The sequence below is a fragment of the Coffea arabica genome, chromosome 3c, assembly GCF_036785885.1.
Source record: "Coffea arabica cultivar ET-39 chromosome 3c, Coffea Arabica ET-39 HiFi, whole genome shotgun sequence".
NCBI classification, from domain to species: domain Eukaryota; kingdom Viridiplantae; phylum Streptophyta; class Magnoliopsida; order Gentianales; family Rubiaceae; genus Coffea; species Coffea arabica.
This window is the reverse complement of record NC_092314.1, coordinates 12,654,628-12,720,736: the sequence shown is the minus strand read 5'-3', so window position 1 is coordinate 12,720,736 and position 66,109 is coordinate 12,654,628. Positions and strand designations below refer to the sequence as shown.

The following is a 66,109-nucleotide window of genomic DNA, read 5'->3' as shown; positions in this document are numbered from 1 at the left end:
ACAAAGTAGGCAAGATCCGTTGACAAAGCAGCGCCACCTGCGACAGTAGCTGCGCAATTTTGCCCCTCTGTGCAAGGTATTGGACTTGTGGATGAACTGGAGTAAAGTGACAGGAGCACCTTCCAGTCCATAGTCCCATCTTCGTCGTCCCTGCGTTTTACGGTTGCACCGCCGGACAACATCCATGAGATGCAAGCCGCAATTGGGAAAATATGCTCTAACGAACACAACGCCTCCACATCCACAAACATTTGCTTCCCCTACACAGCAAACCCCAGAAGAACGACCGTACCAAACAATATATGCAGGGGTCTGGTTTATGGGTTGCCTGCTAAGTTAGTGATGTGGCTTGAAAACAGTTTTGCTGCTCTAACTGTTGCTTTCGAACCCATATATTATATGCACATACATATATATATATATATACGTGTGTCTATGGCTTTATATATACATTTATATGTCCTACTTTTGTCGTCGCCTGTGCACAATCCAAAATTTTGTTGTTCAATACCTATCCGGACCAATAAACAAATAACAAAGTTTTCGTGGCCCGCGACTGGCCCTGTGCTACCAACAAACGATAAAGTAGTTGCCGCATGGTACTGTTAACCATTTCCAACTTTAGCGTGTCCGTTTCTCACATACAAAACTTTAGGCATGAAAGAAGGCGCGGTTTACCTACATGATTACTGCATGTCTTTATTGTGGTTAAGCCGGACAACTGTGGTGGCTGTAAATTCCCCCTCATTTATGGTGATCACCATTGATTTGTGTATCAGCATTTACTACAACTATTTACAGCGCTTATGGTAAGCATGTGCACATGCGTGAAAAGTGAAAATCAAAATATGCAAGCAACTATTGTAAAAACTTCAAATACTTACATGCTTACTGGTCTTCCAACAAAGCAAAGAACGGTGCACAACAAGAGGACCTCTGCAACAACAATTGCACTGTTTTGTGTCCGGTTGGAGGGATGAAGTCAAAGACGGTGTAATTGGACTGCACACTCCTTACGTCAATGCTTCTTTTAGAAGAAACCTGACCCCCACCACCCGTTTTTGGCCAGCACGGTGTGGGACCGTGCCAGCTGTCATCGCTTTTCCCGCCAGTTGCATACCGTCTTTTAATTTTCCCTCCATTTACTGCAAAGGTTTCCTGCCTGTTTCCCGTCCGGGTCTTTCCTTTGTTCCAATTATATGGTACCCGGTTCTTGGCAATGGCGTCGGCAGTTCGCTTCAAATATGGCATTGCATTATTCAACTCCGGCTTCCAATAACGACCGGGTATTCGGATCACAAAGTGTTACATTTACTTTTAAATTACATATGCATGTCATTCTTTTTACTGCTTGCACCTTACATTCCTGCCACTATCTGCCCACCAACATAACATTTCACACTATAGTAAATTTGTTATACCAAATGTGTTATTCATATTATTGTATTAGTTGTTACAGCACTTGTCTCATTTTTTTAACGTATACATTAATGCAAGTTTAAATGTTATTACGTGTCCTTTACCATAAAATAGATTTCATCGTATTCACGTTGATACTAAATTCAAAATAAATAAATTGTTCAACAAAATACTACCTCTTTATGACTTTCCTCCATTACAACAACACAGTACCTTTTTTTGCATACATAATTTTTTCCCCATAAAATAAACATAAACCAATTTCAACACCAATAAAACAGTAGCTCTTAAAAGGCTTTCCAGCATCGATACAATAGAGTACCCATTTGTCAAAAACAAATATATTTATTGGCTAAAACTAATCCATTATTCAATAAACCACCAGCTAATTGTGCCTTCCCTTCATAATTTATCTATTTTCATAACTTATTTTATTAGTAGGACAAAATGACAATAACATTAGGTTTAACAGCATATTACCGTTTACGCCGAAATTGACGTACACGAATGTAACCTATAACAAGAATTTACTCTGAAAACCAATGAAAATTTTTAATTGGAAACCACAACTGTGAAGATGATCGGTCTAAAAGGGAAAACAATACCATATATGTACAGTACTCGCATCGCACGTTCCAAATGCTACAGTGCTACTTTTGCAAAACGCCCTCAAAAACATATAATTCAAACGGATCCAATCATTTTCATTTAAAGCAAAAATCGTTCAAAATGTTCAGCGCAATTTGGAGGATGAATTTTTTCGTCCGCCAGTTCGCTTGCGTGTATTTTTCCCTCGCTTACAAATTTACACTAACCAACACTTCAATTACTTTCGTTGTGATTGTGTTAAAATTTAAAAGTGCCCATCACTCATTTGTTTTTGTCACGCTTTGCTTTTGTTTACTTTTTCTAACCAAATTTAATTCGATATAAACACTCGCTAATATTTTGGATTCAAAATCTTCTTTATATTCAAATTTTTAGTCAAACAAAAGGAATATAAGTGAAAAACTATCAATTTTTTTTAACTGATGTATACATCTATTTCATTTCACTCACACAATACGAACACTGTGTGCTATATGTGTATTTCATTTCACATGGTATTCCACTATTCAAGTGAAATTAAATTCATATATACACTGATTTAAAAAATAAAACTAATGACACACATGATCAATAAATTTTAAGAAATGTCAGCAATTATGAATCCAATTATATCAAATTTGCTTTGACCAATTTTATATAAAACATGACCACGTGCGTTGCGCGGGTTCAATTCCGATCAAAAAAACTACTCCGAAAATTTAGTACGTACCAAATTTGACCGATGTAATTTTGTAAGCGATTTAAAATTACATTTTTAAGAGCGAGGGACGAAAAAAGTTAATTTGCAAAATATGACTAACGTTTTCCACAATTTTCCTTTATTTAAAATATCAAATCTATGAATGTGTTGTAATTGTTATCCATCGATATCGTACAGTATCATTTTTCCATCAAATACCAGCTCTTTAACAACCATTTCTTCATAAAAAAATTATCTTTATCGGATACAAACAAAATTATACCCCTTTTCCAATAAATAGATATTTCAAATAAATAACTGCTGTTTTATTCAAAAATGGGTTAATTTTGTTTCTTCCAATAAATACATTTATTTATGGAAATATGGGTACTCTGTTGTTATAATACATAAAACCCATAAACAGCTGCCGTTTTAGGGGAAAATGGGTACTCTGTTTTTGTAATAGAGGAAACCCATAAAGAGCTCCTGTTTTATTGGACAACGGATTTAATTTTTTTATCCGATTCATTCATTTATTTATGGAAAATAGCTGTTCAAGTATTTCATGAAATTTGATATTTTACTATACCAATGGATAACAATTACAATATATTCCCAAATTTCGTATTTTAAATAATCAAGACTATGATTAAACATACCAAATCTGTGAATGTGTTTTAACTGTTATCCATCAGTATTGTAAAGTATCATTTTTCCATCAAATACAAGCTATTTAACAACCATTTCTTCATACATAAATTATCTTTATCGCATACAAACAAAATTATATCCGTTATCCAATAAATAGGTATTTCAAATAAATAACTGCTGTTTTATTCCAAAATGGGTTTTTTTTATTTCATCCATTAAATAACTTTTTTTATGTAAAAAAAAAGTACTCTGTTCTTGTAATACATAAAAGCCATAAAAAGCTGCTGTTTTATGGGAAAATGGGTACTCTGTTCTTGTAATAGATAAAAGCCATAAAAAGCTGCTGTTTTATGAGAAAATGGGTACTCTGTTCTTGTAATAGATAAAAGCCACAAAGAGCTGGTGTTTTATTGGATGACGGATTTTTTTATTCCGATAAATTATTTTGTTTATGGCAAAAGAGCTGTTCAAGAACTGCTATTTCACCAAAAATAATATTTTACGAAACCAATGGATAACAGTTCAAATACTTTCCCAAATTTGGTATTTTAAATAATGAATACTGTGATTTCAAATACCAAGTCTGTGAATGTGTTTCAACTGTTATTCATTGATATCGTAAAGTATCATTTTTTCATCAAATTTCATCTCTTTAAAACCCATTATTCCGAATACAACTTCTTTAACCCGATTAAATTTTAATGTACTTGTTTTCGAATAAAACACCACCTCTTTATGGCTTTATCTATTACAACAACATACTATCCATTTTCCCATAAACAAATTTATTTATTGGATAAAATAGAAATAAAACCGTTTTCCAATAATACAATGGGTATTTCTTTGAAATACCCATTTATTGGAAAATGGGTACCCATTTATTGGAAAATGGGTATAGTTTTATTTTATGTCATCAATAAATTTGTTTATGGAAAAAATGGGTGTTAAGGTGTTGGTATTTCGTGGGATAACGATGTTTTAGCATATCAATGGATATCAGTTAAAACACATTCACATATTAGGTATTTTAAATAATCAAAATTGGTTCCATTTTAATTACATGTTTTTTACGGTGTTTTTCACAAACATCACTGCAGTATTTTGAACGTGAAATACAGGTACATTACATATCTGCTATTCTTTCCCTTAACACACCAATCAAATTGACTTTTGTGCTTTGTCTTACACATTTTTCATTTGTTTTTTGTCGAAATTCAAAAAGAATTTTAAAACTTATATAAACCGAATAAATTACCACATTAATTATTGCCACTTTCCTCATACATCGGACGCCTGATAACAAAGCGGTGAAGAGCTGGCATTTTTATTAATGAAAACTTTCGCCTTCAAATTTATGACTTTGCTTCATTATATGATTAAAGTACCCTGTTTTTTGGTATTGCCCACCAATTCATGTTTTGTGACGGTGAATTCAAAATTTTTGAACATCGTATTTTCATTAATCAGTCTTTTTTCCGTACTGTCTTCAAATTTAATGAAAAATTTAGTTCCACGGTGTTTGGGAGCAAATTCTAAACTACATGTGCATAATCATAAATATTTTTGTAATTGCTTAGTATATTTATGTCATGGGTATTTGTTGTTGGTATGTTATTATTAATTTTATTACAAAACTATAGTTTCACAATTTTTAAAAATGTATTAAAGCAGTGGGGAAACACTGCACATTAAACGCAGCAATTGGAGGGGAAAAAGGGCTGCATCCGCATACGTCTTGTTTTGTTTATCTGCACGGGTGTTACCACTGCAAGATAACAGACCGTCAACTCCTCATTTTACAAATACACCTGTTACAGGTCTGCCTACGTTACGATTGCTCAAAGGTTTCCTACCATAAAAGATAAGTGTTTGGAGCCGTTGTCTCGAAACTACACCCTCCGTCCCACATTGACTGTTCAAATTTGTTTTTCGCACGGTCTAAGAAAAAGCAGTTAATTTTGTTCGAACAATCAATTTAAGTAACTTTTTTCCTAAAATACCATCACATTAATTACATTACAACTTTATGGAAACTTCAATTAATGGTAAAAAAATAATCAACTCTCATTATATAAAGTGGGTATATAGTAACAACAACTTACATTTAATAAGGCTATTTTACGAAAATTAAAATACAACTAAATTTTTCAATTCAATTGAAAAATGTACTAGAATTTGGGATAGACGCAAGAGCAAAATTGGACTATCAAAGTACGATGGAGGGAGTAGTACGGATACCTCTCCTCTACTTTTCCTTCTTCCAAGTTATTATCCCGCTCGCATGCGCGGTTTACATTAATTATTTGTTCAAACTTCGGTTCGTTCTTTATAATTTGTTGCCCAGGGCCTTGGCAGCATTTTCCCCTTGCTAACGGGTAGATTTGCAAATGTATAAATGAGCAGTGGTTCTGAGTTGCAATTACACTGCCCCGGCCCACCAAACTGCGCTGGAAAACGCAAACGGCTGTACGAACCTCTGCTTTTAACTTGCAGCAGGGGACAACATGTTAACGTTGCATCTCCACGCGCGATTCCACGGCTAAACGTCTCCGTCTGTAATCCATCCACCTGCAACACGTGTCGGCCTCTGGAGGCCTTCCTACCATAGGCACGGTCAACCTGTTCCCACCATAAAGGTATCCCAATGGAAAGGAACAAAGTAGAGAAACCTTTCTCGCATGTTTTGTGAGGCTAGCCGCCATTGTTGACCCTTTGTCTTTGTACTTTTCTTCTTAATTCCGATACTTCATCACGCTCTTGGGGGAGAATGGCTACGGCAATAAACTCCAATATTTCGCGCATGGCTTTTTTCATGAAGATGAACTAAGCTTTCCTAGTCAAGGGGACAACTGAAAATTTGGTTCAATAATTATTGTGAGATCTGATTTATTTTAATTGCTTCCTCTATTTATTGGTATTCATATGTTTCCTGCTTTTAACCGTTATAGCTCGTGTGGATGATTGATTAATGCCCAATAATTAATTATTCATATAGGCTATTTTGCTAATTAGGGGTAATTGAATCCGTAATTGTTTGTTATCCCTATCTCAGTGGCAACTGGCGTAATTGGGTTTATGTCAGGGGAACATATGATCTAATTTAAACAAACCCTCGTAGCGTGTTTGTTAGTTAGGATTGGGCCTTTCTAATTATTAAGGCAATCTAGGAATTAAATCTTACGGTCGTACCTAGGGTTATTTCCGAGTTAGAAAAATAGTTAACGGTCGTACCTTAACTATCGAGAAATTAAGGAAAGGTTGGTTGTTTATTGCGTGCATGACAGCTATAACTAATCTATTAATAAATGATGGAATTATCTGTGAATCGATGATCAGTGCATGAACCATTTCTGAAGTGTACCTTTGGCTAGAGTTTCTCTTAATTATTTCTCTTAATCAATTATTTTCTGCAGTTAATTTATTTAGTTAGCATTTAATCCAAAAAGCCCCCATACTTTGGACTCTAGAAGAAACGAATTATCCCCAGTCCCTGTGGATTCGACCCTACTCACCGCTATATACAAAATTTGTATTTTTTTCGAGTAGGTATTTATTATTGTACAGGTTCGACACCTGTCAATTTAAAAGGCTCAAAACAAGGATCAGAGAGTTTTGGTGACTAGACAAGCAAAAAGGATACAAACCAGTTAGTGGAGAAGTGGTCAGACCTCGATTTGAAAGGGGACTGGCCTTGAGAGTTAGAGGAATAGCATAATGCTAACTTTACTTAAAGAACTATAGGGGATTTCTAATTAGGATGGGGACCATACAAACTCTCTCAGGCTCTCTCTGTCTCGGAGACACACACACACAAATGATGGTTTCAAAATCCATCGTAAAGCTACTCCTTAGATCCTCCATGAGTCGATTCATTTAGTGTCTATGTGTGTGTGTGTGTATCTGTAAGACAGTCAAGGTTAGATCCTGGGATTCTTGATCATGGCTCAATTATAAGTCTGGTTTCTTCTCTTTGAAAAATACCTAGTCTTACATCCTCAATTTTCTTAAATATTGTTCTATTGTTCATATTATATTTATGTGAGTTGGGACTAGAATAATTGATGAATACAAGACTTTTTTTAGTGATTGTCTCTTTTGTTCTAGTTTTTTTTCCAAGGATTAAGTAAAGTAATTTTCTCTTTTGCAAGAGAAAAAAAGGAAGAAAAAGAAATAAAATGTGTGTTTCAATAAAGAACATTCTTATAAAAGTACTTAGTCACCAGCGATTGTCATCTATTAATGTCGACTTTGATATAAAATAGTAAAATTGAAGGTATGTAAAGCAACTAGAGTTTTGTAATTTGATTGGGTAATTGAGGGCATTTATCCACTAATGTTTACTTTCACGTCAAAATACAAGTTCATTACTTAAGTACGATTTAACAAGAAAAGAAAAGAAAGGATGGAAAGTGAAAAAAGCAGGAATTTTCTCCAAGTTTTCTAACCTTGTTTGTATTAGTTATAAGGTGTGGTTTCAAATTAAGTTTTTACATTTGTTGATTATAATAGTTACATGAGAAGCATAATTAGATTAAAGATAATATATGATATAGATTTGATCAAATATTAATATGATAAACTTTTCTTTATTTGATATTATAAAGTACTAAAATTAGAATTTAAAGTTTGAATGATGATTATCTTTGATGTAGAACGAGGACCTCGTGGGCTTAGGCAGCCAAACAACTCTCGCAGGTTGGTAAGAAGTTACTCTTCTTTGGTAGGGCAAGATTCAACAAAGAAAAGAGAGTGCTCGACTAGAATAACAGCTTTAGAGACCGTAACTGCATAGATAACAGCTTCCCCCCTTCTCCATATTTAAGCTGAACCGTATGGCTGCTAGAAAGAAAGACAACCACGCCTTCTTGTAAATGGTGTCAACAAGAGGCATTTTAGTAACCCCCCCCCCCCCCCCACCAAAAATTGACCTTTTCTATTAATTGCAGTTTTTATATTATCAATATTTCTCTGAATAAATTCACTAGTTGGGTTTTATTGTATATGTAATCCAAAAAACTTAATTAATTAGACATAATATTAAAAGCCTAGTAAAATCTCCATTAACCTCTCCAAATCAATTTTATTTGTAATCCAACTACTCCAATTAAAACTAAGCATGAATACCAATGTATAACAGTCTTAAGAAGATAAATAAACCTCCGGTCTACGAAAACTAATGCAATCAACGTCTAGAAATTCTAAATTGAGAGAAATCTTGAAAATACAGAAAAATGTTGTGAAATAGCAACTTGTTGTCTCTGACATTCAATTGCAGACATATCTAGTGACCAAAAACTGAGAAGTGAGGAGGTGATTCTTCTTAGTAGCAGCGGGCCTACTGGGTTGCCCTTGTAGGGTTGCCATCCCACATCGGTTCTTGGGGGGGTTTGGGGTTAGGTTTATAAGATCCTAGGAGGATCTCAAAAATTGCCGGCTTTTGAGGTTTCTTCTGGGATTAGATTTATCAATTTAATTCTTGTCAGAAAAAAAGAGGAGTTGATTCTTCGAGTCATGGAAAAGAAGGTTTAAAGGCACACGCACAGTATTGAAGCTCCAGTAAATACGGATTGAGCCTCTGATTTTTTATCCTTTGAAGAGAAAAAAATGGAAGCAAAAAACATAAAATGTGGAGCAAACAAATGAGGAGGGGGAGTGTGTTTTTGCCCAAAAAAGGGAGAAAAAAATTTGATCTGTTTACCATTAAGTCCCTCAATTTCTAGCTTATTAGATAATATAACCCAACTAATAGATTATTATAATTTTTTTTTTTTTTGAGTATAGACAGATGCACCACCATATCACAAACATGTGGGCCCGCATACCCATATGTGGGCCTACATATTTGTGAGATGCTGCATATGTGCAATGGGTTCATAACAGAAGGTCCCATTGATTAAGGACCAAATTACAGTAAAACTTTGGCTAGGAATTATGTTTTGCCCTCCAAATAAAAAGTTTCATCCTCGAAAGTCAGACAACACAATTCCTCAAAACCATAAAGCCATTGTTCAAGTTCCGAACACACGATTAACAATTGAGTATTAATTACACTGAGCTACACGTTGTTTTAAGTTTTACCATTCTCAAAGCCTCCCTTGTGCCTAAAACATCATTTGAAGAATAGTGGTTTAATTCAATGATTTGTCAATGAAACCACTACTTTATAAGGGTCTAATTCCAGTAATGAAACAAATCATCTCCTCTACCCTTTTGCACTGCTATGAATATTTCAAAAGATTTCTTCATGTTTTTAGTGACAGGTGCTTTGCCAAAATATCATAACAAACTCTATGCAAATTACATACTGTGATTTATGCAAGAGTAAGCAATTCTAAGGAAATGTGCTAGTTTGATAGCTTGTTCAATGTTGCAAATGAACTTTATGGTTGGACTTCCAATTTTCACAATTTATGTATGGACTAGAAATGAGAATTCACCCCCTTTTCTAATTTCTGGGCATGAATGTTGACAAATGGCAGCTTTCGAGTTTCAAACATCTCACTAGCTAATTTGTTGATAGATTGAAAGCAGTTCCACTGTAACTTGACTATAGATTCCTCCTTAAATTAGTTTTATACCCCATCCTCATCTACCAAATCTTTGTGACTCCTTAATTACAAATCATCTTCTATTGGGCTTCACTAGTAGAGAAGATTGTGGTTCACTAAGTGGACACTCTACAAGATAGAACAACAACTAGCATCAATCGCTTGTATTCGCAAATCAAGGTTTTGACCTTGTAATGGATTACTCAGTTCCGAAGTGTAAGATGAAAAGAATAAAAATACATGTAAAAAGGAAGAATAAAAACAGAATTCACTCCTAATTTGAAAATCCAAATCCTCTATTTATAGGAACACAAGAATAGAGATGCATGTACTATCATTATTACAAGTACATGAATTTAGAAGTGATATGAAAGAACTAGTAAATTCCAAGAGGGACGTGAGAGGTACATGAATCTACGAATGAATCTAAAATGGAATGAATCCAAGAGGTACATGAATCTAAAAGGGAATGAATGTATTAATGCAGCTTAGGAAAAATGCATGAAGAACACTTAAATTTAAGGCAAAATTTCCAACACAAATATGTTATAAATCAATATGCTTGTTCACATTATACACTTCTATCTAATTTGAATGTCTAACTTCTATTGCTATTTCTTCCATAAGAATATTAATTCTATTTAAACAAAGACTTTAAACTAGAAATATTCGTTTGTACATTTTATACACCAAAAAATGATGGTCATATGTTGTAAAATCTTTTTTGAGTTCACTGGGCTAATGTAGCAAAGTAAGTTCCTCATTTTCTCTAAAAGCGAAATATGTTTTCAGCTTTCTCTTAATATCTACATTCAAATATCTACAATTGAGTTTATTAAGATACTCGATAATTACTAGTATGAAACAAAATGAAAGTTAAAGCTTTACTTCAATAAACGAGTTGAGATATATACAAATCATGTATCATGATAGGGTGTTAATTGTTAGTAATTTTATTGTTAATTTCCCCTTTTATTCTTGCCAAATATTGTTTTAATTATTAATATTTACTTATATTTGGTATTGGGACTTAATTTCAGGAACAAAGCAGGAAATTACCAAAAAGGAGGGACTTTTATGGGAAAATGGAGACTTCTAAGGACCTTGGACTCTTGAATTGGTGGGGACCACAAGCTAGTGAAAGGCATTTAGTCATTTGGGCCTTTCAAAGAAAGCAACGTAGAGAGACTTGGACCAAGAAGTAATTTGGAGGCTTTGTCCACATGTGTGGGGACCACAGGAAATAGCTTTTAGGCTTCTTTCTTTTGGCTTTTTAAGGGAAGACGGACAGAAGCAAAAGGAGATCCCTAGTTTTAGTGTAGTTTTTAGTTTAGTTTTAGTTTCCTTTCTTTCTTTCTTTTGACTGGCCTCTGACACAGGCCAGGTGTTCGACAATATTCCCCAACGGGAAAAACATCTTTTATTCCTTGCTTTCTAGTAAAAACCGTCAGGCCTTTGCAATCCATTACTTCGTGTGGTGATTTAATTATGCGGCGTGGCTAAGCCTTCCTTCTAGTCAAGGGGACAACTGGCGATTTGGTTCGACAATTACTGTGAGATCGAATCTGTTTTAATTATTTTCTTCATTTATTGGTATTTGTATGTTCCTTGATTTTAATTGTTGTGGCCTTGTGTATGATTGATTAGTGCGCAATAATTAATTATTCATATAGGCTATTTTTGCTAAATAGGGGTAATTGAATCCGTAATTGTTCGTTATCTCTATCTCAGTAGCAACTGGCGTAATTGGGTTTATGTCAGGGGAATATACGATCTAGCTTAAACAAACCCTCGTAGCGTGTTTGTTAGTTAGGATTGGGCCTTTCTAATTATTAATGCAATCTAGAAATTAAATCCTACGGTCGTACCTAGGGTTGTTTTTGGGTTAGAGAAATAACTAACGGTCGTACCTTAGCTATCGATAAATTAAGGAAAGGTTGGTTGTTTATCGCGTGCATGACAACTATAACCAATCTATTAATAAAAGTTGGAATTATCTGCGAATCAATGATCAGTGCATGAAACATTTCTGAAGTGTACCCTTGGCTAGAGTTTTCCCTTAATTATTTCTCTTAATCAATTATTTCTGCAGTTAATTTATTTAGTTAGTATTTGATCCAAAAACCCCCCATACTTTGGACTCTAGAAGAAACGAATTATCCCCAGTCCCTGTGGATTCGACCCTGCTCACCGCTATATACAAAATCTGTATTTTTCTCGAGTAGGCATTTATTATTGTACAGGTTCGGCACCTGTCATATCAACTATCAAGCTTTATTCTAAGTGCAAAGGGTAAAGCACATATTGATGGATAGAGTACGAGTAAAAATTTTGGGGGCATTTTTGAAAAATTTTGTTGTAGCAGAGTTTTTAGATTATATTTTGAGATATTTTCAAAAAATATTTTGGGATATTTAAGAGTAGAAGAGTTTCTAGAATATATTTTGAGATGTTTTTTAAAATTTTTAAAAAATTTAAACTAATTTTTAGATTACCTTTTAGAGTACTTTTTAAAAATTTTTATTGTATTTGAAAAACACTCCCATCCAAACAGAGTTGCAGTTTTTAGTCCTATGTATGCTTGGCTAGTCTTACTATAGCCTAGTATGTTTCACTTTAGATAATATTTTCTTCCTTACGAATTGGATACTTCTCATTTAGATCTTCAATTCTTAATTTTTCTTGACATATTTGATCCCTCTTATTTCTAACATTATACTCTTGAAAAGCATGTTGGATGCTGGAGGAGTGGACTTGAAGTGCAAATTTCATAAAGATAAGAGACCGAATTTAAAATTTTAAAAGGTAAAGGACTAAAGTTAAATTATTTATACCTTAAAGAATCATGTATGGTAAAGATGCAGTATGGGGAACTAATAATGAAATTATTTTGTCATACGAGGAACCAAGACTGGTTCTTCCTACATTTTCTTTAATTTGTACTTTGCCCCATATGTGGTAGACATATCACATCATAGTTTTCTGCCTCTAGAGAATTTGAAATGTATCATAACGTGGCTTGTTATATAATGAGAATTTTAGCGTACCAATTACTCTAGAAGTTTAGTGTATCAAATGCTCTTGAAAGAATTGTAATATACGAGATAGTTATGTTCGGATTTCTATTTTTTTGGTGTTTTTTCTTGAAAAATATATTATAGCAATTTAATGTATGCATCAAAAAAATATATTTACAAAAAACGTAAAAATATTTTCTTAGAAAACTGCAATCCAAACAAGGTAGTTTAGCACCAGGACACATGATGAGCTTGGTTTCGCACCAGGGGACATGATCTGCAAATTTTGTTAGCCTCCTCTACTCAGGTGCTCCCAGATTCATGCCCACCTTTCCCTTCAAATTCAGGTCAAGGAGAGTTTCTCAGCAGAAGATCCTGAATCTATTTTCAATGCTTCAGTCCCCTTTCTCTCCAGAAGCAATTGAGTCAGGCCTCTCAAAATAATATCAGCCTCATCCTTCTTTGATTGCTTCAAGGCTGATTACGTTTGCCTCTCCCTAAGTGTTTGGATTGTTTTCTATTTCACTTTATTTACACCTTATTTACACACACTGATTTGTTTGCATCATCAACACATTTTTCAATCACTTTTTTATGTCACATACATCACATCAAAAAAGTGCTACAGTACTTTTTCACAAAATTATCTCAAATAATTTACAACCCAAACAGAAAAAAAGACTAGAATAGAATAGATTATACAATAATTATTGTCTCCGAACAAAGAAAGACTAGGTTAGAGTAAAAATGTTGAAGAAGGATGTCATGAATATACTTTTGGTCGCATATGTAACAAAACACCGTTGAAAAGCCTATAAAAATTATATTACATGGTGTTTTTAAACTTCAAATGAAAATTGTGAAGTTTATAACTAAAATTTATAAGATCTATTTTGATGAAATTAGCATAGGAGCATAAGCGTTGCACATAGTGGGCATTTGTTTTAGGAATACGTTCTAAGATAATTTTTAAAATTAATTAAAAAGAATAGAAATTTAACTATTTAAATTTCTTATTGCTATCAATTTTCTCCTCCAACAAAACATATAAATCATTTGTTTAACAAAACATTATCGATAGTACGTCTTGGTAGCAAAGTATAGAAAATGGTTAGCTATATTGTCAAAACAATTATATTCTTGCCAGAGCAATTTCACTCTAAATAATAGTAATACCTTCACGGACCAAAAGTAATCATATTTTGTATTGTAAAGATCCACGGAATACAAAAGCGCCAAAATTGAAAACCAAGCGAAAGTGGGACTTGGTTCATCTCTAATTGATTCTCTCTCCATTTTCCACAGTATTCATCTAGATGTATGACATGTATTTTCATTTATTAATAAGAGTTAGAATTAGTCAAATTTAAAATGACCATGATGTGTGATGAAAGTGAGCCAGCATGTGTGATGAAAGTGGGGCATGACTTGAAAAGATTATTTACTGACAGTTAATATCCCTAACCTATAAAAGACTAATTGAGACATGATTTGCTGTAAAAAATCATAATCTCAACCTTTGGAAGTTCTGTAAAAAGATAACATACTCATTTATAATCTTGATATACTAAGCACAAAGTGTTATCAAGTAGTAGTAAAGAGAAATTTTCCATTGATTTGCAATAAATAGAGAAGCGAAAATAGATTGCGAGTTGAAGTCCATTCTCATCAATTCATCACAGGTATTCAGAACAAATCATTAGTTGAGATTAGGAACTCGAGAAATGCATGCGTGAAACAGTTGCTAAAATTTGGGCCTTACAAGATCAATACAATGTGGGTTGAGGTGAGAGAGAGTCCAAAATGTCCCGTAAACATTAAATGAGTCTATTTTTCAGCTTGAAAGGAGCATATGGGCTTACGCATCGTCCCTGAGAGCCCAGTTTTTTAGGGCGCCGTAGAACCCTATTTCCTGTTTGTTTTGGAAGTTTCAACGTTTAATCGTTTATGTGTTTCCTTTGTTTTAGGCCCGATGTTGGCAAAATGTGATTCCTATTTTATCCAATTAAATTTCATTCATGTATTTAGAAAGAGTGAGATTACTTTTTTGGTTCTTTTACGCATCACGAAGAATTTAGTTGGCTGCTCTTTTTTTTTATTTTTTTACACTATGAAAATCTCCAAATCTCATTTTTTTTTCTTTTGATTATATGTTAATTAGCCCAAAATTCATTGCACTCACTTGACATAGCGTATAAATAAAGGCATTGACCCATTGTACAATTGTGAAATTTATACTCGTTTTCTCTCCAATTTGGGTATATATCATCTAAAACATTTGGTGTGGAATTCAAAAATGGAAAATTAAATATTCATACAAACATATCACATTCAAAGCTCTTTGAAGAATCAATTATTTTACTAATGCCCTTTCGAGCAATTAGCTCAAGCAGCAGAAAAACCAAGTTGCAGACATCCTTCTTAAAGGAACTTAAGTCCCATACTTCATTCTTTGCAAAAATTCTCTAACTTGAAGAAGTAAAATGTGTGATTCTGAAAAGTTAGCAAATCTTCAACCAATTCTATTGCAATCCCCATTGCAATTTTTACCGTAAACCTGTTGTGAGCAGAAAAGAAATGATCATAGAGGTTTCCAAATTGGGCTATCATATTCTTCCAAGAATCATGAATTGTTAATCAATTCTATCAAAATGATGGAGTTTGAACCTCAAATAGAAAAAAAAAAAAAAAAAAAAGATAACAAAGTTCCTTGACGGCAAATTGACACATGTTTGGAAAGAAATAGCACAAAACCATCATTAAATTCAGCAAAACGAAATTACACAAAATAGGCCAACAGCAAAATATCTGAATAATCTCATTGATTGTTTCCACCATATCTTGACAAGAAAAGAGCCATCGATCCTTTCCAACTTTTACCTCAATCTTCCACAAAAGCACCAAAGAAAGCCAGACCAATTACAATCTCAAGAGCTTCCTGATGATAACATCAAGAGAAAAAATAGTGCAATAATTAGTTGTTTGTTCATCAATTTCAATGTGCTCCTGCATGCATTACAGGCAACTGAAGTACAAAAAAGCTACCAAATGGTAAATATAAATTAAACTTGTTTAAAAATAAAAAGCATGATTATTTCTACCAGCCAATTGATGGTGATGACAAAAAAAAAAAAAAAATACCAGATATTGCCTATGCTGATGATCTTCAAATTCTCATTTCCATTATTATATTCCTGTGCTGCTTCAATTTTCCGTACTAAAGATTCGACGCCATCTCTGCAAGATCTCACATTAATTGTTTCAAGAGTAGATATACTCCCTAAACAAGCAGGCATCGTTTCCAAATAAAAAATTCTTTTAAGATTTAATTGCTGAAGGCACGGGAAGTAATCACCACTGTCAGGGTCTGCCTCTGTCCACTCCACAACCTCTACTTCTTCCAAAGTCAAGACCCTGAGTTTAGGGAATCCTCCTTCCATCAGCTCCCATCTTTGGCCGACCATTGCCCGGCCTCTTAATTTGAGGACTTCAAGATTGGGTAGTTCTTCAATCAATGACATTTTACTTCAAGGAAGACCCAGAGCTTTAAGACTCAACTTCTTCAAATTCTTGGGAAAGGAAAGCTTAACATGTTCCCATGAACCTGAGGAGCAATAGCCCAACCAGGTGAGTGACTCTAGGCATTCTAGTCGACTCATGTTAAACACTTCATTTCCAGTCTGACGATCGGAAATTGTAAGTCGGCGAACGTTGGGAATCCTTCTCAATAAGTTCTCTCCCTCTTTATAAAGACACAAACAAGAGAGTGTGTCTAAATTGGGTAAAGTGGAGAGGTTTTCATCAACGTTGTCGTTGGAAGATACACAAATAACAACGCCAGTCCACAAACATACATGCCTCAACTTCTTCATGTTCCAGATGCTATCTGGCAATGAAACCTCCTCATTAGAATATAGACAAAAGGTTTCCAAATGTGAGAGCTTGGCTATAGATGGTGGAATGAATTCCATTTCCGAAGCTCTAAGGGCTAAGTACCTCAAACAAAGAAGTGATTCAACTTCAGCTGGAAGCTCCTTCAACATTAGGTTAATGCCCTCTAAATTCAAAACTTTAAGATGTTTGTAGATGCAAAAAAGGAAGGAGATATTAAGCAACTTCAACTTATTATATCCTGGAGTAGCATCAAAGAATAGCAGAGTACTTAAACATGGACAAAATAGCTTTGACTTCATAAAATCTTTGCCACTGGAGCAAATGGACAACCGAGGTAGGTTGGGAGGCTCATTAAAGGTAGAAAGCTCATCATATCCTCGCAGGACCTGAAGAAAATTCTTTTCTTTCGCCTCGTCCTTACAGAACTCAAATATCAAATCGTGAATGTAACAAGTTTTGACTCCACCAATGGATCTGTTCTTACCTACCATAACTAGGTTTCGGCCAATTAGGTCCATCAGATATTCTTCTGCAATATCCTCTGATCTCTTTCCTTCAATTTTTTCCACAAACCCTTCTGCAATCCAGAGACGCATCAACTTCTTGGCACCAATTTTTTCATCTTCTCGAAATGCAGCAAAATACAGCAGGCATGCCTTCAAGTGATATGGTAAATGCTCATAACTGAGCTCCAATGACTTCTTCCACTGGTCTGTACCAGACACCATGGTTGAAGTAAAACTTTCAGCAAACTTTTTCCAAACCAAAATATCATGCTCTATAGTTGCTAGGACTCCAGCTACAACAACAACTGCAAATGGCAATCCCCAGCACTTTTTGACAATCTCCATTCCCAATTCATGCAATGCTTGAGGACATTTTTCTTCTTCTCCAAACACCTTCTTCTGCAGCAATTTGAAACTTTCTTTCTCACTGAGTGGGTGAAGATAGTGAGGTTTTCCACCATCTTGAAACTCTGAAGCTACATTAGAAAATCGACTCGTAAAGATGATTCTACTTCCATTCTTGTCATTGGGGAATGCAGTTCTCAGCTCATTCCATACCTCAATGTCCCAGACATCATCAAAAACAACAAGATACCGATTCTTCAATAGCCTTTGATGGAGCTTTTCAAGCAACGCATGTTACATAGAATTATTTGCAATTATTGTATTCCATTCCCGCACAGTTTAATATGTTAAACTTTATGATTAGGAAGAACAGAAAATAAAGAAGCATCAAAATATAAATGATCAAAATATAATGAACCTTCAAGCTAGCTCTCTAATTTTCTTTCATTGTTTTCATTCTTGAGCAAACCACTAAATTTGATCACTTTCTCTTCTAATTATCTCGTATTAATAATCATAACCATTGATCTTGGAGATAAATAACCATGACCAACAAAGTAAAAAGTATGAGAAAAAATAATTGAGGGCTTCTTCAACCCTTGAAATTGTGGAAGCAGAGAATTTGGGATTTCTACAATTACTAGTGTCAATTATATCATAAAATATATGCATTACAATAATAAATGTAAACTCTAAGATAATAAATATAAACAGTAAAACGAGAACTTGCAAAATTAATGTTACCAATATACAATGGTCAAAGAAAATGATTGGATTAAAGAAGTGAAAATTGCTACTAATTAGTAGTAATACTTCTTTTCAAGAATCAGGACTTAAATGCACGCTAATTTTTGTACAAAATTATCTACTTATTTCATAAATATATTTTTCAATCACTTTTTTATTTCATATATATCACGTCAAAAAAAATGATACAATACTTTTTAAAGAAATTATTCCAAATAATCTCATATTCAAACACAAGTATATACCCATTTCAGTCTTACTTGGGCCATTGGAAATTAATTCTAGTCTTCTCATTACTCATTAGTCTTCCTTCCACATTCTGGGGGACCATTTGGAAAATGGGAGAGATGGGAGCAGGCTGTTCTTCGGGTCAGGCACGGCTAGGGAACCATCCCTTTCCTTGCTTTTTAATACAGGGGTCATGGGTATGACACCACAGACCTATTTTTAAATGTTTGATATCAATTCTTAGTATTTAAGCGGAATACTTCCACGAGTCGACTAAGAATTAGTGGTATTAGTGGTAATACTCTGAAGAGTTAGAACCGAAATGCAAGCTAATACAAGCATATACTATTTACTGGGCTATTTGAAATCAAGTCGACTCTAAACATTTTTAATATTCTTTCTTCCATATTCAGGGGGTCCATGTGGAGAATTCGATAGATTGGTGAAGACCGGATAGTGATCTGGTCAAGCATGGCTAGCGGACGATCCCTTTTCTTGTTCTTTAATTCAAGTTTCGGCCTTTAATTAAGGGACAATGTTTTAGATGGGAGAAGATATCATTCACAATGTGTAACCGATATCTAGCCTTGTGATTCTTACTTGCTCCATTTTTTATATGTGAGCAACTCTACTCAGGTTTTTGGAGACTCAAATGATACAGTGGGAGAGGATTTGAATTCAAAATTTCGTATTTATACTTTTTTCTCTGAACCAGCCAATCCATCTATTTCCTCTTGGCCAATTGATATATGTCCCATGAATATTTTCATATTCTCTTTTGATTAAATTTAAGGAATAATTTCAAAAACCTTGCCTGAGATTTCTAACAATTTCAATGAGATCCCTTGAGATTTTCAAAATTACACTTACCTCCTTGTCCATTTAAAATGACAATATTAGTCTTACCATTTTAATAAAACTCCCTTTGTTGGGTATGCATATAGAAAGAATGATATTTATAATTATTTTTTCTTTTTCTTTTCTCTTCTTATTCCTCTTTTTTTTTTCATATTTTACAAGTAAAACCACAGAACTATAAACTATAAATATTGCTTCTAGTTGTTATCATTACCAAATGTTGAATTAGTGACCTTTTTTTTGACAACTTTGAATTTGATCTAATTTTTTGTTGATCTTTTTTTCCTTTGCACCAAAAACAACAATGATTTAAAAAGAAACTGTCCAAAACTACAACTAAATTATTGATACCTCTAACATTTCAAAAATCTACAAACTCTAAAACAATTATGATACTACTTTCTTCTCCAACCTTCAGGGAATATGTATCCCTAGTAAAGCACTATGTACAATAGCCTGTCATAGTGATAAAACTATTGTAATAATTGTTTATTAAATAATAAATATAGGTATTGAAAATTTGATGCTTTTTTTTAATATTTGATGCTATATATTTTACAATTGTTTTGGAAAGCAATATAAACTATATAAACCAAGGACATTTTAGGATGTTCATTTAAATTTTGACCAGTTCTAAGGTTTGATTACCAAATGTATCAAATCAAGGGCGGTAAGTACAATTTTTAATAATTCAAGGTAGCTCAGTGAAATTATTTATAACCTTAGAGGACGTTTATGAAATTATCCCTACTTATAATCAACTTTGAAGTGCTACAATCAACATGGTGGGCAACGAGAATAAACTCCTAACTATGAAAGTACATGACTTGGAATATAATGCCTATTACACGCATAACAGTCACTACATGCATAATTGAAGCAAAAAAAGCTGAAAGAGTGGGTCTAATTTGTCCAATCATTCAAAGCTTTGCAACAGTTTCATTTTATCCAATTATTCAAAACTTTTGCAGTGGTCCCTTGAATCCAATTTTCAACATGTTTGCAATGGTAAAATAATGGTAGCATTGTTTCAATTTCATCAGTTTGCAACAGTGTTTTTTTTTCACTTTCAATTCTCAAAATTTTGTGTATAAATATTGTTAACGTTTCCTCAATTTCTTACTCTCCCACTCCATCATTTCTTCTACTGTATCATTTGTTTTCTTTAACCTCTTATCTAATTTTTTAAAGTGTTGGGTATTTGTTTAATAATTATCTAATTATTTTTAGAAAATAACAATGTATTATTTTTGAAATACATAGAAATATATACTATTAGTTTTCAAAAATTAATAATATTATTTTTTTAGAAAAAAAAATTTTAGAATGCAAAAATTTCAACAAAAGTTAATAAATTTGTTTTCCAAAAATAAATGAAATTACTTTTCAAAAAATAGATTTATTTATTTATGAAATATGTGTTGAAAACTATTAAGATAAATACTTGATTTGATTATAGGTCCATGCTATTATACTATGTAGAGTATAATTTACAGTGAGTGATAATATAATGAAAGAGGGGATAATAAAGTGATGATATAGCATATGAATTGCACTCTTTAACTCTAAAGAGTGCAATCCATTGTAAATGCTTTAGGACACCTTCAAGACTCTTTCTTGTTTTCATATATTTTTTTTTCAGGTTAAGCATCTAGATTTATCTTACGCTACTCCTACATTGTGGGAAGGAGAGTGCCCAAGTGAGTTGTGTGAAGGCACAAGAATATACACGTACCATCATTATTACAAGTACATGAATTTAGAAGTTATATGAAAGAACGAGTAAATTCGAAGAGATTCATGAATCTACTAATGAATCTAAAAGGGAATGAATGTATTAATGAAGCTTAGGAAAAATGGATGAAAAACACTTAAATTTAAGGCACAATTTTCAACACAAACATGTTATAATCAATATGTTTGTTCACATTATACTTCTATCTAATTTGAATGTCTAACTTCTCTAGCTATTTCTTCCATAAGAATATTAATTCTATTTAAACGAAGACTTTAAACTAGAAATATTCGTTTGTACATTTTATACACCAAAAAATGATAGTCATATGTTGTAAAATCTTTTTTGAGTTCACTAGGCTAATGTAGCAAGGTAAATTCCTTATTTTCTCTAAAAGAGAAATATGTTTTCAACTTTCTCTTAATATCTACATTCAAATACTTACAATTGAGTTAATTAAGGTACTCGACAATTACTAGTATGAAACAAGATGAAAGTTAATGCTTTATGTCAATAAACGAGTTGAAATATATAAAAATCATGTATCAACTCTTAAGCTTTATTCTTAGCGCAAAGGGTAAAGAGCACATTGATGGATAGAGCACGAGTAAAAATTGCAGTTTTTAGTCCTATGAATGCTTGGCTAGTCTTACTATAGCCTAGTATGTTTGACTTTAGATAATATTTTCTTCCTTAAGAATTGCATACTTCTCATTTAGATCTTCAATTCTTAATTTTTCTTGACATATTTGATCCCTCTTATTTCTAACATTATACTCTTGAAAAGCATGTTGGATGCTGGAGGAGTGGACTTGAAGTACAAATTTCATAAAGATAAGAGACCGAATTTAAAATTTTAAAAGGTAAAGGACTAAAGTTAAATTATTTATACCTTAAAGAATCATGTATGGTAAAGATGCAATATGGGGAACTAATAATGAAATTATTTTGTCATACGAGGAACCAAGACTGGTTCTTCCTACATTTTCTTTAATTTGTACTTTGCCCCATATGTGGTAGACATATCACATCATAGTTTTCTGCCTCTAGAGAATTTGAAATGTATCATAACGTGGCTTGTTATATAATGAGAATTTTAGCGTACCAAGTACCCTAGAAGTTTAGTGTATCAAATACTCTTGAAAGAGTTGTAATATACGAAGTAGTTATGTTCGGATTTTTATTTTTTTTTGGAGTTTTTTCTTGAAAAATATATTATAGCAATTTGATGTATATATCAAAAAAGTAATCGAAAATGTATCCGCGAAAAACGTGAAAATATTGTTTTAGAAAACTGCAATCCAAACAAAGGTAGTTTAGCACTAGGAGACATGATGTGCTTGGTTTCGCACCAGGGGACATGATCTGCGAATTTTGTTATCCTCCTCTGCTCCGGTGCTCCCGCATTTATGCCCACCTTTCCCTTCAAATTCAGGTCAGGGAGAGTTTCTCAGCAGAAGATCCTGAGTCTATTTTCAGTTCTTGAGTCTCCTTTTTCTCCGGAAGCAATTGAATCAAGCCTCTCAAAATAATATCAGCCTCATCCTTCTTGATCACTTGAACTTCATCAGGAGACACTTTATTCATCTTTACCAGGTCTTTGATTGCTTCAAGGCTGATTACGTTTGTCTCTCCCTCATTTCCACCTTCTTCCTCAAGCTCAAGGGGAACTGCAGCTTCGGGTGCTTGTTGATTACTTTTATGATTTTCAAATTCGACATTTTTCTTTTTTTCCTCAAGGAACTCAATCAGGCCTTCTAGTGCAGTTTCAGGCTCACCATTCTTCAATAACTGCTCCCCTACCTCTGCAGGAGTCACCTTTGTAACTTTCATCAGCTGCTCAACAACCAAGAAGAGTGGATGATCTGTGATTCCAAGGTAATTGGAAGCAAGCAATTTGAAACCGCACGGGGTGCAATACGACATGTAAATGTGCACATCCATACGACCAGGGCGCAATAAAGCTGGATCTAGCTTATCTTTATGATTAGTTGTAAACACTATGATGCGCTCATCCCCACAGCTCGACCATAGTCCATCAATGAAGTTCAGCAATCCAGACAAGGTAACCTGGAAAGATGGTGAGTTACAAAAGATTTTGCTGAGTGCTGACAATCTAATTTCTCCATGGCTGTAATAAATATATGCATCTCAGGGAGAGATGACTGCAATTACTGGATTCATAGTGAAAATGGAACCTACACTGTCAAATCAGGCTACAAGGAACTGTGCAAAGGGTTAACTGATCAAGAGGAGAGAAGAGGAGCTGAGGGAGAAACCAGCTCAGCTAAATCTGGCAGGAAAACCTGGAAGGTACTGTGGAAGCTGGACGTCAAGTGCAAGCTAAAACACTTTATTTGGAGGTGTATCAATGGAGCATTACCAGTCAATGGACTAATACATTGAAGAACTCAGACTGGTGATCCAATCTGCAAAGGATGCGGAGAGCAAGAGGAATCTATTGATTCCATTGCAGAAAAGCTCAAGAGGTATGGAAAATGTCATCAATACAATGGGATGGAGTAGTAGAGCATACAGGGAACTTTTTAGCTTGGTGGAATGCTGTTATGGGAGCAACAAGCAGGATAAATGGCGGCATGGCCCATATAGAGTTGACAGCCAATATACTCTGGCAAATCTGGAAAAATAGAAATGATTGGAATTTTAATGCCAAACAAAGACATCCAATGAAAGCTGTTCAAAAGGCACAACAGGAATGGCAGGAGCAGGTAACAGTCAGAAGAAAGAATGAGAGAATGAGCTCCGCTGATATCAGTGGAGCCAGGGAAGAGCCAGTGGCAGTAGAAGAGGGGAGTGCAGATATTCAAATCCGAGTAACAACTCAAGTGCAGAAAGATTCAAGCAGAGTTGGGATGGGGATCATTGCAACTAACAGCAATAAACAGGTGGTAATAGCTTGGGCACTTAATGATAGAAGCTCAGGAGGTCAACTACAGGTTACTGCTAAAGCTGTTAAGCTGGCCATCATCAAGGCCAAAAAACAGCAGTGGCAGGAAATTAAAGTACGTATCCCCATCATCCAAGTGCTGAAGGAGATAACATCAAGGAAAACCAGGGACATCAGAATGGCAACATCAATCGATGATATCAACAATCTGAGGTCCTTATTCCAGAAATGCTCCTTTTGTTTGGATAGGATTATAGATCATAGATGTAAATTGATTAATGATTATGCTTTAGGCATCTTTCAAGATGAGGAATGGATTAATCCTCAGTGTACTTTGCACTTTTGTATAGCATCACTTGAGTCTTTGCTCATATAAGTGTACATCTTTTGCCCATCAATACAAATTATATCGTCGCTGAAAAAAAAAGTAATAAATATATGCAAGTATCTAGGTCAGAGCCCAAGAGACTGACAAGGAATTCTGTGAATCTCCAGCCCTTGGTACTTCACTAACGAGAAATGGCAACTGGCATTTGGGTACCTGGCTAGGAGTCTAAGACATACCGTTGTAGATGGAACTTGTTTAGACATTCAATTTAATCGCCTTAAACCGTGATTATCACTTTCTGCCAACTTGTATGATAACATATATGCTTGATAAAGTCTTCTGGTATATGGTATTTGCAAAGCACTCTAGTTTGTCTTTGTGTCAAGAGTTCATCAAGCAATTTCAGCTCACGCAAAGGAGAGAGTCATGCAATGGGCAAAACTGAAACAATATGTATACCCTCGTAATAAAGCACACTGCAAGATTTAATGCTATGTTACTCCAAAGCAGCACAAATCACGTTGGAAACTTACCCTGTTTTCTTGACCATATTGGTGAGGGTGCATAGGTGCCCTTGATGCTTTTGGCCGGTTGTTCGTGAGCTCAATCGAGCAATCAATGTCCTCCACGACGAGTATCGACTGATTAGCTGTTGAAATCAGATACCTTCTCAGATCAGAGTTGGTCCTGATATCAGTGAGCTCCAAGTCATAGATATCAAATTTTAAATAATTGGCAATGGCTGCAATCAAACTTGATTTCCCTGTTCCTGGTGGCCCAAACAGCAAATACCCTCTTTTCCATGCCTTCCCAACTTTCCTATAAAGCTCTTTCCTTCGGACAAAGTTCTCAAGATCATTGATAACCATCTTTTTATCATCTGTATCCATCGCCAACGTGTCAATTGTGGCTGGATGATCAAGATTAACTGATTGCCACGGATTACCACTATGTCCCATCATCCGATCATTTCCCAACATAAACAATTTCAGTGTCTTCTTTTCAACTTCAACAGCCTTGGATCTTTCCAAAACATAAGGCAAGTACTCACCAATAACCATTTCCTTATGCTTCTTGTGAAAGATTAATTCATAATACCGGTGTTCAGATATCATAGTTGAATTGTAGTCACCAGGCATCGTAACGTATCTCGGTTGAATCTGCTCACGAACCATCCTCCATTTTAGCTGGATGCCGTTAAATTGTTGGGTGAGTTCTTCATTGCTTTCCATGCAAACGTTGATTTTCTTTTCTTTTTGAGGCAACGTGGCTCGAAGCCTTTTGGTGGACGGACTTAGAATGGATCCCAAGTAAACTTCTACAGCCTTGAAGAGTTGATTTTGGCCGAGGCCATCGAATTCATCGATGGCTAAGATGACTTCATTGGAGAATGCTGTGAAAAGCTGGTGAACTTTGGTGAAGAAGAAGTGTCTGAACTCCTGGGGGATGATATCATTGGCGAAGGACCTAATAAGCATGGCTGTGGCAGTTACAGAGGCAGCAGCAGAGATGATTGCTTTAGTTGATGGTATTTGGATGTTTGAAGGCATGGCTGACTGTTGAAAAGTTTATGCCCTTGGGGGAATTGTTTTCAGGAAGTCAGATCAATGGGGTTTGATGTAGCTGAAGAGGGTTCCAGGTACTTCAAAATATAAACAAAGAATCAAGAGGAATGACGCTGAGATTCAGTGGAATTCTTCTTGGAATTTTTTTGTTTCCAATCTGTGAAGCTGGAATGACGAGGAAATTAAGCAGAAATAGAAAAAGTCTCGAATAGTACCATTATTGGACAGTAAAGATCGAAGACTTTTGGTAAGTCTTTATGGAAATTGTATGGGAATTTGGGGAAAGACTGGAGAAAAGGTGACTGATCCCTCAATCAGCAAAGACTTGGTAAAGTCTCCCAAAGTTTTCTTCCCTTTGTAGATGACGTTTCTGAACAGCAACGCTGCCAATTAATGACTCCAAACTTCAATTGAGAGAAAAAAAAGAGAGAACAGCAACCCCTTGATAAATATAATATCCGCCAATAAATGAAAAAATAGAGAAATGAACAGACCGTTTAAGGCAAATAAATTGAAACCATTTTACACATCTTAAAATTTCGATCATCTGGAGCAACAAGAATATAAGCCTTGTGTCTGCTTTGTACCGTCACTCCCATCGTTGACAAGGCTAACCCGATTGACAGATAATTCTGATACACGTGAACGGGGTTACGTAAGTTTAGGGGCTGCATGTGCGTGCATGGGGTTTGCATGGAGGGCCACAGCTGGGTTTTGTTGCAGTTAGTTACTGAAAGTTGTTACAGTTAGTTAGTACTGATTTGTAAGATTCTTATGACATCAGCAGATGTCATAAGTTTGTTAGCCGGTTATAAGCTCACCGTCTTAGCACTTATAAAAGGCGAAGATGGGCACCAGTAGAAGACAGACAAAATCTGGGAAATTTGTTATATCGGCACTTTCCATTTCTTCTGTAATCTTTCCTTCTTTATTCAAGTCAATAAAGTTCTCTTGGCTTTCGGATTACTTCTCCGCCAGTTTTTGTAATTCCTAAGTCAGAGATTGAGGACCTCTACTGTCCTTTGCATCAGTGGTATCAGAGCTGGGTTACGCCAGCTCCAATCATCGATGGCAGAGGGCACTAGGTCTCAGGATGTCAGGAAAATGGAGGAACAAGTCAGAGCTTTGCTGAAGGAGCAGCAGGAGCAATTTGAGAGGGAAATGGCGGCTCTGCGGAATTTGGTGATCGAGCTTCACACACAGAAGGCTCAGGGCGAGGGGAACAGCTCTCCTCACCATTCGGATACTCCAACAAGTAGCAGGGGAGGATATCAAGTTCCTTCGCGACTGTCACGTATTGACTTCCCGAAATTCAACGGGGAGGACTTCCGAGGATGGTTGTACAAGAGCGAGCAGTTTTTTGAAGTGGATGGCACTCCTGGCTCAGTCAAGGTCAAAATAGCGGCCATGAATTTGGAAGGTAAGGCTCTTCAATGGCACCAAATTTTCATGAAATCTAGGCTTACTCGTGAACCCCCTGTGTGGGAAGAATACGTAAGGGAGCTGTCCTCAAGGTTTGGCGATTCCCTGTACGACGATCCAATGGGCGAATTGAAGAGCTTGAAGCAGTCTGGGACAGTACAAGACTACCACGATCTGTTTGAAGAACTACTCAACAGAGTGGACCTCCCAGAAGATTACGCTACAAGTTGTTTTCTGAGCGGGTTGAAGCCCGAAATCCAGTTGACTGTACGGATGTTCATGCCTAAAAGTGTGCAACATGCCAGAATTCTGGCCAAGATCGAAGAAGCAAAGATATCAGTACAATCGAATGGAAAGGTGACACCCAAACCTTTCACGAATTATTATGATCGCACTGGTACCACACCAATCCATGTGAATGCTCTTAAGCCTAAATGGAAGACGGACTCTAAGGCAGTGCTGCCCCTGCCTACGTTTCCAGCACTCCCTAGCAATGAAAGACAAAAGGAGCTAGTTGTTAGGAGGCCTTTCAGGAAATTGAGTAGGGCAGAAATGGATGAAAAAAGGGCACGAGGACTTTGTTTCTGGTGCGATGAGAGGTTTACTGCTGGGCATAGGTGCGGGAGTAAGCAATTCCACCGACTGGAGGTTTGGGATGATGAATCAGATAAGGATGAGACGGAAACAGATGAGGAAGGGGGTACGGTCGATGAGGGACAGTTAGCTCATATTTCCCTCAATGCCATGACTAACATGACTGTTCCTAATTTCAGGACAATGAGGGTCACTGGGCATGTGGGAAGGCAGTCTGTGAACATTTTCATAGACTGTGGTAGCTCACATAATTTTATCCACCCCAAGGTTGCACAAAAGCTGGGATTAAGTACACGGCAGGTTGACCCCCTAATTGTAGAAGTAGCAGACGGAAACAAGTTGACTACTCGTGAACTCTGTTCAGGCTTCACCTGGAAAATGCAGGGGCAAGAGTTTAAGGCCGACTTGTTGGTACTACCTGTGGGTGGATGCGAAGTAGTATTGGGAATGCAGTGGTTAACCACCATTGGGGACGTGAAATGGAACTTTAGGGATCTCAGGATGGAGTTCTTGTCGGATGGCCACAAGGTGGTCTTGAGGGGAATGAAGCAACATGGGCTACAGTTGGTGAAACAGAGAAAAATGCAGAGGCTACTCCAAAAGCCTGAACAAATTGCAGGAGCTCAAATCTGCCTAATCAGGATGATCCAAGAGCCGGAGCTAGAACCATTACCTCTTTCTAGTATTGCTGTAGGAACCAGTGGTGAGCAGGTTAGTCAATCGTTGGGTCTGGATTCTTTGTTAAATGAATATGATGATTTGTTTCAAGAACCAAATGGCTTACCTCCTGAAAGATTGCATGATCATAGAATTGTTTTAAAAGAAGGTACGGAACCTATCAATGTAAGACCTTATAGGTATCCGGCCTTCCAGAAGGGAGAAATTGAAAAATTGATCGCTGAAATGCTTGTGTGTGGGCTCATCAGAGCTAGCTCTAGTCCATTCTCTTCACCAGTAGTTTTGGTGAAAAAGAAGGATGGGTCCTGGCGAATGTGTGTTGACTATAGGCAGCTAAACAATGCCACAATAAAGAATAAATTTCCCATTCCTTTAATAGAAGAGTTGTTGGATGAACTTTTTGGAGCTAAGTTCTTCACCAAATTAGATTTGAGGTCTGGTTATCACCAGATTAGAATGAAAACTGAAGATGTGGAGAAGACAGCCTTTAGAACTCACGATGGCCACTATGAGTTTCTAGTTATGCCCTTTGGGCTAACTAATGCTCCTTCAACATTTCAAGGTCTAATGAATGACATTTTTAGGCCATTCTTGCGGAAGTTTATTTTGGTTTTCTTTGATGACATTTTGGTATACAGTGGCGGTTGGGAGGAGCACCTGCAGCATCTGAGTGTGGTGTTTGAACTACTGAGAAGTCATGAACTGAAGGTAAAAAGAAGTAAATGTGCTTTTGCTCAGCAGCAAATTGACTATTTGGGGCATATTATCAATGCAGAAGGCGTCCAAGCTGATCCCAAGAAAACTGATGCCATTCGGAGTTGGCCACTGCCGCAGACAGTCAAGGAATTGAGAGGATTTCTGGGTCTCACTGGGTATTATAGGAGGTTCATACGAGATTATGGTAAAATTACAAAGCCTTTAACTGACTTGCTTAAAAAGAATCAGTTTCAGTGGCACGATGGAGCTACTCAAGCTTTTAAGAAGTTGCAGGAAGTTATGAGTAGCCCCCCTGTCCTAGCTCTGCCAGATTTTAGCCAGGAATTCATCGTGGAGACAGATGCATCTGGGAATGGGATTGGGGCGGTGTTAATGCAAAAAAGGAAACCGCTAGCTTTCTTCAGCAAGTCATTGGGGTCCAAGCATCAAGCTCTATCAGTATACGAAAAGGAAATGTTAGCCATAGTCACTGCCATTTTGAAGTGGAGAGCTTACTTGGTGGGAAGGCATTTCGTCATTAAAACGGACCATCAGAGCTTGAAGTACATTATTGAACAAAGGGTACATACACCACTGCAACAGAAATGGATAGCCAAGCTGATGGGGTATGACTATGAAATACAATATAAGAAGGGGAGTGACAACGTTGTGGCAGATGCATTATCCAGGCAACCTCAGGAGGGCAGTTCTCTATGTACCATGGTCACTATCACAACGTCCTTGATCAGGGACATACAGCAGAGTTGGCAACAGGATGCAGTAGTTCAGGACTTGATCCAGAGGTTAGCCAATAATGGTCCGTGCTCGAGCAACTACTCGTGGCACCAGGGAGTGTTAAAGAGGAAGGGAAAACTGGTGGTTGGCAATGACCCGTCTTTAAGGGGCAGATTGATTACCTTGTGGCATTCGAGCTCACAAGGGGGGCATTCTGGAATTGAGGTAACGTACAGGAGGCTTAAGCAGATCTTGTACTGGCCATTCATGTTCAAGGATGTGGCTCATTTTGTAGCAGCATGCGACATCTGCCAAAGAAATAAACCAGATAATGTAGCTTATCCGGGCTTATTACAACCTCTACCCATACCTCAGAGGATCTGGTCTGACATCTCTATGGATTTTATCGAAGGCTTACCTCTCTCACATGGCAAGAAGGTGATTTTCGTGGTGGTCGATAGGCTCAGTAAATATGCCCACTTCATGGCCGTAGCTCATCCTTACACAGCCATCTCCATTGCACAGCTCTTCATGGACCAGGTTTACAGGTTGCATGGTCTTCCCCAGACCATTGTTAGTGATCGAGACCCCATCTTTCTAAGCTCCTTCTGGCGAGAAATTTTCAGGTTGCAGCAGGTTCAGTTGAACATGTCTTCTTCTTATCACCCTCAGAGCGACGGTCAGACAGAGGTAGTCAACAGATGTCTGGAGAACTATTTAAGATGTATGACGGGTGACCATCCCAGAGAATGGAGTTCGTGGTTGCCAATGGCAGAGTACTGGTATAACACAAATTTCCATTCTTCTGCTAAGTTCACTCCATATGAAATTGTCTATGGGCAGCCGGCCCCTCTTCACATTCCATACCTACCTGAGGCCACAGCATGTGCTTCCGTGGATAGGAGCTTACAAGCTAGGGAGAAGGTCATTCACTCCTTGAGACATAATCTGTCCAAGGCTCAACATCGAATGAAGCAGTTAGCTGATAAGCATAGGTCGGAGAGGGAACTTGCGGTTGGTGACTGGGTTTATGTGAAACTTCAGCCTTACAGACAGCATTCCCTACGTTCTCACCACTGTCAGAAGCTGTCACCTCGCTACTTTGGTCCATTTCAGGTGTTGGCAAGGATAGGAGCAGTGGCCTACAAGTTAGCTTTACCTTCGCATGCCCGTATCCATGACACATTCCATATCTCCTTGCTCAAAAAGAAGGTTGGCACAGGGGGCACTCAAGCTCAGATTCCCGCAGGAATTACACACCAAGGACAGATGTTGGCAGAGCCCATAGCTGTTCTTGACAGACGTCTGGTCAAGCGTGGGCGAGTTGCGGCTACACAGGTGCTGGTTCAATGGAGTAACAGCTTTCCCGAAGATGCAACTTGGGAGTACTTGCAGGACTTGCGGCTACAGTTCCCTCATTTCAATCCTTGAGGACAAGGATTGTTTTGAGAGGCGGGTATTGATACACGTGAACGGGGTTACGTAAGTTTAGGGGCTGCATGTGCGTGCATGGGGTTTGCATGGAGGGCCACAGCTGGGTTTTGTTGCAGTTAGTTACTGAAAGTTGTTACAGTTAGTTAGTACTGATTTGTAAGATTCTTATGACATCAGCAGATGTCATAAGTTTGTTAGCCGGTTATAAGCTCACCGTCTTAGCACTTATAAAAGGCGAAGATGGGCACCAGTAGAAGACAGACAAAATCTGGGAAATTTGTTATATCGGCACTTTCCATTTCTTCTGTAATCTTTCCTTCTTTATTCAAGTCAATAAAGTTCTCTTGGCTTTCGGATTACTTCTCCGCCAGTTTTTGTAATTCCTAAGTCAGAGATTGAGGACCTCTACTGTCCTTTGCATCAAATTCCGCTTTGTAAGAATCAGAGTTCAGTACCTTCCTGCTAACGTTATTTTCTCCATTCATAAAAGTCTTGGGGTTGTTCTTGATTCATTATTGCAACAGATTATAGATTATGATGTTGAAAAATTAGTTTTTGTGACGTTTTTTATTGCTTATAGATTTGGTAGCTAAAATCTATAATACCCAAATAGTAGTTTTTACTGATACTAATTATTCTTTATAATCAATTTCTATAATCAAATTTTATAAAATCTAAAGCAATCGAAAAAACAAGACCTTAACAGGTATCGACTTCATTGTCACTTGGCTCAACAACAATGAGTGAATCATTATATGTTTTCGTCAAAGAGACGTTTACCAGAAAATGAGCATCTTTTGAAGCAGGTACTGGCTCTTTGATGCACTGCCATAACCATGGGACCTAATCTGCTAAAGAATCTCCACTGCAAAAACAATTGGTATATGATGGCAACATTAACAGAAAAGTTACAATTTCAAAGGAAGTGACTGGCGAAGGGTCTTACTAAACAAAGAGGAATATGAAATTATAATCAGAACATTTTGAAGTTGCAGACATCCTTCTTAAAGGAACTTAAAGTCCCATACTTCATTCTTTGCAAAAATTCTCCAGCTTGAAGAAGTAAAATATGATTCTGAAAATTTAGCAAATCTCGAAGTTGGATATCCTAAATCCAAACCCAAGAATATGGAGCAAGCCACGTAATGCCTTTTGCAATCCCCATTGCAATTTTTACCGTAAACCTGTTGTGAGTAAAAAAGAGATGATCATAGAGGTTTCCAAATTGGGCTATCATATTCTTCCAAGAATCATGAGCTCAAACATAAATTGTCAATCAATTCTATCAAAATGATGGAGTTTGAACCTCAAATAGAAAAAAAAAAAAAAAAAAAAAAAAAAAAAAAAAGATAACAAAGTTCCTTGATGGCAAATTGACACATGTTTGAAAACAAAGAGCACAAAACCATCATTAAATTCAGCAAAACGAAATTACACAAAATAGGCCAACGGCAAAATATCTGAATAATCTCGTTGATTGTTTCCACCATATCTTGACAAGAAAAGAGCCATCGATCCTTTCCAATTTTTACCTTAATCTTCCACAAAAGCACCAAAGAAAGTCAGACCACGCAGATGATCAATTACAATTTGAAGAGGAAAACCGCCGCAGCACTCCCTGATGATATCATCAAGAAAAAAACAGAGCAATAATTAGTTGTTTGTCATCAATTTCAATGTGCTCGTGCATGCATTACAGGCAATTGAAGTCCAAATAAGCTACCAAAAGGTAAATATAAATTAACTGAAAAAAGCATGATTATTTCTACAAGCAATTAATGGTAATGACAAAAAAAATTACCAGATATTGCACCAGCTGATGCCCTTCAATATTTTACATAATGATCTTCAGATTCTCATTTCCAAAATCTTTCTGTGCTTCTTCAATTTCCCGTACTAAAGATTTGACACCATCTCCACAAACCTTCAACTGAATTGTTTCAAGAGTTGGAATAAACCCTAAACAAGCAAGCATCATTTTCAATTTAGAAATTCCGTCCAGTTTTAATTGCTGAAGACACGGGAAGTAATAACCATCACTGTTAGGGTCTGCCTCTATCCACTCCGCAACTTTTACATATTCCAAAGTCAAGACCCTGAGTTTAGGGAATCCTCCTTCCATCAGCTCCCATCTTTGGCCGTCCATTGACAGCCATCTTAACTTGAGGACTTCAAGGTTGGGTAGTTGTTGACAGCCATCTTAACTTGAGGACTTCAAGGTTGGGTAGTTGTTCAATCAATGACATTTTACCACAGGGAAGACCCAGAGCTTCAAGACTCAACTTCTTCAAATTCTTGGGAAAGGAAAGCTCAACATGTTCCCGTGAATCTGAGGAGTAATTGCCCCGCCAGGTGAGTGATTCTAGGCATTCTAGTTGCCTCATGTTCAACACTCCATTTCCAGTCTGACGATCGGAAATTTTAAGTCTGCGAACGTTGGGAATCCTTCTCAATAAGTTCTCTCCCTCTTCATAAAGATACAAACAAGGAGCGTGTCTAAATTGGGTAAAGTGGAGAGGTTTTCAACACCGTTGTCGTTGGAAGAAAGACCAATAACAACGCCACCCCTCAAACAGACATGCCTCAACTTCTTCATGTTCCAGATGCTATCTGGCAATGAAACAACCGAGGTGGAATATAGACAAAAGGTTTCCAAATGTGAGAGCTTGGCTACAGATGGTGGAATGAATTTCATGTGCCGAGCTGTAAGGGCTACGTACCTCAAACCAAGAAGTGATTCGACTTCAGTTGGAAGCTCCTTCAGCCTTAGGTTAATGCCCTCTAAATTCAAAACGTTAAGATGTTTGTAGATGCAAAAAAGGAAGGAGATATTAAGCAAGTCAAACTCACATCCTGGAGTAGCACCAAAGAATAGCAGAGTACCTAAATATGGACAAAATAGCTTTGACTTTATAAAATCTTCTCCACTGGAGCAAATGGACAACCGAGGTAGGTTGGGAGGCTCATTAAAGGTAGAAAGCTCATCATATATTCATATCCTCGCAGGACCTGAAGGAAATTCTTTTCTTTCGCCTCGCCCTTACAGAACTCAATTATCAAATCGTGAATGTAACAAGTTTTGACTCCACCAATGGATCTGTTCTTACCTACCATAACTAGGTTTCGGCCAATTAGGTCCATCAGATATTCTTCTGCAATATCCTCTAATCTCTTTCCTTCAATTATTTCCACAAACCCTTCTGCAATCCAGAGACACATCAACTTCTTGGCACCAATTTTTTCATCTTCTCGAAATGCAGCAAAATACAGCAAGCATGCCTTCAAGTGATATGGGAGATGCTCATAACTAAGCTCCATCGACCTTTTGCATTGTTCTGCATCAGACACGGTGGTTGAAGTTAAACTTTCAGCAAATTCTTCCCAAACACAAATATCATGCTCTATAGTTGCTTGGACTCCAGCTACAACAACAAGTGCAAGTGGCAATCCCCAGCACTTTTTGACAATCTCCATGCCCCATCCATGCAATGCTTGAGAACATTCTTCTTCTTCTCCAAACACCTTCTTCTGCAGCAATTCGAAACTCTCTTCGACAGTAAGGCGGCGAATCTTGTGAGGTTCTCCACCATATTGAACCTGTGAAGCTACATTAGAAGATCGACTAGTGAAGATGATTCTACTTTGGTTTTTGCCATCTGGGAATGAAATTCTCAGCTCATTCCATACCTTAATGTCCCAGACATCATCAAAAACAACAAGATACCTCTTCCGCTTCAGCTTTTGTAGAGCTTGTCAAGTAATTCATGTTCATCCAAGTTTTTAAGCTCTTCATCCATCCCAGACTGCTCTTCATCGGAGCACAAAATTTGTATTAACAAGCTTTTCTTGTTAAATTCTTGAGAAACAGTGCACCAAAGACGAATGGGGAAGTGACAGGTTACTGAACTATTATTGTAAACTTTTTTGGCTAAAGTCGACTTACCAAGCCCAGCCATTCCCACAATGGGAACAATTTCCACCTGTTTTGATCCCCTTACAAGTCGTTCAATTACTTTTGCTGCCTCATCATCAAGACCAACCATGATTTCACGAGCTATTGGCATTTTACCTTGTGATAGCATGCGGCTAGAAGTCTGGCTAACTTCTGGTGCTCTTAAGCTATGAGAGGAATTAGGAAGACTCTGTATGGTACTTGAGACACTGAGCCGATCCTCAAAATCCTTGATAAGTGTTTCAATTACTTTTTCATTCTCATCATCGGGACCAACCATGACTTCATGGTCTATTGGCATTTTACCTTTTGATAGCATGCGGCTGGAAGTCTGGCTAATTTCTGGTGCTCTTAAGCTATGAGAGGAATTAGGAACTCTCTATAGTACTTGAGACACTGATCTGATCCTTAAAATGCTTGATATGGATGTTGGTATTGGCCAGCATATCACAAAAATCAAGAACCTGGGTGGATCCTGAGAAGCTAACTTCTCCTTCTATCACTCTGCTCAGAGTGGGCGAGAATATTAAAATGCCTGCCTCACCAAGGAGAGCTGTATGGTACTTGAGACACTGAGCCGATCCTCAAAATCCTTGATAAGTGTTTCAATTACTTTTTCATTCTCATCATCGGGACCAACCATGACTTCATGGTCTATTGGCATTTTACCTTTTGATAGCATGCGGCTGGAAGTCTGGCTAACTTCTGGTGCCCTTAAGCTATGAGAGGAATTAGGAAGACTCTCTATAGTACTTGAGACACTGATCTGATCCTTAAAATGCTTGATATGGATGTTGGTATTGGCCAGCATATCACAAAAATCAAGAACCTGGGTGGATCCTGAGAAGCTAACTTCTCCTTCTATCACTCTGCTCAGAGTGGGCGAGAATATTAAAATGCCTGCCTCACCAAGGAGAGCTCCAATTTTTTCATTTTGTTCATCCATCATCTCATGATGCTCCCTTAAAATGCTTCTCAAAAACCTCAGTCCTGCATAGAGTATTCGCATTTCATCTTTCATAGAATCCACAAAGCTAGAGCTGCAGCATAACAACTCCCAGAGACGACTTATCAGAGAATCATTGAAGTTGTTCAATATCTGCTCATCCATCACTGCTGTATGTAATGATGCTGAGGAGTACTTCATTATAAATCTCGTAGACATGAAAATCAACCGCTCTGATGCTGAGGAGTTCGAAGCTGCAAGTACTTCTGTAGTATAACCCAGGATTGTGAATTGCCTCAAAATCATCCCAAAAGGACCACATGTAAGAGAGGCGTGCTGCGGTCAAAGCCACCACTTCAAACTGAGCCAATAGTAAGGCAGGAATATCTGCGGTTCCTCGCATTTTGGCAAAGGGAATGAAGCTTTTCAAGAATGTCAGCTTTGCTTCAAGATCTTGGACTTGAGCACTCAAAGGACCATAATCACTAATATGCCAATCCATATCGTCATTTGTCAAATCTGCTAGATTTTGGAGGATGAGGTCTATGAATTCCAACAGTTCATCATCTGTCATACAAGAATTTGATTGAAATGACCTGCTGCTTGCCAAAGCAAAGTAAATTTGGATGATTTCTTGCTTCAGTGATTTGATCTGTTTCTCAAGTTCCCTGAACATGCTATCATAACTACCAATAGTATAGTTCTCAATTTCTGATCTAAGGGAAAGAGAGTGAATATCCTCCTCATATTTGTGAAAGGTATCTTCGATGCAAGATAAGAAAGATGGAAGACTCGCCTTCTTCACAACATTGTCAGATTCCAAGTAAAAATCATTGCTTTGGCTCCACTTTCTAGCACACATAAGAAATGTTTTGAGAAATTTCATGTCTTTGATTGCATCACGAACATCGCAAAGAACATAACTGTCTCGGGAGGTTTTCAGAATTAACTCTAGACCAGGTAAGACACGATCGATGCTGCAAGTGGAGGCCATCTCCATCTCTTTTGGAGGGATTTTCGTCAGTTTCATTCCCATATTTTAAGAGAGAAACAAATCTCACTAACTGCAGAGCTAGCAAGTATTTCTTTCCTGAAAATTGCTTATTTGTTTCTGGTGAGAAGGTGAAGAAAAGTATTGAGACAATCAACCGTTCAACTAGGTGGAATTGGCATCAAGGTGGCCCCCAGGCAATGATAATCAATTATTCAACTAGGTGGAATTGGAGCCAGGCACCCAAAATCCAAATTTATCTTAAACTAATTATAAATGAAAATTGATAAAAATTAGTTGACTCTGTCATCAACATTTTATTAGGGAAATTTGATATTAGGGATCACATAAAAGCCTATGTTTTAAGACAATAACAGCAGTGGCTAGGGTGATTTTTGATGATTTTATTGTCCAAAGCAAGAGTTGTCCAGAGGAACAGCCCCTTCTCTATTATACATTTATATTATTGCCTCAATAAAGCAAAAAAGAAAAAACCACTTGCAGACACATTCAAGTAGTGGGTCCGATTTCATAGATTGTAGGGTAAATTACATTTTACCCCCCTGTGGTTTACTCTTTTTTTACATAACCCTTCTATGGTTTCAAAAGCTATACATAACCCCCTCATGGTTTGGATTAAAGTGTCAAAGTAACGGAAATAGTCACTCGTAACGGAACTTCTAAAAATGTCGAAATTACCCTTATAAATACATGACACATTAACCCCCTATGATTTTTATATTTTACCATATAACCCCCTTATGGTTTAATACTTTACCATATAACCCCCTTATGATTTTTAAAATATACACATAACCCCCCTTGGTTAATACATAAATTTCAACCTTACATAAGGGTATTTTTGACATTTTAGGTGATGCCGTTAAGAGTGACTATTTCCGTTACTTTGACACTTTAATCCAAACCATAAGGGGGTTATGTATAGCTTTTGAAACCATATGGGGGTTATGTGAAAAAATGCTAAACCACAGGGGGGTAAAGTGAAATTTGCCCTAGATTGTATTCCATTCCCACACAATGGGGTCCGGTTTTAATATGTTTAATTCCACCTTCTTATCACGAGGCAATCAGTTTAATATATATATATATATTTTTTTTTCTTGCTCCACAGTTTAATACGTTAAACTTTATAATTAGGAAGAACAGAAAACAAAGAAACATCAAAATATAAATGATCCAAGAGACGTCACAATATAAATGATCAAAATATAATGAACCTTCAAGCTACTAGCTCTCTAATTTTCTTCCATTATTGTTTTCTTTCTTGAGCAAACCACTAGATTTGATCACTTTCGCTTCTAATTATTAATAATCATGACCATTGATCTTGGAGATTAATAACCATGACCAACAAAGTAAAAAGTATGAGAAAAAATAATTGAGGGCTTCTTCAACCCTTGAAATTGTGGAAGCAGAGAATTTGGGATTTCTGCAATGAATAGTGTCAATTATATCATAAAATATATGCATTACAATAATAAATGTAAACTCTAAGATAATAAATATAAACAGTAATACGATAACTTGCAAAATTAATGTTACCAATATACAATGATCAAAGAAAATGATTGGATTAAAGAAGTGAAAATTGCTACTAATTCATAGTAGTACTTCTTTTCAAGAGGTCAGGACTTAAATGCACACTCATTATTTGTACAAAATTATCTACGTATTTCATAAACATATTTTTCAATCACTTTTTTATTTCATATATATCACATCAAAAAAATAATATAATACTTTTTAAAAAAATTATTCCAAATAATCTCATATTCAAACACAAGTTATATGCCCATTTCAGTGTTACTTGGGCCATGGGAAATTAATTCTAGTCTTCTCATTACTCATTAGTCTTCCTTCCACATCTGGGGGACCATTTGGAAAGTGATAGGGTGCAATTTTTCTTTTTATTTTATTACTAATTTCCCCTATTACCTGATTTGATGTGGATTAATTACTGGATTCTACTCATTTTTCTTAATTTACACTTACCTCAGGGAGTAGATCAAAAATTACCACAACCACTGCTATTTTGACAGTCATCAGGCAGGAAGTAAAAGAGGAGGCTTGCAAGGGCATTTTTGGGAAAAGGGACACAAGTCCTTTTCGGTCATTTGACCAACGTCTTGTTTTACCTACCTGGGAGCGCCGCACAGTGGAGCGAGAGGGATCCATCAGATAAAAAAGGAAAAAAAGAGGATCAGAGGGGGGAGCTTTTTTCTGATTCGGAGCTTCCTCGGCTGCAGCTTAGCAGAAATGATAGCTTGACTTTTTCCCTTGTTTTCTATTTTTAGCTTCAGATACTCACGGATGATAGGAAAAAGCATTGCTTAGCTTGAGATTGTTGACTTTTCCCCTAGAAATGCTTTTTGCTTGTCATACGCATGGCAGGCATTAGAAATTGGTAGCTTTTGACTTTTCTTCATGTTAAATGTTTAGAGTTTTTCTACCTTTCCTCGTAAGCCATCCGTAGTGAGGCAGAGGATCATTTCATGTAACTTTGCTATTTCCCCCTGGTTGGAGCGGATTGAGTTCTCAAAAATCAATGACAATGGCCGCAGCTTTATCTTCAATTTCTGGTGGGTTTAGTTCATCAATTATGAACTAATTTTCCAATTCTAGTCAAGGAGCAACGAAGGCTCTGGTTCGCCTAAAAATTGTGAGATTGTTTTAATCTAAACTTTTCCTTTTATTTATGGATATCCGCATATTTCGTGATTGCTACGCTTATGGTTATTTAATTAATTGATTGTCTTGGATTCGGATAATTAATTGATTTGGTAACCTATAGTCAATTGGGGCATTAAATCCGTAATTGTTTAATTGTCCTGAAACAATGACAACTGGCACGATTAGATTCGTGTCAGGGGGATACGCGGGCTAATCTAAAATAACCCTGGTAGTGTGTTGTTTGGTTAGAATAGGGCTCCTCTAATACGTAAGGCAATTGGGGAATTAAATGCTACGGGCGTACCTAGGATTATTTCTCAATTAGAGCAGTGATTAACGGGCGTACCTTGATCACCGACACAGTAAGGAGGGGTTGACTGCCATCGCTTGTTTGGTAGTTATAACCTATTTATTGGTAAATAATTGGGATTGTCTTGCATCAATGATCAATTAGATGAACCATTGCTGAAGTTACTTCTTGGCTAGATCTTTAATTAATATTATCTTGATTTTAGTGAAGTGCCATTTGGTTTTTGGTTGTCTACTTTATTGCATTTTTAATTGTTCCCTTGTTTTAATAGATTTAGGACTTTAATTATTGTCATTCTAAGTTCAGTGAATCGTGATTTAATTTATAATTAGTCATTTATTTTTATTTTCTTATTTGAATTCATTTGGTTGTCGTTGTTCCTACAAAATCACCCCCTGTGTTATTTTGAATTTCTTAAGAAACAAATATACCCAATCCCTGTGGATACGACCCTACTTGCCCTGTCTTCAAATTCATAATTATTTGTGAAAATAAATAACCATTCCATTCGGGTATATCGGATCAAGCAAACTCTTCGGGAACAGGGTGAATCAAGTAACCCATTGCACACCTAGAGTCCCTGCTCCAGTACTTGGAATCGGGTTTGGTCATTTTAACTGGCAAATAGGTTTTATTTTATTATTGCACAGGCTTCGACAACCTGTCAATTTTTGGCGCCGCTGCCGGGGACTGGCGTTATTATTTGTTTCTTTTTTTAAATTCAATTTTTGTCCTAATTTTCTGGTTTTCTTCTAGTGTATGCCTCGATCTTCTCGCACAGGTGATTTGATTTTTGACCCTGAGGTAGAGAAGATCGCGCGTAGAACGAGAAAGGAAACCAGACAGCTCCGAGAAGAGCACTCCAGTGCTACATCTCAAAGACCCGAGTCAGAAGTTGAACCAACAGATTCGTTTGGTAACACTTCGAGTGACTCTGACCAGGAGGAGGGCACCATGGCTAATGCACAAACATTAAGGGAGTTGGCTGCTCCTGATTTAACTCAGCAGCCTTTATGCATTACTTTCCCCGCTTTAAATGACAACATTCCATTTGAACTAAAATCTGGTCTGATTCAGCTTTTACCCTCTTTTCATGGTTTACCAGGTGAAGAGCCGTATAAGCATCTGCAGGAGTTTGATGTCGTGTGCAATAGTATGAAACCCCCGGGAATCACAGAAGAGCAGATAAAAATGAGGGCATTCCCCTTCTCCTTGAAAGATTCTGCGAAGGACTGGCTGTACTACCTGTCACCAGATAGCATCACCACGTGGGGCCAATTGAAGAAAAAATTTTTGGATAAATATTTTCCTGCGTCCAGGGCTGCAAGTCTAAGGAAAGAAATTTGTGGGATCAAGCAGCATCCAGGGGAGTCACTTTACGAATATTGGGAACGGTATAAGAACTTGTTGCGCAGGTGCCCCCAACACCAAATAAGTGAGCAGTTGATCATACAATATTTTTATGAGGGGCTCCTTTTTAGAGACAGGAGCATCATTGATGCTGCAAGTGGAGGGACACTGGTGAACAAAACCCCTCAGGAACCACGGGAGTTAATAGAGGGGATGGCAGAGAATTCACAGCAATTCAGTACAAGAGAGGATGTTCCAATACGTAGGGTGAATGAGATAGAGACACCATCTATGCAGCAGCAGCTAAATGAGTTGACTGCGTTTGTTAGGCAACAGGCTGTGAGAAATGCATCACAAGCCAGGGTATGCGGGATTTGCACTGGTATAGGTCACTCTGCAGACATGTGCCCAATGATTCAGGAAGAAACTGCAGAACAGGTGAACATGGCTGACCACGCGCCCGCGCCAAGGAAGCAGTACGACCCTTACTCAAGCACCTACAACCCCGGGTGGAGAGATCATCCCAACCTCAGTTATGGAGGGAATAGGCAACCCAACTTCACGCCGAACAGGCAGTCTAACTTTGTGCCAAATAAGTCACTAGGGTACCAGCAGCAATACCAACCCCGACCACCTCCGCCCCCTCAATCTGGTTCATCTATGGAGGAGATGCTGAAATAAATGATGACAACCATGGCGCAAAATCAGCAAAGGACGGAGGCAGCTATTATGCAAAATCAGCAAAGGACGGACTCCGAAATGCAGGACATAAGGAATCAGATAAGTCAAATGGCCACCAAAACTAACCGTTTGGAGTCCCAGAACCAAGGGAAGCTGCCATCTCAACCGGAGTTGAATCCGAAGAACGTGAGCGCAATGACCCTAAGGAGTGGGAAAGAAATTCAGAGGCCTGAACCTGTGATTCATAAGGACAAGGATGAAGAGAAGATCGAAAATGAGTTTGAAAGGGAGGACAGCAATGGTGCAGATCCAAAGGTACTTCCTGACCCAATAAATACAGTTAAAACTAACCCGCCTCCTTTTCCTAGCAGGTTGGAAAAATCGAAGAAACAGGATAAGGAGAAGGAGATCTTGGAGGTTTTTCGCAAGGTTGAGATAAATATCCCCCTCTTAGACGCCATCAAACAAATACCAAAATATGCCAAGTTCCTAAGGGACTTGTGTGTCAACCGAAGGCGATTGAGGGGGGATGAAAGGATTATTGTTGGGGAAAACGTGTCTGCGGTCCTACAGAGAAAGCTCCCACCAAAGTGCGGGGACCCAGGTATGTTTACTATTCCCTGTAGGATAGGTAATACTGTGATCAGAAGGGCCATGTTGGATCTGGGAGCATCAATTAATGTCATGCCTAAATCTATCTATGCTTCTTTGAAACTAGGTCCATTAAAAGAAATTGGAATAATTATTCAATTAGCTGACCGAACTAATGCATATCTTGATGGGTTGATTGAAGATGTGTTGGTAAAGGTTAATGATTTGGTGTTTCCAGCTGATTTTTATGTACTTGATATGGATGATGATCACTCCCCTGATCCCTCACCTTTGTTATTGGGTAGACCTTTTATGAGCACAGCACAGACGAAAATTGATGTTAATAAGGGTACCTTGTCCATGGAATTTGATGGGGAAATTGTGCATTTTAATATTTTTGATACTATGAAGTACCCCTCGAACTCCAACTTTTGCTCAATTTTCTCTGTGAGTACTATTGACCCTGTAGTGCAGGAAGTGTTTGAAACTGATGGCAGGGATGAGCTGGAGGTGGTTTTAACCAAGCACCTCGAGTTGGAGACAACTCCTCAGGTGGAGTGGAGTGAGGATTTAAAATGCACAATAGGTGCATTACACTCATTGCAGACCACCACGAAAAGGTATGAAGTCTTACCTATTTTTACTCCCGAGCCTCACCAGAGGGTATTGCCATCTGTGGTGCAGGCACCTGTACTGGAGTTGAAACCTCTACCAGAGCACCTGAAATATGCATATCTGGGTGATAATGAGACACTTCCAGTGATTATCTCATCAGCACTGTCAAAAATTCAGGAGGAAAAATTGATCCGGGTCCTTCGGGAGCATAAAGAGGCGATAGGCTGGACGATCGCAGACATTAAGGGGATCAGTCCGGCCATCTGTATGCACCGGATTAGGCTAAAAGAGGATGCCAAACCTGTTAGGCAGGCTCAAAGAAGGCTCAATCCCCTCATGATGGAAGTTGTAAAGAAAGAGATTTTAAAATTGTTAGATGTGGGGATTATTTTTGCAATATCAGATAGCCCTTGGGTGAGCCCGGTCCAGGTAGTCCCAAAGAAGGCAGGAGTGACGGTAGAGGCCAACCAAACGGGTGAGCTCGTGCCAGTGCGCAAACCCACTGGATGGAGGCAATGTATAGACTACCGTAGGCTAAACACCGTCACCAAAAAGAACCATTTCTCTCTCCCTTTCATTGACCAAATGGTTGAACATTTAGCTGGTAGAGCTTATTATTGCTTTTTGGATGGATTTTCAGGATACTTTCAGATAGCAATTGTCCCAGAGGATCAAGAGAAGACAACTTTCACGTGCCCGTTCGGGACCTTTGCCTACAGACGAATGCCATTCGGGTTATGCAATGCACCTGCAACATTTCAGAGGTGTATGGTAAGTATTTTTTCTGAATATGTGAAGAAAATTATTGAAGTTTTCATGGACGATTTCAGTGTATATGGTGATAGTTTTGATACGTGTTTAGATAACCTGAAATTGATCCTGATAAGGTGTATAGAGACTAATCTTGTGCTTAATTGGGAAAAATGTCATTTTATGGTTGAGCACGGGATAGTCCTGGGTCATATTGTATCGTCTAAGGGCATAGAAGTTGACAAGGCTAAAATAAACATTATTTCTGCATTACCTTATCCCGCGAGTGTGCGGGAGGTGCGTTCTTTTCTTGGACATGCAGGTTTTTATCGAAGGTTCATCAGGGACTTTTCAAAAATTGGAGCCCCGTTGTTCCAACTCCTACAAAAGGATGTGACCTTCGAATTCAATGACAAATGTGAGAAGGCCTTCGACAAGTTGAAAGAATTGTTGACTTCACCCCCAATCATCCAACCCCCTGACTGGAGTATACCATTTGAGATTATGTGCGATGCCAGTGATCATGCCGTAGGGGCTGTATTGGGGCAAAGAGTAGGGAAGGCAGCTCACGTCATCTATTATGCATCCCGAGCATTGAATGGAGCCCAGTTGAATTACTCCACCACTGAGAAGGAACTTCTTGCAGTTATTTTTGCTTTAGAAAAATTCAGGTCATATTTGCTAGGTGCTAAAGTAATTGTATTTTCTGACCATGCAGCATTAAGGTACCTAATGACCAAGAAAGATGCAAAGCCGAGACTCATCAGGTGGATATTGCTACTACAGGAATTTGACCTGGAGATAAGAGACAAAAAAGGCTCAGAAAATCTAGTAGCAGACCATTTAAGTCGCATACCAATTGGAGAGGATAATGAGCCGTTGAGGGATGCATTCCCTGAAGAGCATTTATTTTCCTTAAATTCTCAATTGCCTTGGTATGCTGATTTGGTCAATTATCTAGTAACGGGTGATTTTCCTGCAGGTTGGCCAAAATCGAAAAAGGATAAATTGAAGAGTGACGCCAAGTATTTCATCTGGGACGACCCGTACCTGTGGAAGAGATGTGCCGACCAAATAATGAGGAGATGTGTAAGTGAAGTGGAGTTTCAATCAATTTTAGCTTTTTGTCATACTTTTGCCTGTGGAGGTCATTTTGAACCTAAGAGAACTGCTCATAAAGTTTTAGAAAGTGGATTTTATTGGCCTTCATTGTTTAAAGATGCCTATGTGTTTTGTAAGTCCTGTGATCGCTGTCAAAGGGTAGGTAATATAGCCCGTAGGGATCAAATGCCCCAGGTTCCGTTGATTTTTGTTGAAATTTTTGATGTCTGGGGTATAGATTTCATGGGGCCTTTTCCTACTTCATTTGGTTTTTTATATATTTTGCTGGCAGTTGATTATGTGTCTAAATGGGTGAAGGCTAAGGCCACTCGAACTAATGACTCGAAAGTAGTTGCAGATTTTATCAGGTCTAATATTTTTGTGCGATTTGGAATGCCTAAAGCTATTGTCAGTGATAGGGGAACGCACTTTTGCAACAAAACCATAGCTGCGTTGTTTCGCAAGTATGGTGTACTCCACAGGGTCTCAACGTCATACCACCCTCAGACCAACGGTCAAGCGGAGGTGTCGAATCGGGAGATTAAGTCCATTTTAGAGAAAATGGTGCGCCCTGATAGGAAAGATTGGAGCCAAAGGTTGGAGGACGCACTCTGGGCCTATCGGACGGCGTACAAGACTCCTATAGGGATGTCACCGTACAGGTTGGTATTTGGGAAGCCGTGTCACCTTCCAGTGGAGTTCGAGCACAAGCCTTTTTGGGCGATAAAGCAATGTAATATGAATCTAGAAGAGGCCGGTGTTCAACGGAAGCTGGATTTGCAAGAATTGGAGGAGATCCGGAACGAAGCATACGAAAACGCCTTGATTTATAAGGAGAAAAGCCGGGCATTTCATGACCAACAAATTTCAAGAAGAACATTTGAAGTTGGTCAGAAGGTCCTCCTATACCAATCAAGGCTCAAGCTATTCCCAGGTAAGCTACGTTCCCGTTGGATTGGACCTTTTATTGTAACTCATGTTTTTCCCTATGGTGCAGTTGAAATCCAGAGTGCTAAGACAGACAACAAATTTGTGGTGAATGGACACCGTTTCAAATATTATTACGAAGGATTTTCAGGTAGGGAGGTGGAGACAATAAGGCTGACGCACCACCGTGTCCTAATTAGTGACACTTTACCATGTCTAGCCAAAGACATTAAAGAAAGGCGCTCATTGGGAGGCAACCCAACTGTTCCTTTTAATTGTTTGTTCAATTTCGTGTGGTAGTTTAGAGGTGTTCTCCTTGAATTCGACTGATTTTGGGTTTCAGTTTTCGTTTTTGCTGATTTATAGGTGCCCTTTAGTCATGACGCGCCCGCGTGGTGATGTGCAGGAGGCTCACGAACAGAAACTTCTGAAACTTCTGGGAGCTCTCTTGCTCTCTTGACTTGCCCGCGTCACGTTCGAGGGAAAGGTAAGGATTCAAAAAAAAAAAAAATTTTATTTAAAAAAAAAGTCGAAATCAATTTCAAGAAAAGAAAAAAAAAGAGAAAGGAAAATTATTTCCGTGGCTCAAAGAGCCTCATAATTGGAAGAAAAAAAAGAAAAGAAACATTTTTGGGGAAAAACAAAACAAACAGCAATTTCTCTCTTTTTCTTTTTCTTCTTTTCTTTCTTTCTTTCTTCTTCTTTCTTTCTCTTTTCTTTCTTTCTTCTCCCCTGTTTCCTCTTCTTCTCTGTTGTCCGATTCCCTTTGCCCGCCGCCGAACTCACGCACGCTGCCACACACCCACGGCCCCGCTGCCCCCCCACATCCGTTCGCCACCCACGGACGTCAACCCTCCGCCAGATCTGCTTCGCTGCTGAAGCTCCATCGACGCCGCCGCTGCTACATCTCCACCGTCGCCCACGCGACTTCCTCCGCACGTGGCCACGAGCCCACGGGTACGCGCAGCAGCCTCTATCCAGCAGCCGTGCTCCGCACACGGACACCGCCATCTACTTCCAGCCCGTCAGCTGCCTTCCACTCCTGCCCGCAACTTCTCGACAAGGCCCGCGACTCCAGTGGCCGGCGCAGCCGCCACTTCCCTCACGCTCCAGCCGCGGCCACACTGCGAGCCACCGCCGCTCTCTCGCGGCTGCCCAGCTCTGCTCCTCCACCCATTGCGCGCCGCCGCGGGCTGCCTCTGATAGGTTGCATTTTAGTGGGTATTTTGGGCATTATTGCACAATTAATTGACTAAATATTTTCGTTAATTGGATGGATTCTACTGATATTTTGTTTTGGTGCTAATTGCAGGAATGGTTGCTGAAAAGCGCTTAAATTTAACTTTTAGAAGATTCATCGGACGTGGGGCCCGTTTGAGAAGCTGAAGAAACCTAATTGTAATAGATTTTATTTTAATATATTTCTAGAGAGTCTGGCTGCAATTTTAAGAAGTAACAATTTGTAATTTATCTCTGGTGCGGCTTAGGTTGAGGGGGTGGTTGTTTTTCCTTTGTTTTAGTTTTTCTTCTCTGGCTCCGGAAAAGGGGAGAGACGGCCGCAGTTTGGTAGAGGGAAAAGGATTGAGAGCCGCATTCTGCACTTTGTATCATTTTTTCCATCTTTCGTTGAATGTGGAGCTCCTGGAGTTTTTAACTATCTTTGACCAAGAAATCAAGCAATTGAAATTGTTTTCTCGTATGCTTGCCTAGCACAAAACACAAAAGGAAGAAAGCAAGGCAGCCGCAATTGTTGACTTGCATCCTTGCTTTTCTAGCTTAAGCAAATTGATTGAAAACAAGGCCAATAAAAGCATTCCCTTTGGTACGCCTGGTGAGAACAAGGCAGGAGAAAAAGGTAAATCTCGCATGACCGCGTAGGCCACTCTGGAAAAAGGCAACAAAAGATCCGATCTGGCAACTTTTTCCAATTCTCCACGCGCCGCTTGCCCTTCATTAATGGAGGGCTAATTCTCCAATTCTAGTCAAGGGGGCAACTGACGAATTGGTTCATCGATTACTGTGAGATCTAAATCATTCTTTATTATTTTCTTCATTTATTGGTATTTATATATTTCCTGTTCCTAATTGTTATAGCCTTATGTATGATTGATTAGTGCGCAATAATTAATTGTTTATATAGGCTATTTTGCTATATAGGGGTAATTGAATCCGTAATTGTTCGTTATCCCTATTCCAGTAGCAACTGGCATAATTGGATTTGTGCCAGGAGAATATTTGATCTGGCTTGAATAAACCCTCGTAGCGTGTTTGTTAGTTAGGATTGGGCCTTTCTAATTATTAATGCAAACCAGAAATTAAATCCTACGGTCGTACCTATGGTTGTTTTTGGGTTAGGGAAATAGTTAACGGTCGTACCTTGACTATCGATAAATTAAGGAAGGGTTGGTTGTTTATCGCGTGTATAACAACTATAACTGATCTATTAATAAATGTTGGAATTATTTCTGTATCAATGATCAGTGCATGAACCATTTCTGAAGTGTACCCTTGGTTAGACTCTCCTAATTATTTCTTTTAATTAATTACTTTTCTGCAGTTAAATTGTTTAGTTAGAATTTAATCCTAAAACCCCCCATACCTTGGACTCTAGAAGAAACGAATTATCCCAAGTCCCTGTGGATTCGATCCTACTCACCGCTATATACAAAATCTGTATTTTTCTCGAGTAGGTATTTATTATTGAACAGGTTCGGCACCTGTCAGCCTCCCCAATTCCAGCTCTTCGCGCACCACCCAGCTGCTCTGCACGCGAAGCTCTCCTCTCTTCGATTCGCCACCAGCCGCGCGCCTCCCTCGGCCCTTCCCCGCTACTATCCCATTTCGTTTGGCTACCCTCTACGGTGAAAGTATTTGGAACCTGTTCCTCAAATTCTTAATATTGCTTGGTATTGTTGGGGTTGCTTAATAGTGGTGTCGTTGCTTATTGGGGGTTATTTCTTCAATTGTGTGATTTCCGCCAGTGGTACTGGATGGTCTATTTTTGCTTGGAACTGCTATTTCTCTTGGGTTGTGTTAAATTATGCAATTAATTGGCCAACTGGAGCCATTTGTTGGGACTTTGGGTGAGCTGAATTGCTGTGATTGTTTGTTGACTTTGGGGGACACTTTGAACCTCACGTTGCTTGTGGACATTGGTTGACTCCTTATGCATTACTGGGCACTATTTTGCTTGAATTGCTGGATAATTTGCTGAGGTTTCTTTTGGGATTTTAGTCGAGTTATTTCTGCAATTTCTTGATGCTTTAGAGAGACTGGCCGCGTGCATTACTTGTTGAGATTGGTAATATTCAGTTTAATTACTTGTTAAATTGCTGATTTGGTGAAGGAGCCTTACTGCATCGGGCTACTTATTGACTGCGGTGGACTGGCATACTTGCTGGGGTTACTTTCATTGCTATAGTCACTGAGCTCATACCAGTTGGTTCGCCATCTGTGGGGCATTGGGCAGTTTTACTTGCTAAAATTCTTTCGTTTGTTATTAATTGGGTTACTACTGGGAGATTTTTGCTTTGTTGTTTGCTGAGTTTCTTTTGCTAGTTGCTTCTGCTGGTTTCTATACTTGTTGGATCTTCTGTTGCTTTGAGTTAACTGGTGGGAGACATGGTGAGACCAAAATCCTCCTCTAGGTCTAGGGCCTCTCAGTCTCAACCCCCTCCACAAGCCTCTATTCCTGTCAACTCACCTACCAACCTACCCTCCTCTTCTAGTGTTCGAACCCGTTTGGGTAGGGGTAGGGGTGCGCAGGTAGATACCCCAACTCACTTTGGGGGGCACCTAACCTTCACTAGACCCGCCGATCAGCAGAGATATGCTAAGGTCTGCGAGCGGCGTATTACACCAAGCAAGACTTGGGAAAAATTAACCGTCATGGGTCTAGGCATACGAGAGGAGGTCGAGCAGATGTTTACAGCCATCGGGTGGCGCTCATATCTCGATATCTTATGCCCCGCCTTTGTCGAGTTGACTCGGGAGTTTTACTCCACCTTTGAGTTCGAGTTACCTACGAGATACACCGTTGACACACCACAGGTCATTCATTTCCGGCTCATGGGTCGAGAGTTCAATTTCTCCATTACCCAATTCAATCGGGCATTTGGGTTTATCACTAGAGAGTATGCTGGGACTAGGGAGTATGCAGAGAGTGCCTGTGACTACATAGAGCCGTTCCTCTCCCACTACCATGATGTGTGGGAAGACATGTCCGTCGATCAGCAGCGCTACGATCCTTCCCGGTCTAGGAGCTCCTTTCTTAAGGACCCTAGTGCCCGCTATGTTCAGCGTTTCTTAGCCTACAGCTACTCGGGGCGCAAGGACAGCTCTGGCATACTCTCTCGCTCTGAGTTCTTCTTCCTCTGGAGTATGAAGAACAATATCAAGGTTAACTTGGGTGTTGGTTGGCCGCACAGTTCAAGACCGTCTTGGCCAAAAAGAACAAACCCCTTATCCTTGGGTCCTATATCACTCACTTGGCGATACAGTTGGGGGTTCTTAACCTGGAGGACCACGACCTACATTTGGCGTGCGAGATGGAGCTCTTGGACGTAGACTGCTTGGAGAGGATGGGAGTCATCGAGCGCCTGCCTGATGGTTCCTACCAGTTCACCCCCCCGGGACCACTTAGAGCTCCGGGTGCGCATCATTTGTCCCGGGCAGGGCCCTCCTCCTTTCCTGGATCAGCCGAGGACACAGCTGGACCATCTTCTTCTGCGCCACCTCCACCGCATGGGACTACTGAATGGCAGCAACTCCGGGGCCAAGTTCAGGCTTTGGAGGCTCGGATGGTCAACGTTGACGCCAATGTTGCTGGCATGGCACAGAATTTGGCGCAGTTTCTGATGCATACAGGCTTTGCACCTCCGTTTCCACCTCGCCCTCCGCTATGACCCGTTTCAGGGAAGTTTGGTTACTTTCACCCTCACTTTTGCTGTTTTATTTGACACATTGAGGACAATGTGTCCTATAGGTGTGGGGGGGCTATAGTCTTTCTAGTTTTTAGTTTTTAGTAGTTTTTAGTTTCATTTCGAGTTGCGTATTTTCTTTCTTTTCTTAGTGCTTATTCCTCATGTGAAAAAAAAAAAAGAGGGAAAGAAAAGGGGGATGTTGGTTTATTGCCTCTAAATCTACTTTTGCCAAGTTTTTAAAATAAAGTGCATCGGGTTAATGTGGTTGGGTCCTGAATATCTCCTTAGTGAATATTGAACTGCTTGACTCTTTCGATTTCTTTGTTAACTTTTCTAGGCATAGGGAATGACTATGGCCTTTTAATGTGAACTGGTCCAATATTGACTCCAATTCTCCATGTTTGGCAATAATGAGGCGAGCTGCTCCTATGTTTGATTGTTAGTGCTGTTATTTTGCGTTTGTGCATTGTTTGGCTGTGAATAAGCTTGCTGTACTCCGCTATTAAGTTACTACTGAGTAATCGGGGATCGGCACCTAAAAGTGTCGATTCTCGCGTCAAAAGGTGGTACTTTATATGAGTACATGGTCGTATAGCAGTAGGAGCTGAGTAACCGGGCTCCGTCATCTAAAAATGTTGGAGTTCGCGTCAAAAGGCCCCAACGGCTGACGACTAAGTCTTTTTGTGTTAATTATTATTTCTGCGATAAAAAAAAAAAGAGAAAAACAAAAACGAAAAAAAGAGAGAATAAATAATGGGAAGGCTTGCCGGTTTATGGACTTAATATGGAGACTTGTGTGAATATTCGGACCATTAGCTGATAAATGTTGCGTGTCATTCCCTTTTCTTAGAGTAGTTAACCTGGAATTGAAGGAATTTGCAGTTTAGGGGCTAACTGGGGGGATGCTTCTTGGATTTTAATCCCCAATGCTCGATATATGTTTTCCTCTTGAATATCTTGGCAATATAGGAGATTGGGCAATGGCCATCATCGAATTTTGGTGTTCGTTTACTATTCTTATGTTTGAGGACAAGCATGGTTTAGGTGTGGGGGAAATTGATAGGGTGCAATTTATCTATTTATTTTATTACTAATTTTCCCTATTACCTGATTTGATGTGGATTAATTACTGGATTCTACTCATTTTTCTTAATTTACACTTACCTCAGGGAGTAGATCAAAAATTACCACAACCACTGCTATTTTGACAGTCATCAGGCAGGAAGTAAAAGAGGAGGCTTGCAAGGGCATTTTTGGGAAAAGGGAAACAAGCCCTTTTCGGTCATTTGACCAACGTCTTGTTTTACCTACCTGGGAGCGCCGCACAGTGGAGCGAGAGGGATCCATCAGATAAAAAAGGAAAAAAAGAGGATCAGAGGGGGGAGCTTTTTTCTGATTCGGAGCTTCCTCGACTGCAGCTTAGCAGAAATGATAGCTTGACTTTTTCCCTTGTTTTCTATTTTTAGCTTCAGATACTCACGGATGATAGGAAAAAGCATTGCTTAGCTTGAGATTGTTGACTTTTCCCCTAGAAATGCTTTTTGCTTGTCATACGCATGGCAGGCATTAGAAATTGGTAGCTTTTGACTTTTCTTCATGTTAAATGCTTAGAGTTTTTCTACCTTTCCTCGTAAGCCATCCGTAGTGAGGCAGAGGATCATTTCGTGTAACTTTGCTATTTCCCCCTGGTTGGAGCGGATTGAGTTCTCAAAAATCAATGACAATGGCCGCAGCTTTATCTTCAATTTCTGGTGGGTTTAGTTCATCAATTATGAACTAATTTTCCAATTCTAGTCAAGGAGCAACGAAGGCTCTGGTTCGCCTAAAAATTGTGAGATCGTTTTAATCTAAACTTTTCCTTTTATTTATGGATATCCGCATATTTCGTGATTGCTACGCTTATGGTTATTTAATTAATTGATTGTCTTGGATCCGGATAATTAATTGATTTGGTAACCTATAGTCAATTGGGGCATTAAATCCGTAATTGTTTAATTGTCCTGAAACAATGACAACTGGCACGATTAGATTCGTGTCAGGGGGATACGTGGGCTAATCTAAAATAACCCTGATAGTGTGTTGTTTGGTTAGAATAGGGCTCCTCTAATACGTAAGGCAATTGGGGAATTAAATGCTACGGGCGTACCTAGGATTATTTCTCAATTAGAGCAGTGATTAACGGGCGTACCTTGATCACCGACACAGTAAGGAGGGGTTGACTGCCATCGCTTGTTTGGTAGTTATAACCTATTTATTGGTAAATAATTGGGATTGCCTTGCATCAATGATCAATTAGATGAACCATTGCTGAAGTTACTTTTTGGCTAGATCTTTAATTAATATTATCTTGATTTTAGTGAAGTGCCATTTGGTTTTTGGTTGTCTACTTTATTGCATTTTTAATTGTTCCCTTGTTTTAATAGATTTAGGACTTTAATTATTGTCATTCTAAGTTCAGTGAATCGTCGTTTAATTTATAATTAGTCATTTATTTTTATTTTCTTATTTGAATTCATTTGGTTGTCGTTGTTCCTACAAAATCACCCCCTGTGTTACTTTGAATTTCTTAAGAAACAAATATACCCAGTCCCTGTGGATACGACCCTACTTGCCCTGTCTGCAAATTCATAATTATTTGTGAAAATAAATAACCATTCCATTCGGGTATATCGGATCAAGCAAACTCTTCGGGAACAGGGTGAATCAAGTAACCCATTGCACACCTAGAGTCCCTGCTCCAGTACTTGGAATCGGGTTTGGTCATTTTAACTGGCAAATAGGTTTTATTTTATTATTGCACAGGCTTCGACAACCTGTCAGAAAGTGGGAGAGATGGGAGACAGGCTGTTCTTCGGGTCAGGCACGGCGGCTAGGGAGCCTTCCCTTTCCTTGCTTTTTAATACAGGGGTCATGGGTATAATACCACAGACCTATTTTTAAATGTTTGATATCAATTCTTAGTATTTAAGTGGAAAACTTCCAAGGGTCGACTAAGAATTAGTGGTAATAGTCTGAAGAGTTAGAATCGAAATGCTGGCTAATACAAGCATATACTATTTACTGGGCTATTAGAAAACAAGTCGACTCTAAACATTTTTAATATTCTTTCTTCCACATTCAAGGGGTGCATGTGGAGAATTCGATAGATTGGTGAAGACCGGGTAGTGATCTGGTCAAGCATGGCTAGTGGACGATCCCTTTTCTTGTTCTTTAATTCAAGTTTCGCCCTTCAATTAAGGGGCAATGTTTTAGATGGGAGAAGATACCATTCACAATGTGTTACTGATATCTAGCCTTGTGATTCTTACTTGCTCCATTTTTTATATGTGGGCAACTCTACTCAGGTTTTTGGAGACTCAAATGATACAGTGGGAGAGGATTTAAATTCAAAATTTCGTATTTATACTTTTTTCTCTGAACCAACCAATCCATCTATTTCCTCTTGGCCAATTGATATATGTCCCATGAATATTTTCATATTCTCTTTTAATTAAATTTAAGGAATAATTTCAAAAACCTTCCCTGAGATTTCTAACAATTTCAATGAGATCCCTTGAGATTTTAAAAATTACACTTACCTTCCTTGCCCATTTAAAATGACAATATTAGTCTTACCATTTTAATAAAACTCCCTTTGTTGGGTATGCATATAGAAAGAATGATATTTATAATTATTTTTTCTTTTTCTTTTCTCTTCTTATTCCTCTTTTTTTTTCATATTTTACAAGTAAAACCACAGAACTATAAACTATAAATATTGCTTCTAGTCGTTATCATTACCAAATGTTGAATTAGTGACCTTTTTTTTTTTGACAACTTTGAATCTGATCTAATTTTTTTTTATCTTTTTTTTCTTTGCACCAAAAACAACAGTGATTTAAAAAGAAACTTTCCAAAACTACTACTAAATTATTGATACCTCTAACATTTCAAAAATCTACAAACTCTAAAACAATTATGATAATACTTTCTTCTCCAACCTTCAGGGAATATGTATCCCTAGTAAAGCAATATGTACAATAGCCTGTCATAGTGATAAAACTATTGTAATAATTGTTTATTAAATAATAAATATAGGTATTGAAAATTTGATGCTTTTTTTTTAATATTTGATGCTATATATTTTACAATTGTTTTGGAAAGCAATAAAAACTATATAAACCAAGGACATTTTAGGATGTTCATTTAAATTTTTGACCAATTCTAAGGTTTGATTACCAAATATATCAAATCAAGGGTGGTAAGTACAATTTTTAATAATTCAATGTAGCTCAGTGGAATTGTTTAAAACCTTAGAGGACGTTTATGAAATTATCCCTACTTATAATCAACTTTGAAGTGCTACAATCAACATAGTGGGCAACGAGAATAAACTCCTAACTATGAAAGTACATGGGAAAGTTTTGGGAGAGTTTCAACTGGGAAAGTTTTGGACTTTTTTTTGGGTGTTCGAAAGGATTCGTATTTGGTGTTCGAAAGCCGTACAATTTAGTTCATTGAACCCTAGTTTTGGCTCTTTTGGGGTCAAATATTGTTTGGAGTATCTACAATTACCCTTTATTACACCCCTGCATTGTAAACCCATGCATTGTAAACTCTCCCATAGTAAGAATATAATGCCTATTACATGCATAACAGTCACTACATGCATAATTGAAGCAAAAAAAAGCTGAAAGAGTGGGTCTAATTCGTCCAATTATTCAAAGCTTTGCAACAGTTTCATTTTGTCCAATTATTCAAAAGTTTTGCAGTGGTCCCTTGAATCCAATTTTCAACATGTTTGCAATGGTAAAATAATGGTAGCATTATTTCAATTTCATCAGTATTTTTTTTTCACTTTCATTTCTCAAAATTTTGTCTATAAATATTATTAACGTTTCCTCAATTTCTTACTCTCCCACTCCATCATTTCTTCTACTGTATCATTTGTTTTCTTTAACCTCTTATCTAATTTTTTAAAGTGTTGGGTATTTGTTTAATAATTATCTAATTATTTTTAGAAAATAACAATGTATTATTTTTGAAATACATAAAAATATATACTATTAGTTTTCAAATTTTAATAATATTATTTTTTTAGAAAACAAAAAATTTTTAGAATGCAAAAATTTCAACAAAAGTTAATAAATTTTTTTCCCAAAAATAAATGAAATTACTTTTCAAAAAATAGATTTATTTATTTATGAGATATGTGTTGAGAACTATCAAGATAAATACTTGATTTGATTATAGGTCCATGCTATTATGCTATGTAGAGTGTAATTTACAGTGAGTGATAATATAATGAAAAAGGGGACAATAAAGTGATGATATAACATATGAATTACACTCTAATCCATTGTAAATGCCTTAGGACACCTTCAAGACTCTTTCTTGTTGTCATATATTTTTTTTCAGGTTAAGCATCCAGATTTATCTTACCCTACTCCTATACGGTGGGAAGGAGAGTGCCCAAGTGAGTTGTGTGAAGGCACAAGAATATAGATACACGTACCATCATTATTACAAGTACATGAATTTAGAAGTTATATGAAAGAACTAGTAAATTCCAAGAGATACATGAATCTACTAATGAATCTAAAAGGGAATGAATGTAATAATGAAGCTTAGGAAAAATGCATGAAAAACACCTAAATTTAAGGCACAATTTCCAACACAAACATGTTATAATCAATATGTTTGTTCACATTATACTTCTATCTAATTTGAATGTCTAACTTCTCTAGCTATTTCTTCCATAAGAATATTAATTCTATTTAAACGAAGACTTTAAACTAGAAATATTCGTTTGTACAATTATACACCAAAATATGATGGTCATATGTTGTAAAATCTTTTTTGAGTTCACTGGGCTAATGTAGCAAAGTAAGTTCCTCAATTTCTCTAAAAGCGAAATATGTTTTCAGCTTTCTCTTAATATCTACAATTGAGTTAATTAAGATACTCGATAATTACTAGTATGAAACAAAATGAAAGTTAAAGCTTTACTTCAATAAAAGAGTTGAAATATATAAAAATCATGTATCAACTATCAAGCTTTGTTCTAAGCGCAAAAGGTGAAGAACATATTGATGGATAGAGCACGAGTAAAAATTGCAGTTTTTAGTCCTCTGTATGCTTGACTAGTCTTACTATAGCCTAGTGTGTTTCACTTTAGATAATATTTTCTTCTTTAAGCATTGTATACTTCTCATTTAGATCTTCAATTCTTAATTTTTTTGACATATTTGATCCCTTTTATTTCTAACATTATACTCTTGAAAGACATGTTGGATGCCGAAGGAGTGGACTTGAAGTGCAAATGTCATAAAGATCAGAGACCGAATTTAAAAAATTAAAAGGTAAAGGACTAAAGTTAAATTATTTATACCTTAAGGAATCATGTATGGTAAAGATGCAATATGGGGAACTAACAATGAAATTATTTTGTCATACGAGGAACCAAGACTGGTTCTTCCTACATTTCCTTTAATTTGTACTTTGCCCCATATGTGGTAGACAAATCACATCATAGTTTTCTGCCTCTAGAGAATTTGAAATGTATCATAATGTGGCTTGTTATATAATGAGAATTTTAGGATCAAATGCTCTTGAAAGAATTGTAATATACGAAATAGTTATGTTTGGATTTCTATTTTTTGGAGTTTTTTCTTGAAAAATATATTATAGCAATTTAATGTATGCATCAAAAAAGTAATTGAAAAATGTATTTACGAAAAACGTAAAAATATTTTCTTAGAAAACTGCAATCCAAACAAGGTAGTTTAGCACCAGGACACATGATGAACTTGGTTTCGCACCAGGGGACATGATCTGCAAATTACGTTATCCTTCTCTACTCAGGTGCTTCCAGATTCATGCCCACCTTTCCCTTCAAATTCAGGTCAGGGAGAGTTTCTCATCAGAAGATCATGAATCTATTTTCAATGCTTGAGTCCCCTTTCTCTCCAGAAGCAATTGAGTCAGGCCTCTCAAAATAATATGAGCCTCATCCTTCTTTGATTGCTTCAAGGCTGATTACGTGTGCCTCTCCCCAAGTGTTTGGATTGTCTTCTATTTTACTTTATTTACACCTTATTTACATACAGTGATTTGCTTGCATCATCAACACTTTTTCTTTGTTTTCAGTTCTGTCTTCTATTTCTAATATGGGGTTTTGAATTGGTTCTATTGGTATTTTTGAACTTGAGGCTAATTGACTTTGTAGTATAGTAATCTTAGTTTCTAAACTTAAATCTTTTGTATATAATTCTAATATTTCTTTTTGTAGAACTTTTACCTGTTGTTTTAATTCATTGATTTCCTTTTGTAAAGAATGAGTTGTATCTTTTTTAATTATTCCTTCTATAGGATATTTATCTAATAATCTAGAAATACTAAAGGGTTTAGTTATTTTTGGAATTTTTTCTTCTGCTAATATTATCCCTTTTAATTTTTCTAAATACGTCTTCCTTACTTCTATATTATCTATTTTCTCTGTTAGATCTAATAAAAATTCTTTATCTTCCTTTGTAGTTATAACATTTATATATTTTTTATCTTTGCAATTACATTCATATGAATGTATTTCTTTATCATCATTGTAATCCTCAGATCCATTTGATATATATTCTTCCTCTTCCTCATTTATCATAATTGCTAATATTTTCTCCTTTAATTCTAAATCATTTGAAAATATTCCATTTATCTTTTCCTTTACTTTGCAATTGTTAGCTTTATGTCCTAATCTTCCGCATTTCCAGCAAGTAATATTTCTATTATTTTGAAATCTTTTCTTAAATTTCTTATAATAGGGTTCATGGGAAATCCTAGAAGGTTGTCTTCTCCCTTTTTTAATATAATCAGATTTTTTGTAAGATTTTCTTTTTAATGCAGAAGGTGATCTAATACCTTGAATACCAAAAGCTTCACAAAATGATCCTACTTCTTTTTTTTGTGATCCATACTTCTGTTGCATTTTTAATTCTGTGCATAATGCTAATCCTTCTTTTTTAATAAATCCTAATAATTGTCCCATAGTGACTCCTTCTAATGATAATATATCTGTACCCATTTCTTTTTGTAAATTAGTCATAATTCTTTGAGAAAATAAAGTTGGTAGTCCAGTGATAAATTTTTCTTTCCAAAATGACATATTACAATCAGGTCTTCTTAATACATGTGTTAAAACATATCTTTGTACCATCTGTAATCTGTAAGAGTTGGACATCTTAAATTGGTTAAAAACATTTTATTAGAGTGTAATTCTTCTTTTGGGTTCCCTACAAAATACATTGCAATTGTTACTATTAAGAATTCTGCTGCATCTGATTTGGTAGTGATGTTACCTTGCTCATTTTCAACTTCTATAGTGTGATTTAATATTGCAGTTTTACTTTCTAATGTTAATGCATTATCCCACCAATTTTTTAATTGGCCTGTGAATCCTGATATTAATATTGTTGCAATTGATTTTTCATCTGCATGTCTTACTTTATATGCTAGTCTTGCCATTCCTATTTCTTGTAATGTATTTAATATCTCATATTCTGCTTTGCCGTCTATATTCCATTCATATAATGATTTTCTATCATATTTACTGGTGTGAAATTTTGATCTTTCTTCATATTGAATATCTGGAGATGTGGGTCTTGTATAATAATTTTTAGTGTCTATCCGTTTCCAATTTTTATAGTTTCTTTTTTTTTTATATTTTTTTCTCGAAATTTTATTTATGGTATTATCAAATTGTCCTTCAACTACATCTATTAACTGATTTGCTTGCATCATCAACACATTTTCCAATCACCTTTTTATGTCACATACATCACATCAAAAAAATGCTACAGTACTTTTTCACAAAATTATCTCAAATAATTTACAATTCAAACAGAAAAAAAGACTAGGATAGAATAGATTATACAATAATTATTGTCTTCGAAAAAAAAAACACTAGGTTAGAGTAAAAACGTTGAAGAAGGATGTCGTGAATATACTTTTGGTCGCATATATAACAAAACACCGTTGAAAAGCCTATAAAAATTATCTTACATGGTGTTTTTAAACTTCAAATGAAAATTGTTAAGTTTATAACTAAAATTTATAAGATCTATTTTGATGAAATTAGCATAAGCGTTGCACATAGTGGGCATTTGTTTTAGGAATACGTACTAAGATAATTTTTTTAAAATTAATTAAAAAGAATAGAAATTTAACTGTTTAAATTTCATATTGCTATCAATTTTCTCCTCCAACAAAACATATAAATCATTTGTTTAACAAAACCTTATCGATAGTACGTCTTGGTAGCAAAGTATAGAAAATGGTTAGCTATATTGTCAAAACAATTATATTCTTGCCAGAGCAACTTCACTCTAAATAATAGTAATACCTTCACGGACCAAAAGTAATCATATTTTGTATTGTAAAGATCCACGGAATACAAAAGCGCCAAAATTGAAAACCAATCGATAGTGGGACTTGGTTCATCTCCAGTTGATTCTCTCTCCATTTTTCGTAGTATTCATCTAGATGTATGACACGTATTTTCATTTATTAACAAGAATTAGGATTAGTCAAATTTAAATTGACCATGTTCCTTCTTTGTAATTGAAGATGTGTGTCATACATCTAAATGTGCATTATACGAAATGAAGAGAGAATTCATTAGAGATGACCCAAATTCATTAACTAAGCCTTAGCCAGAATGTGTGATGAAAGTGAGGCATGACTTGAAAAGATTATTAACTGACAGTTAATATCCCTAACCTATAAAAGACTAATTGAGACATGATTTGCTGTGAAAAAATCACAATCTCAACCTTTGGAAGTTCTGTAAAAAGATAACATACTCATTTATAGCCTTGATATACTAGCACAAAGTGTTATCAAGTAGTGGTAAAGAGAAATTTTCCATTGATTCGCAATAAATAGAGAAGCGAAAATAGATTGCGAGTTGAAGTCCATTCTCATCAATTCATCGCAAGTATTCAGAACAAATCATTAGTTGAGATTAGGAACTAGAGAAATGCATACGTGAAACAGTTGCTAAAATTTAGGCCTTACAAGATCAATACAATGTGGGTTGAGGTGAGAGAGAGTCCAAAATGTCCCATAAACATTAAATTAGTCTATTTTCAGCTTGAGAGGAGCACATGGGCTTGCACATGGGCCCTGAGAGCCCAGTTTTTTAGGACGCCATAGAACCCCATTTCCTGTTTGTTTTGGTAGTTTTAATCGTTTAATCAATACAATGTTTTACTCTCTTTTTTTTTTCTTAACTATGAAAATCTCCAAATCTCATTTTTTTTCTTTTGATTATATGTTAATTAGCCCAAAATTCATTGTACTCACTTGACATAGCGTATAAATAAAGGCATCGGCCCATTTTACAATTGTGAAATTTATACTCGTTTTCTCTCCAATTTGGGTATATATCATCTAAAACATTTGGTGTGAAATTCAAAAATGGAAAATTAAATATTCATACAAACATATCACATTTAAAGCTCTTTGAAGAATCAATTATTTCACTAATGCCCTTTCAAGCAATTAGCTCAAGCAGCAGAAAAACCAAGTTGCAGACATCCTTCTTAAAGGAACTCAAGTCCCATACTCCATTCTTTGCAAAAATTCTCCTATTTGAAGAAGTAAAATGTGTGATTCTGAAAATTTAGCAAATCTCAAAGTTGGATATCCTAAATCCAAACCTAAGATTGAGCATACATCTTCAACCAATTCTATCCTGATCAGGCCACGTAATGCCTTTTGCAATCCCCATTGCAGTTTTTACCGTAAACCTGTTTTGAGCAGAAAAGAAATGATCATAGAGGTTTCCAAATTGGGCTATCATATTCTTTCAAGAATCATGAGCTCAAACATAAATTGTTAATCAATTCTATCCAAAATGATGGAGTTTGAACCTCAAACAGAAAAAAAAAAGATAACAAAGTTCCTTGACGGCAAATTGACACATGTTTGAAAAGAAATAGCACAAAACCATCATTAAATTCAGCAAAACGAAATTACACAAAATAGGCCAACAGCAAAATATCTGAATAATCTCATTGATTGTTTCCACCATATCTTGACAAGAAAAGAGCCATCGATCCTTTCCAACTTTTACCTCCATCTTCTACAAAAGTATCAAAGAAAGCCAGACCACACAGATGACCAATTACAATCTGAAGAGGAAAAACCACCGTAGCATGCACTCCCTGATGATATCATTAAGAAAAAAAATAGAGCAATAATTAGTTGTTTGTTCATCAATTTCAATGTGCTTGTGCATGCATTACAGGCAACTGAAGTACAAAAAAGCTACCAAATGGTAAATATAAATTAAACTTGTTTAAAAATAAAAAGCATGATTATTTCTACAAGCCAATTGATGCCCTTCAAAAAAATTACCAGATATTGCACCAGCTGATGCCCTTCAATCTCTGATGCTGATCTTCATATTCCCATTTCCATAATTATATTCCTGTGCTTCTTCAATTTCCCGTACTAAAGATTTGACACCATTTGTGCATTCATGCACCTGAATTGTTTCAAGAGTAGATATACGCCCTAAACAAGCAGACATCATTTCCAAATTATAAATTCTGAAAAGAATTAATTGCTGAAGACAAGGGAAGTAACCATCATCACTGTCAAGGTCTGCCTCTATCCACTCCGCAACTTCTACACATGCTAAAGTTAAGACCCTGAGTTTAGGGAATCCTCCTTCCATCAGCTCCCATTTTCGGCCGTCCATTGACCGCTTTCTTAATTTGAGGACTTCAAGGTTGGGTAGTTTTTCAACCAATGACATTTTACTACAGGGAAGACCCAGATACTCAAGACTCAACTTCTTCAAATTCATGGGAAAGGAAAGCTCAACATGTTCCCGTGAACCTGAGGAGTAATTGCCCCACCAGGTGAGTGATTCTAGGCATTCTAGTCGACTCATGTTCAACACTCCAGTCTGACGATCGGAAATTTTAAGTTGGCGAACGTTGGGAATCCTTCTCAATAAGTTCTCTCCCTCTTCATAAAGGCGCAAACAAGAGAGTGTGTCTAAATTGGGTAAAGTGGAGAGGTTTTCAACACCGTTGTCGTTGGAAGGCACATGAATAACAACGCGCCATCTTACATGTATATGCCTCAACTTCTTCATGTTCCAGATGCTATCTGGCAATGAAACAATCTCATCAGAATTTAGACTAAAGGTTTCCAAATGTGAGAGCTTGGCTATAGATTGTGGAATGAATTCCATGTTCCGAGCTTTAAGGGATAAGTACCTCAAACAAAGAAGTGATTCGACTTCAGCTGGAAGCTCCTTCAGCCTTAGGTTAATGCCCTCTAAATTCAGAACGTTAAGACGTTTGTAGATGCAAAAAAGGAAGGAGATATTAAACAACTTAAACTCATTATATCCTGGAGTAGCATCAAAGAATAGCAGACTGGCTAAATGCGGAAAAAATAGCCTTGACTTTATAAAATATTCTCCACGGGAGCAAATGGACAACCGAGGTAGGTTGGGAGGCTCATTAAAGGTAGAAAGCTCATCATATCCTCGCAGGACCTGAAGAAAATTCTTTTCTTTCGCCTCACCCTTACAGAACTCAAATATCAAATCGTGAATGTAACAAGTTTTGACTCCACCAATGGATCTGTTCTTACCTACCATAACTAGGTTTCGGCCAATTAGGTCCATCAGATATTCTTCTGCAATATCCTCTGATCTCTTTCCTTCAATTTTTTCCACAAACCCTTCTACAATCCAGAGACGCATCAACTTCTTGGCACCAATTTTTTCATCTTCTCGAAATGCAGCAAAATACAGCAGGCATGCCTTCAAGTGATATGGTAAATGCTCATAACTGAGCTCCAATGACTTCTTCCACTGGTCTGTACCAGACACCATGGTTGAAGTAAAACTTTCAGCAAACTTTTTCCAAACCAAAATATCATGCTCTATAGTTGCTAGGACTCCAGCTACAACAACAACTGCAAATGGTAATCCCCAGCACTTTTCAGCAATCTCCATTCCCAATTCATGCAATGCTTGAGGACATTCTTCTTCTTCTCCAAACACCTTCTTCTGCAGCAATTCGAAACTCTCTTCGACAGTAAGGCAGCGAATGTTGTGATGTTCTCCACCATATTGAACCTCTGAAGCTACATTAGAAAATCGACTCGTAAAGATGATTCTACTTCCATTCTTGTCATCTGGGAATGCAATTTCCAGCTCATGCCATGCCCCAGTGTCCCAGACATCATCAAAAACAACAAGATACCGATTCTTCTTTAGCTTTTTGTACAGCTTTTCAACCAGCGCATGTTCATCCAGATTTTGAAACTCATCATCCATCCTGGAATGTTTGCCATCAGAGCACAAAATTTGTGTTAACAAGCTTTTCTTGTTATATTCCTGAGAAACAGTGCCCCAAAGGCGAATGTGGAAGTTATAGATAATTGAATTATCATTGTAAACCTTTTTGGCTAAAGTTGTTTTACCAAGCCCAGCCATTCCCACAATGGGAACAATTTCCACCTGTTTTGCTTCCCGTACAAGTCGTTCAATTACTTTTTCTGCCTCATCATCAAGACCAACCATAATTTCACGAGCTATTGGCATTTTACCTTTTGATAGCATGCGGCTGGAAGTCTGGCTAACTTGTGGTGCTCTTAAGCTATGAGAGGAATTAGGAAGATTCTGTCTAGTACTTGAGACACTGAGCTGATCCTCAAAATGCTTGATCAGTGGTTCAATTACTTTTTCTGCCTCATCATCAAGACCAACCATGACTTCATGGTCTATTGGCATTTTACCTTTTGATAGCATGCGGCTGGAAGTCTGGCTAACTTCTGATGCTCTTAAGCTATGAGAGGAATTAGGAAGACTCTGTATAGTACTTGAGACACTGAGCTGATCCTCAAAATGCTTGATATGGATGTTGGTATTGGTCAGCATATCACAAAAATCAAGAACCTGGGTGGATCCTGAGAAGCTAACTTCTCCTTCTATCACTCTGCTCAGAGTGGGCGAGAATATTATAATGCCTGCCTCACCAAGGAGAGCTCCAATTTTTTCATTTTGTTCATCCATCATCTCATGATGCTCTCTTAAAATGCTTCTAAAAAACCTCAGTCCTGCATAGAGTATTCGCATTTGATCTTTCATAGAATCCACAAAGCTAGAGCTGCAGCATAACAACTCCCAGAGACGACTTATCAGAGAATCATTGAAGTTGTTCAATATCCGCTCATCCATCACTGCTGTATGTAATGATGCTGAGGAGTTTGAAGCTGCAAGTACTTCCTTATAAATCTCGTAGACATGAAAATCAACCGCTCTGATGCTGAGTTTGAAGCTGCAAGTACTTCTGTACTCAACATTTTTCCAAAAGGACCACATGTAAGAGAGGCGTGCTGCGGTCAAAGCCACCACTTCAAAGTAAGCCAATAGCAAGGCAGGAATATCTGCGGTTCCTCGCATTTTGGCAAAGGCAATGAAGCTTTTCAAGAATGTCAGCTTTGCTTCAAGATCTTGGACTTGAGCTTCAAGATCTTGGACTTGAGCCCTAAAAGGAGCACTCAAAGGACCAGAATCAAAAATTTTCCAATCCATATCGTCATCTATCCAATCTGCTAAATCTGCTAGATTTTGGAGGTTGAGGTCTAAGAATTCCAACAGTTCATCATCTGTCATAAAAGAATTTGA

The 66,109-nt window shown here is 37.3% G+C and overlaps 5 protein-coding genes and 1 pseudogene across 8 annotated transcripts in view; 1 reads left to right on the top strand and 5 right to left on the bottom strand.

Moving 5' to 3' along the window:
- Positions 1 to 15,804: 15,804 nt before the first annotated feature.
- On the bottom strand, positions 15,805 to 16,444 carry LOC140037816 (putative late blight resistance protein homolog R1A-3). Its single transcript, XM_072082955.1, has 3 exons — positions 16,065 to 16,444; positions 15,943 to 15,964; positions 15,805 to 15,861 (listed from the first exon to the last, which is right to left on the bottom strand). Exons 1-3 carry the CDS (start codon positions 16,442 to 16,444, stop codon positions 15,805 to 15,807), a joined length of 459 nt encoding a protein of 152 aa, XP_071939056.1.
- Positions 16,445 to 16,450: 6 nt separating this feature from the next.
- On the bottom strand, positions 16,451 to 19,525 carry LOC140037815 (putative late blight resistance protein homolog R1B-8). The gene is made up of 2 exons (XM_072082953.1): positions 19,514 to 19,525; positions 16,451 to 17,944 (listed from the first exon to the last, which is right to left on the bottom strand). The coding sequence occupies exons 1-2, from the start codon at positions 19,523 to 19,525 to the stop codon at positions 16,451 to 16,453; spliced, it is 1,506 nt and encodes a 501-aa protein (XP_071939054.1).
- Positions 19,526 to 22,451: 2,926 nt separating this feature from the next.
- Positions 22,452 to 26,623, bottom strand: LOC113722573 (AAA-ATPase At3g50940). Of its 2 annotated transcripts, XM_072082271.1 has the most exons (3): positions 26,253 to 26,623; positions 25,006 to 26,114; positions 22,452 to 23,306 (listed from the first exon to the last, which is right to left on the bottom strand). In XM_072082271.1, the coding sequence occupies exons 2-3, from the start codon at positions 26,020 to 26,022 to the stop codon at positions 22,668 to 22,670; spliced, it is 1,656 nt and encodes a 551-aa protein (XP_071938372.1). In that variant the 5' UTR covers positions 26,023 to 26,114; positions 26,253 to 26,623; the 3' UTR covers positions 22,452 to 22,667. The 2 variants fall into 2 exon arrangements, with proteins under 2 accessions (XP_071938372.1, XP_071938371.1); XM_072082270.1 differs by having other exon boundaries at positions 25,006 to 26,623.
- A 6,285-nt stretch (positions 26,624 to 32,908) lies between these two features.
- Positions 32,909 to 35,867, bottom strand: LOC140037637 (putative late blight resistance protein homolog R1B-14; annotated as a pseudogene).
- A 6,662-nt stretch (positions 35,868 to 42,529) lies between these two features.
- Positions 42,530 to 46,878, top strand: LOC140037814 (uncharacterized). The gene is made up of 6 exons (XM_072082952.1): positions 42,530 to 43,457; positions 43,578 to 44,198; positions 44,796 to 45,707; positions 45,867 to 46,508; positions 46,572 to 46,652; positions 46,868 to 46,878. Exons 1-6 carry the CDS (start codon positions 42,530 to 42,532, stop codon positions 46,876 to 46,878), a joined length of 3,195 nt encoding a protein of 1,064 aa, XP_071939053.1.
- A 15,356-nt stretch (positions 46,879 to 62,234) lies between these two features.
- Positions 62,235 to 66,109, bottom strand: part of LOC140004416 (putative late blight resistance protein homolog R1A-3) — a 4,482-nt gene continuing 607 nt past the window's right edge. Inside the window, exons 1-2 of one of the 3 annotated variants that reach the window (XM_027245858.2) lie at positions 62,812 to 66,109; positions 62,235 to 62,618 (exon numbers count right to left, since the gene is read on the bottom strand). The exon at positions 62,812 to 66,109 is cut by the window's right edge and continues 607 nt beyond it. In XM_027245858.2, the coding sequence (XP_027101659.2) occupies positions 62,837 to 66,109 (3,273 nt within the window). In that variant the 3' untranslated portion in view covers positions 62,235 to 62,618; positions 62,812 to 62,836. Of the gene's footprint in view, positions 62,619 to 62,811 lie in introns of those variants that run through there. The other 2 variants (XM_072082268.1, XM_072082269.1) reach the window with 2 other exon arrangements.

Excerpts from the sequence above, each read along its gene's own strand:
- LOC140037816 (XM_072082955.1), bottom strand. The coding sequence starts at position 16,444 with ATGTCATTGATTGAAGAACTACCCAATCTTGAAGTCCTCAAATTAAGA. Across the intron at positions 15,965-16,064 it reads ATCAGCATAGGCAATATCTG|CTTTTTTGTACTTCAGTTGC; the intron begins GTATTTTTTTTT and ends ACCATTTGGTAG. Across the intron at positions 15,862-15,942 it reads TTTTTGTACTTCAGTTGCCT|GAAGCTCTTGAGATTGTAAT; the intron begins GTAATGCATGCA and ends TGTTATCATCAG.
- LOC140037814 (XM_072082952.1), top strand. The coding sequence starts at position 42,530 with ATGGCGCAAAATCAGCAAAGGACGGAGGCAGCTATTATGCAAAATCAG. Across the intron at positions 44,199-44,795 it reads GGTAGAGGCCAACCAAACGG|GTTTTTATCGAAGGTTCATC; the intron begins GTGAGCTCGTGC and ends TTGGACATGCAG. Across the intron at positions 46,509-46,571 it reads AAGGCTCAAGCTATTCCCAG|TTGAAATCCAGAGTGCTAAG; the intron begins GTAAGCTACGTT and ends CCTATGGTGCAG.
- LOC113722573 (XM_072082270.1), bottom strand. The coding sequence starts at position 26,022 with ATGCCTTCAAACATCCAAATACCATCAACTAAAGCAATCATCTCTGCT. Across the intron at positions 23,307-25,005 it reads AATATGGTCAAGAAAACAGG|GTTACCTTGTCTGGATTGCT; the intron begins GTAAGTTTCCAA and ends CCATCTTTCCAG.